At 42.1% G+C, this 60,948-nt stretch overlaps 2 protein-coding genes across 2 annotated transcripts; both read right to left on the reverse strand.

Moving 5' to 3' along the window:
• Positions 1–12,297: 12,297 nt before the first annotated feature.
• Positions 12,298–43,528, reverse strand: ATP6V0E1 (ATPase H+ transporting V0 subunit e1). Its single transcript, XM_021698399.1, has 4 exons — positions 43,352–43,528; positions 37,959–38,006; positions 20,640–20,769; positions 12,298–12,775 (listed from the first exon to the last, which is right to left on the reverse strand). Exons 1-3 carry the CDS (start codon positions 43,453–43,455, stop codon positions 20,676–20,678), a joined length of 246 nt encoding a protein of 81 aa, XP_021554074.1. The 5' UTR covers positions 43,456–43,528; the 3' UTR covers positions 12,298–12,775; positions 20,640–20,675.
• Positions 43,529–51,583: 8,055 nt separating this feature from the next.
• RPL26L1 (ribosomal protein L26 like 1) lies at positions 51,584–60,047 on the reverse strand. Its single transcript, XM_021698387.1, has 4 exons — positions 60,013–60,047; positions 59,439–59,615; positions 53,033–53,173; positions 51,584–52,116 (listed from the first exon to the last, which is right to left on the reverse strand). The coding sequence occupies exons 2-4, from the start codon at positions 59,604–59,606 to the stop codon at positions 51,988–51,990; spliced, it is 438 nt and encodes a 145-aa protein (XP_021554062.1). The 5' UTR covers positions 59,607–59,615; positions 60,013–60,047; the 3' UTR covers positions 51,584–51,987.
• Positions 60,048–60,948: the final 901 nt, after the last annotated feature.

Here is a 60,948-nt window from a genome sequence, read left to right on the forward strand (position 1 = left end):
ACTAGTATTTATTGCGTACGTAAGCCCCAGACATGGGGATCAGTCAGATTGCGTGCACCTTTAAGAGAAATACCTGTACACAACTATACAAACAATGCTACTAGAAGCGCCTAGACAAACAAACCGTCATAACACATGTACCCGAGGTTTCCCTGTGTTCCCTAATCCTATTAATAACAACTGCGACCCTTTGCTACGGAACGTGTACTATGTGGTGGGCTCATCATCTTATTTAGTTAATCCTACAGGTACACGCAATGGTAGTGTAGTATACCGATTTTTGCAGACCGGGAAATTAAGGCTCATAGGGATTACTCGCTCAAGGTCAGGCAGCTAGTAAATGAACCAGCAGGGCCCGGAACCCAGGTTTGTTGCCACAGCCTGTGCTCCCAGACTGCTCTTCATACTTAAGGGCACAGAATTTACCTTCTGAGCACAGAACAGAAATATGACTTTAGTAAGCATAGAGAAAGGAGGATTGGAGAACAGAAATTTCTTTTAGGAGTTATTGCCTTAGAAATCGTGGCTCTCCTTTGCACAGACCTAGGGAAGTAGTATAATGTTAATGTCAAAACCATGGACTTTGGAATCAGAAAGACTTCTAAAGATAATAAGCTTCAAGAAGGCAGGGATTAGCCCTGCTGTTGCTCCTCTACCTTTCATGCCTGCCACATAGGCAGTCATTAAATACTGGTTGAATAACAGCCTGGATTTGAATCTTTGCTCTACCACGTGTTAACCAGCACAAATTACTTAACTTCTGTGAGGCTCCTCTGTAAGTACCTCATGGGGTTGATGTGAGAATTGAGAGGAAAAATTCATATAAAGCACTTACCACAGCGTGTCACATATAGTGAGCATTTAATGAATGATAGTATTATTAGATTGTTTCAAAGACATCATTTAGAAGATGGACTGTAAGCTAAATAGCAAGTAAGGATAATTCTAGACTTTAGCAGTTTAACAGCCACTAAAATAATACTTTTGTAAACAGTATTAATAGGTGGGTATACGTAGATACCTAAGGGGAAAGTAAAGTAAATCTCACCTCTGCATCCTTCAAAATGCCTTAGGGTCTCAGTACCCAGTGAAGGAGTATTTTCCCTACTGCGCAGGAAGCAGCAGGATTATCATTATTATTTTTTTAAGTCTAACATACCACATTCTAATTTTCCAGATCGACTGGAGTTTGAAACACCAAAAGAAAAACTGGCTTGGGAAGTTTGAGCCAGTTTCCTCTTACTAGTTCATATTCGATTCCTGCATTAAATCCCCGTGAATACGTTACAGACTATCCTTTCTTGTAATACTATGTTTGGGGAAACTCCAGCAGATGGCTAGCTCTTCCACTGTTCCACTGCCCTTTTGACGGTCATTTTCATACTTCTGCTGGGCAACAATCTGATTGGGTCAAGGAGAAGCCTGATTCTTCAATGGCTCTGCCATTGAAGCAGCTCACTAGTGAGTTATGTTGGATTCCCGCCTTTGCATCTTCCTTTGTCTCAGAAAGGACAGTTTTAGCTAATGGAGACCTTTCCATCACAGTTTGTTAATGACCATACCCTGCACTGAAGTGAATGAAATCACTGCTAATTGATTTGTGTTTCTCTGGGTTTTATCCTGCCAGATTGTACCACAATCAAAATTGGCAGGAAATTGGGACTCTGGAATAGCATTGGCTTGAGGTTCAGGAGACTCTTCTTGTTCTAGCCACAAAGTAGTAACCAGCTGCCATCACCTCTTCCAAAGTGCTTAACCTTGCTTCTGCAGAATCAAAAGCCTGAATCAAAAAATGTGTTACACAAACATGACACAATGGGGGAAACAAAGCAATAGTTAGGACTCCATTGAACTCATAAAAATAAATTATTTATTTTCTGATTAGGTAACATATACATAGCACAAAATTCAAAAGGTACAAAAGGATATTCAGTGAATATTAAATCTCCCTCCCACCCCTGTTCCCTGTCTACTCATTTCCCCTCTTAGAAGCAACCACAAGTACCCATGCTCTGTGTATCCTCCCAGCAATATTTTCTGATATGCTGACATTTCATGCACTTTAAACCTTGATGTATTTTGAAACGCTGTTCTTGCACCCAAGACTTCAATTTGAGCTCTACTTACTATGAGATCCAGGTTGAAGGGTGGGACCTCTCTGGGTTCCACTTTCTTCACCATGAGGAATCTGGAATAGAACTGGCTGTTCTTACCAACCTTCTAACTTTTAACATTGAGTTCTCCTGAAAATAATTAAAAGAGTTGCCACAGGTCCTAACCTTCCTTACGGCCTAACGTTTGCAGTTCTTCATTAGAGCACAGACTGAGCCCTGCCTGCTGATTATGTACACATCTAAATGAGTGTTATCCTTTTGAGTCTAAGTGTTTTCTTTCCGCGCCCCTGTGGACCTGTGTGATACCTTAACATTTCACAGCTTCAGAAGTGAGATTAATTAACTCAAAGCTGGAAGATCTCCAGGAAAAGCTGTGTCCTTCTCACACTTTTAAAAACTGATTTTCTTCCTGAGGAGACTAGAGCATTGCTGAGTGTGAATCTAAAAGATACTGATGGTTGGCAATTGGCAGCCATCCCTCATTCACCTCTCCTAAAAAATATTCTCTGGGGGAAGAAGAGTTCAGTTTTCCCCCTTGCTTTAACCTCTCAACAGGACGGAGTATTCTTTATGTAACAGCTCTGAGCTTTGGTTTCTTACTTCTCCCGGAAAGCACCAAGTTCAGTCCCAAGGCTCTTCTCTAGTCTATTCGTTATTTATTTACCCTGATTCCTCACTCCCCATTTACAGAACTAGGCCTGCCATGAGGTAGGAACTTAATAACCACCGTGGTCCAAATCCTACTCATCCTCCATGACTCAAGATCCCACATCTTTTATGAAGTCTATTTCTACCATGTCTATTACTGCCTTCATTAATATCCTTTCCTCTACCACCCAACTGAGCACTTGAAGTACTTATTGCTTTGTACTATTCATATCATGTGTGTTATTATATCCTCAATTAAATCAAGTGGTATAACACTCATATCCTTGAATTATGGAGAATGCAAGGCATGTCGTTAGGCAGCATAATCAAGCCCGTGTTTAGTGATGGGTAGGGGAAGAGAAGAGAGAGAAATAAGCTGACATCTGTGGAGTGTCTAATGTGTACATGAAGACATAGTCCTCACCCTGGAGGAATTCAGAACCTGAAGGAGAGTGACATGGAAAGCTTACAATACAACAACAGAGTTTGTAAGAGGGGAGGCCCTGTTGCAGGGGTTAACAACATGATACCTACGTGTTTCTGGGCCACTTTCTTGCTAACTCATTTGGGCAAGATACTGACGGTTCTTGATTTCTGTCATGCATCAGGTTGATCTTGAACATCAAATGCAGAACCTGATGCATATTAGTGCTCAACAGTGTTGGTTTCCTCCCTCACTGACCTTCCAGGGAAGAATGTGACTAAAAGCTTCTTGGAAGAAAAGCAGCAGCAAAGGAAAAGTAACGTGGCAAGAGAAGGTAGCCTGCAACTCAGACTGTTTTGTGATTCCCTTATCTTCCAAGGCAGCATTCCTATCAAAATTGTTTTGTCTGTTTTGCTAAGACCGAAAACTTCCAGGACGACTAGTAGCTCCTGTGGGGTTTTGTTTTTTAGTTTGGTTTTGTTTTTTTTGTCAGCACTGAGCAGAACATACACTGTTAGTATCAGCAACTCTGATAGCAAGCCAGGAAGGCAGGGAGTGAGAACAATCTAGCATTTATTGTAGGAAATACTCCCAAAGGACAGGTACAATAAGACATTCTTGTTGGCGAGGCCCGAAATAGGCTGATAAAAACAGAAAGTAGAGGAACAGATCGATAAGCAGCAGGAACCAAGACCTGTAGCTATGATAACAGTTCTTTGAACTACAGATGGAGGCGTGCTCTGAAAGAGCAAATCCAGTGTAAAACTATGTAGCTGGATTTCCACATCCAGAAATGAACAGTCCAGAGGGGTTGCTAAAATAAAGAAGTAATGGGCGCCTGGGTGGCTCAGTTGGTTGAGCGACTGCCTTCGGCTCAGGTCATGATCCTGGAGTCCCGGGATCGAGTCCCGCATCGGGCTCCCTGCTTGGCAGGGAGTCTGCTTCTCCCTCTGACCCTCTCCCCTCTCGTGCTCTCTGTCTCTCATTCTCTCTCTCAAATAAATAAATAAAATATTTAAAAAAAAAAAAGAAAGAAGTAATAATGAAAGGTTCAGAGAACTAAGAGTGAAGTTAGGGGGTCCTGTGTATACAAGGTTTTTGCTTCCCCCACAAATTCACAAGGTCATAAATTTCCCTCGTGCGACAGCGAAACCAGGGATGGTGCCCACCAGTGTTGAGTCTTCCTCCTGTCTTCACAGGGCCCAGCCCAAGAGTGAGAGGTGTAAAAGAAATAGGTGCCATATTCTGCACCTGTTTTTCATACACCAGTTGGCAGTGAGAAATAAAGCACGTTAATAAACCCGAATGCCAACTGCAGATACTATCCTGTTAGGAAGGGCAGTCCCAGGAGGAAGCCACACTCCTCGGCCCCCAGACCTCAGTGCCCACCAAGGTTCCTACGGGGCTGCCTGCCTTTCTATACAGAGCCTCAGGGCACCCTGTTGACCTAGGCAGCACATCTATCACTCAGGCTAGAGCCAGGAGGATTACAGCTGCAGGAGTCCTGGTGAGCTGGCCACAGCTCTTCACTGGTGCGCCTACAACCAGTCAGACAGGAGGGGGCTTCCTGCCCACTTATCGAAGTATCTCTTCCTCTGGTAAAAGAGGAAGTCGCCTTTGGGAAAATTGGGAGTACGGGTGGAAATTGAAGTGCGATTAGGACAAAGTAAGGGGCAGTTCTCCTCTCCTTCTAACAAAGGAAGTATTAACAGGTTTAGGCTCCTGTAAACACCACAGGAGAAAAGAGGACCAGGTTAGTGATCTTTTCTCCTCCCTGGGGGTAGGGGGACACAGAGAAGTTGGGACTATTAGAAAGAAGATGGATGTGCAATACTGCTCTTTGCCCTTTCCTGCCCCAATTATAGTCTGGTGAAGGGTAAAGTCCTTAGAGCCTGGCACACAGCATGCAGCAGGTAAGGGTCAGCTATTGTTGATATTATTTTAGGTAAACTCTATGCCCAATGTAGGGCTCAAACCCACGCCCCAAGATCAAGAGTTGCATGCCCCACCAACTGAGTTAGCCAGACGCCCCTACTGTTGATATTAACAATGGTTCTGAACTTTTCTAGGGGTCTGATGAAAGCCATATACTTGCTCCCCAGAAAAACACACACAAGGATACACAAACCTAATTTCCCAGATGATTTCAGGGGATATCCTCTGGGTGAAATTGACTAAGTCACATAACCTCAGAGTCTCCTACTGTAAAACAGGAATATGTCCCACTTATTCATACGATAATGTATGTTAGGAAGCTGGAGGTGAGAGTGGTGCTGACTGCTGTTCAAGACATGGCGTTTACCTTAGATCTCTAGATTCCTCTTCTTTGCCCACCACTTAAGAGTGGGTGTTCCTAAGGTCTCCAGCCTAGACTGTCTCTCTTCTCACTCTACACACTCTTCCTGGCCCCCTCATCCGCACCCACAGGTTCAGTAATCTCTATGCTGGTGCCCCATACCCCCACGTCCAGCTCGGTCTTCCTGCCCGACTTCCAGACCCACATAACAATGGCCCACTGGGTATCTGCTTGTGCATACCTCTGGCACCTGCAAATTCTCATTGTCCACAACTGTGAACTCATCACTGCCCCCATCTTAGTGAAAGGCTCCAATGTCCACCCAGCGAGGAACCTGCCTGCAGTCCTTGACTCCTTCCTGTCCCTTAACAGCCTCTGTCCCCTCAACATCCGATCATCTGTATGTGTAATACATGCTAGCCTGCAATACACTACTTCTCTAACTCCATTTCATTCCTAGCACCATAATCCAGGATACTTCTCCCTCCGGGACTCTTGCAACAGCTTCATCAATTTTGACTTAGCTTTTAATCATCCTCTGGGTTTACCATTAAAGGTCATTTCCTTCAAGAAGGCTTCCCCCACCGTGAGTGTTTCTACTGCTCTTACTCAGCAACCAGTACGTCCAAGGCATAGCACCTGGCGACCCTGGGCTCCACCCACCAGGAGCACCTGGGAGCCAGTTGTCTCTTCCTGCTAAACTCTCAACTCCAGGAGCTCAGGGCTGTCTCTCCCGCTTCCCACTGTCTCAAGCAGCTAACACCAGGACAAAGAACAGGAGCTGAAAATACCTGTTCAGTGTTGTTGAGAAGCTTTTGTGGCTTGTAAAGTCACACTTAGCTTCTCAACTCATGCTTCCTCAAATACATCGCCTACTTCTACAAAACATCTGCTCTGCTTGTTCTGTTTTGGAGTGGCAACCCACAGTGTAGTACCACGCTTTGGACAGTGTAAAGAAACTATGGAAACCATGTCAAAATCCTGACAGCAGCTTAAGTTGAATCCTGACTGGATTCATGCGGGTAGCGGTGTTATTGAGCATCCTTAGCCACTAGAACACTCTTGTTTTGGAGTTGGCCGGCGGTGGGGGGTAGGTGAGAGTTGGGGGAAACAGGGCCAGTACATTTCACAAGGAGGGGGTTTTAATTGAAGCAGTGACACAGCCTCAATGAAAGACTTGCTTGGAGCAGTTGGGAGGGAAAGAACAGTGGGGCTTATTCTAACCCATGTGGGACCCCAGAACATTAATACCCCAGGCTTCCACTTTTCTATGTGGGCAGAATCAAAATCAATGCTCCCTTTTCATTTTCACCATGCCATCACTGTGAGCACCTATACAAAAAAAGAGGCCAGAGTTTTATAAGCTGAATGCTCTGTACTCTGTCCTGCACAACTGAAACAGTTAATCAGAATTGTTGTGAACTCGCTGATTTTCATTGATTCAGAATAGCTTCAGTGTTTTAATAGACCTAGCTGACTTTTTTTTTTTAAGATTTTATTTATTTATTTGACAGGAGAGACACAGCGAGAGAGGGAACACAAGCAGGGGGAGTGGGAGAGGGAGAAGCAGGCTCCCCGCAGAGCAGGGAGCCTGATGTGGGACTCGATCCCAGGACCCTGGGATCATGACCTGAGCCAAAGGCAGACGTCTAACGACTGAGCCACCCAGGCGCCCCTCCCCTGACCCTGAATTACTCTTAAACAAAAACAAAAAACGTGAGTGTGTGTGTGTTCTATAATGTTTGAAGTATTAACACTATTCTGACAATGGTCCCCTCCAAAACACCTTTTATTCCCCCGATTATAAAAGTAATACATACTCTCTGTAGAAAATACACAAAGTTGCAAAAGAAATAATCATTATCAACATTTTGGTCTATTTCGCACCAGGCTTTTTGCTATGTACATTAAGTTTAAAATCCTGTCTTTTTTCCTTAAAATTCTATTATTTTTTGTTATTAAAATAATTTTTATCATTTCTTTTTACTCTCTTACTCTTTTTACTTTTATCATTTCTTTACTTTTTAGAAAATGCTAAAAAGGAAAAAGAAAATTTGAACCATCTGCAGTTCCAGAAGCAATGTTAGTACTTTTGTTTATCTTTTCAATCTCATTTCTAGGCATACATTGCAGAAAAAAAGAAATTATTAAATGCACCATGATACTCCCTCAGTTGGATGCAGTATGACTTTAAATTAAAGCATCTCTTTATGTTGGGCATTAACTGTGCTATGATAAATTGTGCTATGATAAATATCCTTTATGGTGGTTATTTTATACTGTGCTTTTTTCTTCTTTGAAAATTAAGGGTTTTCTACAATTAATTCCATCCATTCAACTTTTGAGAGAAAATTGAAATAAAGGAACGGGGGAAAAGTAATACATAACTTTTGCCTAAAGTTCTTTTCTAAAATTTTCATTTTAAACATATTTGTTCTTCAAACAGAAGAGAGCACTTGCATAGAAGGATGGGTTGTTGAAAGCATCCTAAAATGCCTAGATATGTATTTTAAGATAAAATTTAAATATAGTTAGTAAAGGAGCAATTGACTCTTCAAAAAATTTTTTTTCAAGATTTTATTTATTTGTCAGAGAGAGAGTGAGAGAGAGCAAGCACAAGCGGGGGGAGCGATGCGGGGCTCGATCCCAGGACCCTGGGTTCATGACCTGAGCTGAAGGCAGACGCTTAACGACTGAGCCACCCAGGTGTCCCGACTCTTCAAATTTTTGGAAGATGAAATCCAGGGCCAAATCTTCCATGAGTCCAAGCAACAATTTAAAATCATTTCTTGGGGTGCTTGGGTGGCTCAATGGGTTGGACTCCTGCTTTCGGCTCAGGTCATGATCTCAGGGTCATAAGACTGAGCCCTCCTGGGGCTCTGCACACACTCAGCAGGGAGTCTGCTTGAGATTCTCTCTGCCCCTCCCCCCACTCACTCACACACTCTCTAAAATAAACAAATCTTAAAAAAAAAACATTTCTCGGAGGGGTAGACGAACCATGAGAGACGATGGACTCTGAAAAACAAACTGAGGGTTCTAGAGGGGAGGGGGGTGGGAGGATGGGTTAGCCTGGTGGTGGGTATTGAGGAGGGCACATTCTGCATGGAGCACTGGGTGTTATGCACAAACAATGAATCATGGAACACTACATCTAAAACTAATGATGGAATGTATGGGGATTAACATAACAATAAAAAAATTTTTTAAAACTAATGATGTAATGTATGATTAACATAACAATAAAAAATTAAAAAAAACAAAAAACAAAAAAACATTTCTCGATTTTAACACTTACAATTGTCAAAAAACTGGCCAGCAGAAATGGGCAAAAAGACACTACTTCCAAAGCAATGCCCAAGTAAAATAGGATAAAATATTGTTGGGTCAGTGATAAGGGTGCAGACATCATAATACGCTTGAAGAAAACAACAAAAACATTGTTCAAAGAAAACAATGACTACATCTTAAATCATGCCAGAAATACTCCCGTTCTGGTAGAAGAGCTTGTAGGACTCACACAGAACCTGGAAGGGCAGGAAGGATGTGGTCCAGACACTTACGCTAGGATTGTTTCTAAGAGATCCATCTCCCTGCTCAGAGTTCAGGCCTGGAGCCTGGTGTGTGTCTTGATTTTTCTGTAACCGAAGCACCAAATGACTAATCAAAAGGGAAACCATATCTAGAAAAAAAAAAAATCAGTTGGCTGCCCCCCTAAGGCCTGTCTTTACAGAAATAAAAAGTCATCAGGGGATCCTAGCGGTTTTGTCATTTCTTTGGAAAATACTCTTTGTGTATTATTAAAAATTACAAATCATCTTCACCAACATCTCACTTGGTAACAAGCTCGCATAGCAGAAAAGGCAGGAATTATCCCCACTTCGTAGATGAAAAAACTGAAGCTCAGAAATTAAATGATTTGCTCAAAGTTAATACCGCTTGCAGGTGATGGAGTAAGACTGCAAACCTGGGGCCTCTCCTAGTCTAATGATCATGCCAGGAGTCCACACCACATTCATCTGGACAGGCTTTAGAGGAGTAGGACATTTCCAATATCCTTTTAAAGGCCTGGATGGGGCTCCTTCCAAGCTGGGGTCCTGACAATCACTGGAGCAAGAGAACGGTCAAACAAAATGTGATTCGCAGCCATCCATCCATCTCAGACGACGGGCCATGTTGTAACAAAACGGGTCAATTACTAGGAATGAGGTGGGGAGAAAACATGTATCCAAGTTTACATATTAGTTGTATTTAATATTCCCGAAAATGTCATAAATGAGGAAACAAGCTCAAGGGCTAAGTGACTTCCTGGACAAAGGGAACTTAGCAAGTTTCCCTCATAAAAAAATGACTTGATTGTCTCATTCCCTCATTTCAACAATAGCCATAAAGCTAGGTGATGACAGTCACAGTACCTGGCCTTTAGGGACTTGTGATCAGTCTTTCTGGGAAGTCTTTGCTCTCCAACGTGGCTAGGAAATGAGCTCCTTTCTTCTTCAGATGCTTTATGCTGAGGCCATTAGGGCCTCACCAGCAGTTTAAGTCCCACTAGGGTTGGGAGAGAAGCCTCCAGGTTCAGGCCTGAGCTGTAATTAGGGCCCTTTACTTCCCTAGGAGGCTTACTGAGCAGTATGTTCCCTTCTGGGGGACAATCAAAACCTCCCTGGCACAGAATCAGCCCCTTCAGTGCTCACATCCTTGTGTTTCTGTTATTAATGCAGCCAACACACTACTCTTGCTGACTTGTGTCCGTAGGAATTGGATCCCAACAAGCGGCAAGTCCGAACGCAAAAAGCAATGTAATCCAGTTGACGTCTCAAAATGTCTAATTGAGAGCAAATGGGAAGTACAAAAACGGATCAGTACAAAGTGACAGAATAAGGCAGGACTCAGGGACTTGGATCAGCTAGGGTCATGACCTCTGCTTTCAACTATGCCATAAATTGGAACTGTGCCAAACCATGATCATGAACGCTGTCCTCCATCACGGCCACAAGCATGCCACAGCTAAGGTCTGCTGTGCTGAAACAACGTAGGCTCCCTATCAGCTAATGCCATATGTTGAACTCAAGACAGGCGAAAGCAACACTCAAAGGAAGTGCCACTACAAGAGACATCACAAGGCTCAGCTTCAAAACCGTGGTGCTTTGCAAGAAAGCAGTGCAGAGTGGCGTTTGGAAGGTTTTAGGCTACCCCCAGCAATAATGGGATGAAGGGCCTGACTTGGAGAATCTGGGTAGACAGCTGCAATGGAGTCACACTTCCCCCATGGTTAGGGTTCAGAGACTGCAGCATCCTTTTATGTACCCACAGTAACCACCAGCATTGCTTTCTTCAATGACAAATATTAAGGTCAAGTGAATTGCTCTGATGGGAGACAGCCTGGAAGAATTCTTCCCTAGGGGCGCCTGGGTGGCTCAGTTGGTTGGGCGACTGCCTTCGGCTCAGGTCATGATCCTGGAGTCCCTGGATCGAGTCCCGCATCAGGCTCCCTGCTCAGCGGGGAGTCTGCTTCTCCCTCTGACCCTCCCCCCTCTCATGTGCTCTCTCTCATTCTCTCTCAAATGAATAAATAAAATCTTAAAAAAAAAAAAAAAGAATTCTTCCCTAATGCCTGAAACTCAAGGCTGGCTCCAACTTTGGGAAAGGCAGGGTGGCAAGTGAGAAGGGTTCTAGAGGGGAAATTAAAAAATATGGATCCTACTCCCTGGTCTGCTTCAGACCAGCTGCATTAAGCCCTGTCTGGGCTCAGATTCTTTATCTATAAAACCATGGGTTAGCTAGTGTTTGCCACTATGGTCCCTCCAGTGTCAGACCTTCACTGTTTTATGGATTCCATGAAATAAGCTAAAAAGACCCTTTTGCTGGAAATGTAAAGTATGGAGTTGCCTCTCAAGAAAATTTGAAGTTCAAAATAAAAGTAAAGAATGAAAAGAAAGAAATGAAAGCAGGACAGTGAGAGACACAGCAAGAGAGGGAACACAAGCAGGGGGAGTAGGAGAGGGAGAAGCAGGCTTCCCCGCGGAGCAGGGAGCCCGATGTGGGGCTCGATCCCAGGACCCTGGGATCACGACCTGAGCTGAAGGCAGACGCTTAACGACTGAGCCACCCAGGCGCCCCTGAAACTCTTATTATTAAGAACAGCAAAGCAACAAGTTCAGACAGTTTGGGAGGAATAGAAAAGCACAAACTCCAAAACAGGAAATCCATTCTTGGCTTGGCTAGCTGTCAAAAAGCCATGGGCTGGTGAAAATTTAGATCCATTTAAATTTTTAATTTCTTAAAGCTAATAAAGTCCCCAAATGAGTGAATTATTCAGAGGGCTGCTACCAAAATACAGAATTACCGTCCCAGCCCAGGCTTTTTAATCCGTCCTGATTTCTCCGGTACTATCTCCGAGGGTGTGATGGTACAAGGAACTGCCAGTTCCATCTTGTGCCTTTGCTGGGTATGGACCCTCTAGTTGCTCACCATCATAACCACTGTTTTATGGACAGTGGTCTAACACGGCCTCGGATTACAGTTCTATGTAGACCGACCTTACCTCACCAGATTGTGTATCAGCTCTTGAACTTACAGGGACCTCAATTCCCACACCTTTGATTCCTCCAGTGCCTTGGCTACAGTAAGCACCCAAATGATTACTAATGATTAAGAAAAGTACTCACCAGTCTCTTCAGGTACATCAAACTACATGACCACGTTCATATTTCCAACTTCAGTTTGAACTACAAAATCATTTTTTTTAAAGGCATCATCTAGAGGCGGAAAAGCTTACAAAAATGAACTTAATAAACACTGAAACCAGATTTCCACAGAGAAAAATAATTTATTCCAGTAGATGGCAGAAATAAGAAAGTCATCCTGAAAATATACTTTGGTGCGATTCTGTTGGGACCAACAGCCCCTCTGAACATGCTCTCCTACTGACTGCCCCACTGGATTCTGTCTTGTGACAGTTAAACACTTTGCTGATTCCCATGTTGTGACCAGGCAGGAGTCATCTTCAAATTCACAGGTTCCAAGGAGAGAGCAATGTATTTCTCAGAAGAATAGCACCTTCTATCTCAGAAGAGTGCATAAACACTTTACAGAGTCAGCACAGTTTAGGTTAAGTAGGCACATAATTCGTCAAAACGTAAAAAAAGGTGACAGGAAAAATACTGCATTGTAGAATAAGATATTCAAACGTGGTGTGAATATTTAAGGCAGCTGACGGCCAAAAGAGGCGAGTCAAAGAAGGTGGTCTGGGTTTGGAGTTGATTTTGCATCTAGAGGAATTCTCTTCGTGACCTGCAAAACAAAGCCGTTCTAGTAACTGATCCTTACGCCATCCTTAAGTGGGCAAGAGGTTAATAACATCAAGAAAAGTCAATCAGGCCAATAATTTAAAAATATATAGGTGTACTCAATAAATACTTGAATGAAAAGTGGGCTCAAGTAAAGTCCCAGTTTGGGCAGGTTTTGCAGGGCTGTAACAATAGGTCCGATTATCGAAGACAATGCTGAACTGAGGATCATAAGTAACAGTTTGACTGTGTCATGGAAAGCAGGAAGTTGACTCAGACTAATCCTACTGGAATCTAATGAGTTCACTTCAAGAATCCCTATTTGCCCCTATCCTCTTAGAGCTAGCAAACTTTTTTTTTTTTTTAAAGATTTTATTTATTTATTTGACAGAGAGAGAGACAGCGAGAGAGGGAACACAAGCAAGGGGAGTGGGAAAGGGAGAAGCAGGCTTCCCGCCGAGCAGGGAGCCCGATGTGGGGCTCGATCCCAGGACCCTGAGATCATGACCTGAACCGAAGGCAGTCGCTTAACCAACTGAGCCACCCAGGCGCCCCTCAGCTAGCAAACTTTTAAAATAGGAATCTTCACACATCAAACTCATAGCAGTGGTTGCATAAACTCCTTTATATAAAGCTTATTTTAAAGAACTGTATAGAGGTGCTGGGGTGGCTCAGTTGGTTAAGCGTCTGCCTTCAGCTCCAGTCATGGTCTCAGGGACCTGGGACCAAGCTCCGCATCGGGCTCCCTGCTCAGCAGAGTCTGCTTCTCCCTCTCCCTCTTCCTGCCGCTCCCCCTGCTTGTGCTGTCAAATAAATAAATAAATATATCTTTAAAAAAGATAAAATAAAGGACTATATAAACAAAGCCACATATGCTGCTTTCAAAATTAAAAGCCAATGAAGAGAATATAAAAATTAAGTAAATAGTGGCTTTCAAGGGAAATTTCCACACAAAACCTTAGTTGGCAGAAAAGAAAACAAGCTGGTTAAGGGATGCCTGGGTGGCTCAGTCAGTTAAGCGTCTGCCTTCGGCTTGGGTCATGATCCCAGGGTCCTCGGATGGAGCCCCGCATCAGACTCCCTGCTCAGCGGGAGTCTGCTTCTTCCTCTGCCCCTTCCCTACCGCTCATGTGCACGCTCTCTCTCTCTCAAATAAATAAAATCTTAAAAAAAAAAGAAAAAGAAAAAAGAAGACAAGCTGGTTATGACACACAATTTGCCAGAACGTTGAGGGTTACATACATGTGGGCAAGGAGCTAGTTAAACTGGGAAGAGACATGGTTTATAGGCAGGCATATATGACAAGACTGAAGGTCAAATAGGACGTAGGAGATCTGATGGGCCTTTGAGGTTTTCCCAATCAGTGGGCACAACCAGGAGAATCCACAGAGCAGTGTGGTAAAATAATAGGTTTCCCAAGGCCTGGGGTCCATAATGCCCAGAAACAAACACAAGGCTGCTGGTAAGTCTTCCTGGAGCCAGCTGGGGCAGTCCAATCACCCTCAATATGGAAAGCACCAGACTGCTGGACCCACTAAGGAGGGACACTGCTAACAAAACACATTCAACTCAAGATATAATCAGAGGACTGTTTTTTACAGTGTACTAGGAAAATAACCACATCGGGCCAGGGAGGGGCAATTACCAGAGCTACTGGTTTCTTGTGGCCTCACAGCCTCATAAAACCTTTAATCTAATGATCATTTCCTCTTCTCCTTAGGCCAGCAGAACAATCCATCTGCACAGCCCTGAGTTCCAGGCAGATGATAAATTTAACTTGAGAATCCTGAAGCAGTGAATACAGATGTTTTGTGTGTTAATTTTTTATGAAGCACAAAGGTTAGACCTCCTCATTGTTTAGACCTTTTTGGACACATGAATAATAACAAAAGGGAAAAATAAGTCTTCACACCTTTGGAAAACCACAGAGAAACAGAGTAATTTTCACGTAAGCTCAATGATACTAGTTTCAGATAAATGTGAGTGAGTGTTATGTTAAATGGCATGGACTTGTGGTTTGATTTGGGAGTGAATTAAAGAAGCACATATTCTAATTGTCTCTCTGACATGAAATAGCCATCTGGGGGTGGGTGGGGAGGAACTCAACCAAAGGGTCCATGTTCTCATTTTATAAAATAAGGAAATCACTAAAGCTATTTTCAGATACAACAGGAGAATGAAGACAACATAAATATATTAAGGGCAGAACCAGCAAATCTGTTCAAGGGAGGATGAATGAATATATATTTTTTAATCAAAAAATAGGTTTCATTTTTATCTGTATTTTTTTGTTTCAGATAAAGTCACAAAACAGTTCCTTCTTTACAATTATGTGTAAGATACGTGTTTATTGTAGATTAACTACAAGAGATATCCAAGCAAATGAAAGGTATGTGTATTTAACAAGTCAAGGCAATGCACAAAATGAATGGCAAAAACTGGAGAGCTAAATACATCTAGGGAGAAAGGAAATCACTTTGAGACCAAGTGGCCAGAAAAGAAAGTACAAGGATTTGCAAGCTGGACACTCAGAGAGAAAACATCAGAAAGAATTGAGAGAATGGGTGAATGAAGGCAAGAGAGCAGAGAGGATGTCTGCAGAATAGTGTGTTTACTAATCTGCCTCCTAAAGTAATGAATGTCGTAGGGCAGTGAGAAACAGGAGAGGCTAAGCAAAGTTCATTAAGTCAAGAACATGGAAATGGCAGGGCTGGAACCAATAGATCTTAGAGCAAAGCAGTGAAGAAAGGCTGCAAAAGTGGTTTGAAGGCAACTGGAAAGGCCTTGACCGCCAACTTGGGAAGCTGGACACAATCTGCAGGTTAGTCATTCTTACCTTCCGTGGCTCATGGGAACTTTGGTGACCCTGACAAAAGCTGTGCTTACCACATGTTACAGAGCATTCCAAGGGGCAGGTATCCACTAAACTCAGGGACTTCAAGTTTAAAAAAAAACAACAACCCTGCAGTAGCCTATGGAGAACTACTGAAAGCTTCTGGGGCAAGCAGTAATCTCTTTCAGGAAGTGCTGTATCAGGAAGACAAAAAGGGTGGTGTTTCATAGATATAGTGACTACAGAGCGGGGGGACCTGATGAAGAGCCCCTGTAATGTCTTGGAGCTGCAATGATCAAGGTCAGAAATCAGGGCGCCCAAAGGAGGGACAGGGAGGAGAAGCAGACATAAGAGCCATTCACAGGATCAACTGGATTTGAGGAAGAGGAAAAAGAAGTGATCGGATAGGTTCTGACTCTAAGTGACAGTGAAACCTGTAACCTCAGGAACTGAAACGAAGACATGACAGTCTGAAGTGGCAACAGCATATCCGGTCAGAGAGAGCAGAGTAAAAGATACACTTTTTAACCACAAAACACCTTGCACCGTTTAAGTTTTCACAAATATGGCTTCATTTCAACCTCTCAACAAATCACAAACCTCTTCAGAGCCCACAGCCTTCCCTGAAATCCCCACTCAGTACCATGCACCTCATGAGCGCTCAAATATTTTTGGAATGCATAGAAAAACAGCCCCCCTGGGCAGAGGCCTAATTACCAATACACTTTATTCCTCTCCTATCCAGACTCTTTAATAAAATAGAATGTCTGCCCTTTAGGACTACAGTAAGCCATATCGACTCATCTAAAAGATTACAATGGTGTGGTAAACCAACTAACTTAAAGGATGCTGGGGCTGAAGCCAAATCCACTCCAAGGAGATTCCACACTAGCATCACATCCCCAAGGCTGTAGGAAAATGGGTCATGACAAAACAGCCGTCTTTTTTTTTTTTTTTTTTTTTCCAAAAATTTTTTCATTTATTTTTTTGACAGAGAGAGACATAGCGAGAGCAGGAACACAAGCAGGGGGAGTGGGAGAGGGAGAAGCAGGCTTCCCGCAGAGCAGGGAGCCCGATGTGGGACTCGATCCCAGGACCCTGGGATCATGACCTGAGCCGAAGGCAGACCCTAACGACTGAGCCACCCAGGCGCCCCAGCCGTCTTGATGTGACAGTTCCGGAAGCATCTTAGGAATCTAGGAGAGGCAGACGGGGCTGGCAGGGGGCAGAGATGGAATGAGCGCTGTTCTTAGATTAGTACCAGGAAGATTCCCAGCCAATAAATATAATGTGCTGTAACTCAGTCTATCATCAACACATGAAAGAAAATCATGGCAAGTAAAGTGATTAAAGTAGCAAAAGATCAGCTAGGTGTTTAACTGTGCTGTTGAAATCAAGTCAATTCCATCTATATAAAATTACTCTAAAGCTTTCACGACTATTCCTCATTTTCCTCTGCTGAATACCATGTCTGGTTTACACCTCCTACTTCCCAAAATCTGGCCTCTAATCATGCACAAAATCAAACACTTTTCCTTAGCAGATGAAGACAGGCCTAAATCTGGTTTCTGGACTCCTTTATCATCCCACAAAGTTCAAAAGGGAATTTAGCTCAGTCTTTCGATTTACCACAAAGAAAAGTGAAGTCCTGTCACAGGAATTGTTTGCTCCCATGTTAGGCAGAGATTAGATCTCTTCATGTGATAACTCCAAAGACCTACAGTTATGGCACTACCATAATAGAATATTTGTGACAGGACATTCTTAGTTAGGGTTCTCCTGATTATGTCCTTCTGCTTCCTGGAATCTGCTTGTAAAGGAACCACCTTTAATATAAGGGTTTCAAGCAGCCCTGGTTTGTGCTGTGGACCAGAGTGCAAGCAAGGAATTTGTCTGTCAGGTTAACTTGAGATTGAAAATGTGGACAAACGAAACCTTCAGATCACACATTCACTGTTCTCCAGACCCACAGGGTCCAATTCGCTTTTATTACAAGGGAAGGAAATGAGGCTCAGAGAAGTTAAGTGAAAGGCAATGCTGGAAGGAGATCCAACTGAGGCCTGAAGGTCTCTGCCCCAATCAACATCCTTACCTAATATCCACTATACTTAAAAGGAAGGATAACAAACAGGAGAATTTGATGAAAAAAAAAGACAGGTAAAAAATAAAATCTTATAAATCAGACAATACATATGTATATACACTCCCCTTTGGGCAAAGACAGAACTCTAAGAAAAAAAACAAAAACAAAAAAACACCTGACTACTTACCTATCAGACTGGCAAAAATCCAGGCTGTGAGGAAATAGGCACTCTCGTATATTGTTGGTGGAAATGTAAAAATGGTATAATCCCTATAGAAGGGAATGGAGTAATAGCTAGAAAAAGCATATATACCTTTAAACCAGATTCAATTCTCATGGACTCTAATCCAAAGATCACCAGCAAAAATATAAAATGTCTTATGTTTAGGATGATATTGTGCCTTTATCAATAATAGCAAAAGACTAGAAACAATCCAAAAGTACATCAATCACTATAAAAAGAATTGAGGAAGATCTCTATACACTGATAAGAGCAATCTCTAGGATATATTGTTCAGTGAAAAAAAGCAAGGTACAGAATAGTATACATAATATGGAATCTCTTTTGTAATAGCTGTGTGTGGGGGATATACACACGTATGTATATATGCATACATATATAGATTAATATGTATGTATGTATTTGCTTATCTTGGCAACATGAAACACAGGAAGACCTCTCTGAATGTATCTTGTTTATAATTTTTACTTTGGAAATATGTTTTACATATTCAAAAAACAGTAGCAAATAAAAAAATTACTTTGAATTGAACACAAAATAAAATAATCTAATTACGTATCAACTGGTTATGATGAGAGAAAATATTTCAAGTGACCTCAGAAAACGACATTTTTTTCTTTATTTGTTCTAAGGACAAATAAAGCAGCAAAGAAATCCTAAACTGCACTCAATAAACTTAGAGTTAGTAGCTAACTGATGTTACTTTGAAACTATATATATTGCAGGATAATGAAAATAAGTAATTAAATTGTCTGTAGGAGCCAAGATTTTCAGCATATGTGAATGATATTCAAGAATAAAACCAAAGTAGTAAAAACCATGTAATGTTAAATTTGAATTAAAAGTACTAACATGAGGGGAGCCTGGGAGGCTCAGTCAGTTAGAGCATCTGCCTTTGGCTCAGGTCATGATCCCAGGGTCCTGGGATCGAGCCTCGCATCGGGCTCCCTGCTCAATGGGGAGCCTGCTTTTCCCTCTCCTTCTGTACCTCTCCCCCCTGCTTGTGCTCTCTCCCTCTCTGTCAAATAAATACGTAAAATCTTTAAAAAAAAAAAAAAAAAAAGGTACTAACACGAACTCATGATTTTTTTCTTCTTAGAACTACTTCCTGGCTCTGTCCACTGTAAAGACTTAGAAGCAACAACGCCCGCAGAAATGGATGCACCTAACAATCAGATCCTGGCTTTTAAATCCATTTCCCACTGAAGGAACCACAGCCAGCTGGGCTTGAGAACCGACTAGTGAACCAGGGATCCTTTCAGTGGGAAATTTAGAAAGCAATCTGAGGAACAGCTGATTCCAAGTCTGGAACAGGAAACACACACAGAGGGGTCTGGAGCATCTTGATGTTGCCAGTAAGTAAGGAAACTACCAAGGACTAATATCAAAAGGACATAGAAGCCAGTCTAGACAGGCTCCCGTAGGCCAAAGAAAGAACAACTGAACATTAAAAGGGTAATAAATGTAACTAATTAAAATTCAAAAGGAAAGAAAAAACCTCTCTGGATACCCTGGAAGTAACTTGGGCACTAACATCTTACCCTGAAAATTAAAAGAAAAGAATTAAATATGTATACTGCTTTTCCTGTATGATCTATATTTCAAGGTTACTATACAACCCTAGAATGAGGGTAAGTTCATCCTTATAGAAACATTTCATCTAATCAAATGCAGATGTAATGATGGAACTAGAAAATCATCATTTTGCACTTTCTACTGAAATGTTTACTTCAGGCTAAGATCATCAATGGATAAAATCCCCAGATAAAAGGCTGGAAGAGAACTTTGCAACTGGAGGGACCAGGGTGCTGTTACCTGAACCCAATGACCATTACAGCATCACAAAAGACAGGAGAGTCAGACATCGTGTGTCTCTTGATATGAGTTCACAGTACCACCTAAAAAACACTCTTGCCAAAAAAGCGGAACCAGAATCTAGGCAAGCATTGAGTGCTGACTTTCATTTATCAAAATAATGGAAAAAGAGGAACAAACTAAATGACAGGTTTTCTGACTCTTGGCCAGTGAATAAATCTTCCCACTATACCACTCCTTACCTCCCTGATCTTCTGAACCAAATAAAACCTACAATTTTAACTTCAGTTTTCAAAGGGCACCTGTCTCTCTCTATCCAAAGCATTCAGAAATGCCCTTAATTTAAAATCTGTCAGCAACTTTAAGAATCCTACAATATCCAGTATAAACAGTCATGCTCCTGTGTCTGAAAGACTGCATGCAAACTTTATTTAAATGGCTGGGTAAGGGGCGCCTGGGTGGCTCAGTCATTAAGCGTCTGTCTTTGGTTCAGGTCATGATCCCAGGGTCCTGGGATCGAGCCCCGCATCGGGTTCCCTGCTCAGTGGGAAGCCTGCTTCTCCCTCTCCCCTTGCTGTGTTCCTGCTCTCACTAACTCTCTCTCTCTCTCTCTGTCAAATAAATAAATAATAAAATCTTTAAAAATTTTTAAAAAATAAAAAAAATAAATAAATGGCTGGGTAACAGCAGAATTTAAAAGACTCTTATGAATAAATCCTTTGGTAAAGTGAATGGCCTAAGTTCCAAATTTATTTCTGCTCTTCAGATGTTTACTTTGAGCAGCCTGCCCTTGCCAAGTGTTAAAATGGCTGTAGTTTTCTGAAGAAAAGTCAAGGCAACCTCTAGCTGACAGTGTGACAGACAACACTGATGTGAAAGGTCAAGGGTATAGTCACCTCAATGATGGAGCACTGGAGAGCAGGTCTTCCTCCTTAAGGCCAATGATACTTGAGGTACCAGATGGTTTCATTTTTCAACTGTGGTCCAAAGAGAGGGTTGAGTTGGGCCAGAATTGCAATCAGCCAACTAAAAGAATGATGGGGGGAGGAAAAGCAACAAAAGAAAGTGGTGAACTCATGTTGGAACAGTACCATTTTCAACTAGGATGAAAACGAATGCTTTAGTAAAATTTAAATCTATTCTGCTCGGACCAAACCTTCCATACACTTAAGTTCATAAAACACATGGTGTTGATGGTAGCGTATCTTATAAACCCTGTTTCAAAAAGCATACCTTGCCTTTGTTTCAATACATAGTGACAAAGCAGTGAGGTTTCACCATAGTTGTCTTTTCTCTCATTACCTTAATTCCAAGCATCCAAGATTTCCCCCATTCATATAAGATCTTTACCTCAGATTATCTTTACTTAATTTCAATTTAGCATCATCACAACTTCCAAGCTCAGGAAGAATGGGTGTTACTTTATCCATTCTCTAAATGCTAAGACCCACAAACGATAGCACACATCCATTTTTACTGAGAGAGCCAAGGTTAAATTTCAGCCCACCATCTTTCAATTAGGCTGTAACACTTGAGCTCCCCTTCTCTAATCACCAGCTCCACTAAAATATGTAACACATCTTCTGGCCCCAGCGGAGCTGAACCAAATGGGTATTTAATTCCCCCAGCTTACTTGAGAATCTAAGCAACAACGCATTCCTCTGTACTATACAGACTATTTATGGAGGAAGTACAGTGGTGTTACATACTACCTCAAGGTTAAAAGTGAAAAAAGTACACAGTCAAAATTGCCTTTAAAATTTTCTTCTACAGCTTGCAAAGTTCTGAGTAAGTGGTTTTATGTCTGACACAGTGATAACGTATACCCAGCAAAGTTTGAGAATCACTGAGCTAAAACCAAAGCAAAGAACAAAAAGGAAGATAATACACAAATATCTGGCCATTCAAACCATTCTATGTTTTACTTATTAAACAAATATTTAATGAGCACCTACTAGGTTCCAGGCCCCAGGAAAAGAAAGGAGAAAATGAAGCGTCACTATCTTCACAAAGCTTACATAACATAATGTCAGAAAGGAAATAAAGTAGGATGGAGGAATAGAGAATGATGGAGGTAGTCAGGGAGAGCTTCTCCAAGGAGGTAACACTTGAGCAGAGACCAGAATGAAGCAGAACACACACTGCCTTTCATTCCTCTGTAATACGTATGAAGTGATCAGAGACTCATTTTGCAGGGAGGTCCCAGCCTCCAGCGACTGATCTGGGAGAGGAGATTTTAGTAATATAATCTGATGCAGCTATCTTCTCTGCACGTAATAGAGGGAACTGCTTTCCAAGGAAAAGGAGAGATATTGCTACAGGAGTCTCCTTCTAAAATTTTAGCACTTTAAATTCCCCTATAAGAGGGGAACTAGCCAAACCCAACCAAGCTGTTAAACCGGTTACATCTCTTTTCTTTGAGTTGCTGTCATTTTTAGAACTCTTCCAGTCAAAGGATCAAAAAGCCAATTCTGATCACCAATGACCGGACTGCTGAAGAATCTGCCAGCACTGCACCCGAAGCCCCAAAGCTCGCACCTACAGAAACAAACGAACCCGCCCTCCCGCCCCACCCCACAGAAGGTGGTTTTGTGACAGGAAACACGATACCTGAGGAAATCAGGCCAAAACAGATACCCTAGGCTGACTCACTTTATAAACAAAAAGCTAATTCGGATGAGATGCTCTGATCTGTCCTTAGAACAAGAATATTAAACACAAACAAAATACCAAGACTTGTAGTTGAGATCACATCTATCTGTCACTGTGAAACAAAGAAAGAGGACAGCACAGGCAGACACACTGAAAAGCTCTGTGACTGCAGTGAGCGCTAATGGTGCGCAGCGAAGAGTCATGGAAAATTCCACACAGACCCAGGACTTCCCCAATCCCAGCAGGCAATAGAGGCTGACTGTAAAAACAGTCGTTCGTCCTTTCGTAAGAGACTGAAATAACTGGCCAATGCTTAGAAGTACTAGATAAAAAATATGCTAGAACCTAAACTGATCTTTTTTTTTTTCATCAAAAAACGTACAGAATGAAATAAAAGCACCATCTCCCAGCACTTTGTATGATGTATAGCAGTGCTTCTCAATCCTGGCTGCACATTATAATCACTCAGGGAGCTTTAAAAAATACAGATGCTATACTTCACATATAATCTTTAATTCTCCCACAATACAGTGAAGGAAACCGAGGCAGAGAGAGGTTAAATGGTTTGCCTGTGGTCATAAATACTAAGTAGGCGGTAGTAGCTTCTGAACCAGAAATCAGGTTAGACTAACGTTCCCCCTATAAAAGTTATCTTCTGAAATATTTTTTAATGGACAACATTTCAGAAGGCATCCATTTAACTAAACCTAATCTGTCTGGGAGTTAAGGAAACAAAGAATCCATCTGCTGATTGCTGATGAAGTCCATCATAAGCCTTTGTTACCTGAGGTAAAGAAAAAAATATCCTAAATCAAGAACAAAGTCCACTTTGTTCAGATCAGGATCCAGAAACTTTCTAAAATTTAATTTTACATACTACTCTTAATGTTTCCAATCAAGCAAAACATCTCACTTAAAAACAAACCAAACCAAACCAACAAACTACAGTTCAAGAAAATTCCTTGGGAAAAAGCCCAGGTCAGTTCACTTGAAATTTCATGGAGGAATTTTTCCCCTCTAACCAGCTGAGCTCTGTGCCTGCCCTTCTGACTACCGCCTGACTTAAAATTTCCCTTTAAAGCTGATAAACACGGTGGAAAACTGGAAGGAGAAAAAAATCTACTCTGAATTGATGGAAGTGGGTGGAGGAAGAGATCATATTCCAATGAATCTATTACTTCATGTGTCCAAGAAAAGAGAACTAAGTGTACCCTTCACACTTGCCCAAACTGTTCCACATGTCTCCATAACCTGAAGGCCAGCCTAATAACCAACCATCTGAAATTATTCGAACTACTGAGGCAGCTACGGTGTGGTAACGTATTTCAGAGAACTGCAGGGCTGGAATGGACCAGAGGTCAAGTCCCTGTTCCTCATTTTAATGAGGAAGAAACTAAGTGCTAGAGAGCTTAATACCCCACAGTCAATCAGTGATAAAGTTGTAAGAGGAACCCAGAAGAGGCGCCTGGGTGGCTCAGTCGTTGGGCGTCTGCCTTCAGCTCAGGTCATGATCCAGGGTCCTGGGATCGAGCCCTGCACTGGGCTCCCTGCTCCGCGGGAATCCTGCTTCTCCCTCTGCCTGCTGCTCCCCTGCTTGTGTTCCCTCTCTCACTGTGTCTCTCTCTGTCAAATAAATAAATAAATCTTTAAAAAAAAAAAAAAAAAGAGGAACCCAGAACTCCTGAGTCCCACTATATCAGGCTGCTTCCATAGCATATTAAGGGCAAAACAAATCAAGCAGCCCCGGAGCTCCTAATGAATTCCACAACCATTTACCAACGCAAAGATTAACTGGTTAAGGAGCCAACCCTTGAGGGACTCATGAGCTTGTGAGACACAAGGCAAGGTTAGCAGCAGAGTGTGCTTTAAAATAACATATGCATGGGAGCGTTCATTCTACAAACACTCCTTGCCCACTTAATCATGAGCTCAGCTCTTGGTTATTGGAATTCTCCAAGCACAAAGGCTATATCCAGATCTTTCAAATCTTGCTCTGTTTTTTTGTTCCACACTCAGATATGAGAACAGGGAAAAAAGGAATGGTTATTTCTTGGTGATGCACAGATCCAGTGGGTAACTGCTTGGCTTCCCTGCTGGAATGGGTTAAGTCCGGCTAGGACTTCTCTTCTGATCCACTCTCCCTCCAGAGAGGGCCAGGATAGGAATGACCTCTATCAGTGGGCTCCTGAAGAAAGGGCAGAGATGCAGGAGAGCGACTTGCCTTATCTCCACTGAGATGACCGCTGTCATATCCCCTCATCCCAATCAAACGACACAAATTCTTTCAAGGGCAGCAATGTCATTAGACATAACTAAAAAATATGGCCTTTATCAAAATGGATGGATGAGTAAAGAGATTATAGTATATATAATGGAATATTACTCAGCCATAAAAAAGAATGAGATCTTGACAGTTGTGGCAACATGAATGGGCTTTGAGGGCATTATGCTAAGTGAAGTAAGTCAGAGAAAGATTAATACTATATGATCTCTCTCATATGTTTTACATATAAAAAAAAAAACAAGCTCACAGATAACAGAGAACAGATTAGTGGTTGCCAGAGGTGGGGTGTAGGGGATGGGAAATGAGTGAATTGTGTGTTTTTGTTTTAGTTTGAATAAACTGAATTTTTAAAATGAAAGCTTCTGTTATTACTATAGAGAGGCAGAAAAAAAATATGAGATTGAATATTAGACAAGATTGCATTTCAATTCCAGCTACACCAAATATCAGTGGAGTGACTCCAGGCAAGTGACCTTACAAACTGAGCCTCAGTTTCCCCTTTTGTAGAATGAAGATAATAACCTCTGTCTCAGGATGTTAAGAATTAAACAGATAATACATGAAACTGCTCTGTGTAGTAGCTGACAACTAGATGTTCAATAAATACTAGTTATTCCTTCTTCTCTGTGAGACAGCCACAGAATGAAATACAACCTATTTACTTTACAAAGGAGTTTCTCATGTAACAATGAGTCATCTCATCTCCACCTCCTCTCCGCCCCCAGCCCTCTGTGGTAGGCAGAATTCTAAGATATTCCCCCAAGATTCCCATCCCCTGGTATACACACCCTATCCAACCCCAGGATGGTGAGTATGATGGGACAGTCGCTCCCAAGATTAGATTGTATTAGACTGTACTGCTGGCTTTAAGGAAAATTACCGAGTGGACCTGACCTAATCAGGTGAGCTCTTAAAAGGGATGGCACTCTCCCTGATGAAAGACATTAGGAGTGTGTTATCACTTATGCATTTACTGCCAATCAGTTCTGAACACACCCTTTAATATGTGCTCTGTAATAAGCAACTGAATTCCTTTCTGTCCTTTACAGTGAACATGACGTTCAGCTTTCTCAGCAGAGGGAGCTGGAGGGACACGGCAGGCGTGGGCTGGAAGTTGGTGTGGTTGGTGTGTGAATATTCTAAGGAGCCTGCAGACTCAGGCCTGGAACACAGTCACGCCCTGATCCGGCAGCCTCAGCCTGGAAACAACCTTTTTGCAGTCCTCCTGACGGGGAAACTAGAGCCCTTGCATGGCCTACGTGCTCTGAAGGCCTCCCACCTGCACTGGCACAGGGAATCACACCCACGCCACGTACTGCCCGCTCTCCTGCCTGGACTCCCGAGGGTGGCCTACTGCTCGCCCACCAACTCTGACCCAACTCCAGCCTGGCCAAACCAATGCAATTATCTGCTATCGAGTGGGCTGAAACACACTTTCTCCAACCAGGTCTGATTCCCTTCCAAGGTTGTCCTTCCTTGGGTACGCTCCCTCAGCTCTAGAGTACTATCCAGAGTTTCCTTATATCTTACAGTTACTCTTTTGTTGTGGTGAACAGTAATTATGTTAAACTTCCCTGTTTAACTACTGTGTGGTTTCTATCTCCTAATTGGAACCAGATTATTACAGGATGAGAAAGATTTGATACAAAAGAGATTCTCTATTGTTAGCTTTGAAGATGCAAGGGCCACATGGAAAAGAATGTGACTTCTAGGAGCTGAGAGCAGTCACCAATAGCCAGCAAGGAAAAGGGACCTCAGTCCAACAACCAGTTCAAAGGAACTGAATTCTGCCACAGCCACAGGAACTTAGAAAAGGGCCCCAAGCTCCAGATGAGAAGGTACAAACTATTTCCATTAACCTTATCCCAACCCTATCTCTATTAGGGCCCTTTCACTACCATAGGAATATGCCCTATTTTTGCCAGCTTTTCTCCATACTTTCCAGGACTTCCAGTTCAAAGTCTGTAATAATCCCCTTATCTCCCAAATTATAAAGGAAAAGAGCATAAAGTCAAAGTAAGAAAAGTATATTTTTTCATATAGCAGATAATATGCTGGGACAGGTACCTAGATTTCTCTCCCACTACAAACAGTCAAGATATCCAGCTATTTTTAACATATCCATGATAGAAGTTAAGCGGTTTTCAGACAAAAAAACTGAGTGAAGGCAAGTATTGAGAGAGGAAAACGAAGTGATTATAGGTTGCTTTCCACACCTGGATAGCACAGACTATACCAGATGAACTTGAGCTTTTACTTTCAGACCTCCCAGGACATGGGAAACAGTAGACAAAGCCCAGGGCCCGCTTAAGGTAGAGAATCTAATACAAGTTTCACATCTCATCCCCACAAAGCTGAGGTGCCAAAGGCCTATATCTCAATGTATGGATAAATCAGACAGAGCCCCTGAAGAAGAAGAATAGGAAAATCAACTGTCTGAAATATAAGCATCAAGAAGGAAGTAGAAAAACACTGCCACTGAAAATTAGCCTTAATGAAAGTTTATAACCCAAATTCATACTACATGGTTTTAAAAAAACCACATAACAAAAAAATTTTACTTAATTTGATCCCACACTGGTGATAGCCTTTGGCACTTGGCAGAAGTAATGTAAATCTTTTCTGGAGAAGCCCACTTTCAGAGTAGGCCTCAAAAAAAGTCATACGCATGGAATTATAGGGAAAATGAATAGATGGCAATGAAATAGTATAAATGCATATGGCACCATGAGTGAGAGGGACCAAAGAGAGCAAAGAGCTGATACAGAACTGCAGGGACTTCAGATACTGGAATGATCAGATATGGACTACAGATAAGCTGTCTACTATGTTTCAAGAAATGTTTGAAATATGTACAGGGAAAAATGGGGAAAGGAGGGAGGGAGGGAGGGAAATCAAAACTGTAAAAGCAGCAAAAAGACCACCTACAGAAATGAAAAATATAATACCTGAAAATAAAAAAAGGCAAGTGCCGAACTTCTGCTCTAGTAAAGCAGAATAGCTTATATCATACTCATCCTATAGTGATTATAAACTCTGAACAAAATATGAAAAATAACTATTTGATAGTACTAGAGAATGTCCAAAAGCAGGTGGAAACTGGGGGGCAGGGGGGATTCAATTCTTAAAGAAAGAAGTCACATCAGGGCACCTGGGTGGCTCAATTGGTTAAGCATCTGACTCTTGATTTCAACTCAGGTCATGATCTCAAGGTCATGAGACTGAGCCCTGTGTCAGGCTCCGCACTGGGTGTGGAGCCTGCTGGAGCCTGCTTAAGATTCTCTCTCCCCCTCTCCCCTGCCCCACTGCTTGTGCATGCACTCGTGCACTCTCAGAAAGAGAGAGAGGGAAGGAAGGAAGGGAGGGAGGGAGGGAGGGAGGGAGGAAGGAAGGAAGGAAGGAAGGAAGGAAAGACAGAAGCCACACCAGTACCTTTATATAGCATTTCTCCTGAAAACACTGTCCAGTCCACGTGTGGGGCAAGATAATTGAAACTCAAGCAAAAAGCTGCAGTCTTATTGGCTTGGGTATCAAAAGATGATGCTCAGAGCTGCTAGAACAGCTAGAAATAAAAAAGGGAAATCTCAAAAAGGAGGGTGCCACAAAGGGGAGCCCCAAAGTCTGTGTATAAATTTCCCTTAACCCTTGGCTGATCCCTGAACTGTGCATGCTCTAGGAAAATGCCAAGGACTGTGGAAAACACCTGGAAGTCTGAAAGGATGAAGGGGAAATTTTAGCTGCTGCCTATCACCAGAAGAAAGAGTATTCAGAGTCTGAAGTTAGAAGGACTTGGTAAACACCTCAGATTTTCCACTGAAATCCCAGAACCAGAAGGGGCACACTTTAATGGAGAATTCATTCTAATCTAAGGGTAAAACTGACATAGATCTGCCCCAACAAAGTATAAAACCAACTCTCCACAAGTTTAAGGTGATCAATTAATAATTTGACTGTTACAACAAAATTTAAACCTTTCTCAGAGGAACAAAGTAGAATCCAGAGTCTCTGTCATCTATAATATCCAGTATTTAGTAAATAATAGTCATGCCAAAAAAAAAAAAAAAAAAAAAGAAACGTAATCAATAATCAAGAACAAAGGAATCAACAGAATTCCACACCATTCCAAAAATAATACAGATGTTGTCATTAAAAGATAATGATTCTATAGCAGCTATTATAAATATGTTTAAAGCCTAAAAGAAAAACTAGCTACAAAGAATGAACAGATTGGAAATGTCAGAACATAAATTAAAACTACAAAAAAGAACCAAATGAAGATTCTAGAACTAAAAAGTATAATATATAAAGTAAAACTCTTTGGATGGGCTTACCAACAGATTGGAGATAGCAGAAGAAACAGTGAACCTAAATACAGATCAACAGAAACTAATCTGAAGAAATACAAGAAAAAAATATTGGAAAAAAAAAATTAGTCAAACATAGGTGCAACTGGAGTCTCAGGAGAAAAAGAATACAGCTGAAGAAAACAGAAGACACATACGCTGAAATTTTCTCAAATTTGATGGAAAACATTAACTTACAGATTCATATAGCTTAGCAAACTCCAATCAGAATAAACTCAAAGTAAACTACACCTACACACATCATAGTCAAATTGCTAAAACCAAAGATAAAGAGAAAATCTTGATTATATCCAAAGGAAAAAGAATGCATAAGAAGGAACAATTATTCAGATTACAGCTGAGTTCCAGCAGAAACAATGGAGGCCAGAAGACAATGAAAAAGCATCTTTAAAGTCATCTAAAAGGGAAAAAAAATCCCATCAACTCAGAATTCTGTATCCAGAAAAACTATCCTTCAAAAATGAGCATGGAAAAAAAAGACATTTTCAGGCAAATGAAAGATGAGTGAATTTGTTATCAGCATACCTGTCCTACAAAAAATACTACAGGAAGTTCTTCAGACTAAAGGGATATCAGATAAAAACTCAGACTAAGGGGATGTCAGATAGAAACTCAAATCTACAAAAATAAGGAACTCCAGAAAGGGTAAATATGTGGGCAAATATAGAAGACTTTTTCTCTTAATTTCTTTATACGACATGATTCTTTAAAGTAAAACTTGTAACACTGCAGTGTTTTGCAACATAAATAGATGTAAAATATATCATAACCATAGATTAAATGATGTAAAGTAAATGGAATTATATTATTGCAAAGCTGTTACTATATTTTATCTGAAGTGGTTCAGTATTAACTCTAAGTACTCTATGAAAAGTTAACAATGCATATTGTAATCTCTAGAGCAACATTAAAAGAAAAATACTAAGAAGTATAGCAAAAAAAGCCCTTAGCAAAATTAAAACAGAATACTAAAAATATTTCATTAATGTAAAATGAAGCATAAAAGGAGGACAAAGGATGTTAATGAGCACTGGGTGTTATAGGAGACTGATGAATCGCTGAACTCTACCTCTGAAACTAATAATACACTATATGTTAATTCATCGAATATAAATTTAAAAAGGCATAAAAGAACAGAGGAACAAAAAACTAGATGAGACAAACAGAAAACGATGAACAAAACAGTGGACCCAAACCTAGTTATGTCAATAATTACATTAATTGGATATGAAATATCCAACTAAAAGGCAAAGGCAGTCAGAATGGACAAAAAAGACTGAGCTATATGCTGTCTGCAAAAAGGCACTTTCTAAATATAAAGACAGATATAATGAGCATAAGAAAGGTGGTATGATTATCAACATCAAAGTAAAATCAAGTCAAGGAGTTACTAAGGATAAGCAGGGATACTTTATAATGATAAAAATGTCAATTCATTGGGAAGACATAACAATCATGAATGTGCATGCTCCTTAACATAGCTTCAAAACATATAAAACAAAAATGGAAAGAATTAAAGAGAACTACAGAAAAATCCACAATAGCAGATGATTTTAACACCTTCTTTCAGTAATTACTAAAAGTAACCAAAAAACTCAATAAAGATATAGAAGATTTAACTACCTTGACCTGACATTTATAAAACACACCACACTCAACAACTGCAAAATATACAATCTTTTGAAGTGCACATGAAATGATCATCATGATAAACCATTATGCAGGGCCACAAGACAAGCCCCAATTGCATAAGACTGAAATCTTACAGAGTATATCTTCTGATAAGAAATCTAGAAAAGCACCAAATATTTAAAAATTAATGAAAAATACAGTGTCATCAAAATTTGTAGGCTGTGGCTAAAGCAATGCTTAGAAGGAATTTTATTGCATTAACTGCTTACATTTAAAAAACAACAAAGGTTTAAAATCATTTAAGTCTCCACTGTAAGAGGTTAGTAAAGAGCAAATTAAACCCAAATTCAGGAGAAGGAAGGAAATAAATAAAATCTAAATGAATGGAAATATATACCACGTTCAGGATCAGAAGACTCAGTATTGTTAAAATGTCAGTTCTCTCCAAATTGATTTATAGATTCAACACAATGCCAACTAAAATCAACAGGCTTTTTTGGGGGTAGAAACTGACAGGATGATTCTAAAATTTATATGGCTATTTTAGAATAGCAAAATAATCTTAAAGGACAAACATGGAGGACTTCAACTTCTTGAGTTTCAATATAAAACTAAGTATTTGAGAGTGTGTTGTATTGTTATAGGGCTAGACAAAGAGATTAACAAACAGAAGAGGTCATCCTGAAATAGACTCATACATATATGGTCAAATCATTTTGAACAAAGATGCCAAAGCAGTTTAATGGAGAAAGGAAAATCTTTCCAACCAATAATGCAGCAACAACTGAATATCCGTACCAGGAAAACAAACCAACAATAAAAAAGCAAGGCTTGAACCCACCGTTCTAGTGCCTGTGACCTTTGGAAGCAGTCATGCCTAACTGCCAAAACCTCTCTAAGTGCCAACATATTGTGGAAAGCCTTCAGGTCCAAATCCTCACCCAGTAACAGGAACTTTAAGCACTCAGTTCAACAGGTCTCGTATCTTTGCTTACCTCAATTTTTCCCCCCAAACCTCCCAGGACCATCTATTATGACCCAATTCCATCCCCAGACTGCTCTGCTCATCTCAATTGACCCAACTTACACTCTTCCCTGTGTTCCAAACCAAACCCTTCCACTGTGTTCTATGTAACTTGCTTAATGATCCACCACTCACTTACACACTTCCTTCTATTCTCACACGTCCCATAGCCTCCAGAATCCCCGAGACTCTCTCAAGCAGAAGTTATTCTTATACCAGATAACCCAGGCTTTGGCAATAGGGTAACTTCTTTGCTCCCCTGTCCTACTTGCAGACAATTCTCTCTCACTCTTGTGAAAACCTGACTTCTCCTTTGGGGTGCATGCCTGCAGATTTTACTACCTTCTCATCCCTTCATACATCTTGTGAGAGTTCCTTTAAAAAAAAAAAAAAAAGATTCATTTATTCATTTGAGGAGGGGAGGGGCAGAGGGAGAGGGAGAGAATTCCAAGCAGACTCCCTGCTGAGCATGGAGCCTGATGCCGGCCTCCATCTCATGATCCTGAGATCATGACCTTAGCCGAAACACTGTGTCTCATTAACAAAATGAGACATTATATACCCCCTGATGAAAAGTATCAATACCATTTATGAAACAAACAGAGTTAGACTCTGAACCAACTGAGCCACCCAGGTGCCCCCATCATGTGGGAGTTCTAAGCTGAAAGGATTAAAAGGCAGGACAGCCTTGTATTTCAGGAACAAATTTAATTTGAGTTACCCACTGTTTTTCATTATTGATGCCACTACTTCCTTTTATTAGCAGACATCACCAAATGAGATAGCAGACAGAAAAAAAAATCACCAATCTGTGGAGACACAGACACAGACATCCCACCTATAAAAATACATTTCCTGAAGGAGCTTCAAAGCTAGAGGTGAAGACAGAGACTAACAGCCAGCTAACAGAAGGCCAAATAAAACACATGCTTCCTCTGACCAAAGATGGGACAATTTGAACACCAATAAGGACATTAATTATACAGACTGAAATACATCACATCTCTCTAAATATATCAAATCATAATGATACCAACACAAAACAAAAATCATTGTCCACCCTTAGAAGATGCTAGGGAACCCAATTCATTATTCTGAAAACAGGTAAGTAAAGAGAAAATCACACACAGAACCTAGCTTTCCTTTATGAACAGTTTTCGGTTATCTGGATAATTAAATTGTTGATGAAGTAAACATTTATGGATATATTCTACCTAATGAATAAACAAATTATAGATATATATCATCAACGATGCCAACAACACAAATGAGACATTATGTACCCCCCTGATGAAAAGTATCAATACCATTTACGAAACAAACTTACTAAAAAATCGAACCTGAATGTGATCTAGCCCCTAGATGACTACCAACTTACAGGAAATACAGAACAAAGAAGAATATGTAAAATAATACCATGGGTGTGCAATTAACAAGGACCACTCTCTGAAGAACTATGGGACAAACAACCCAGTTTTTTCCTACTAAAATGTGGGGGGAAAAAAAAGAAATGGAGAAGAAACCAATAAAGAGAGACTTGGGAGGCACATCCACCAGCTGTAATGTGTGGTCTTTATAAGCATCTTCATTCAAATATATTGTAAAATAAATAATGAGACAACTAGGGCAATTTAAATATATTTGATGATGTAAAGGAATTAACTTTTTCTGTGTGTGATAATGGTATTGTAGTTATACATGGGGAAAGAATGATCATCTTTTAGACATGTATATTGAAATTCTTACAGATGAACTCAAAATAATCTGGGGTAGAGTGGGAAAGTGTGTGGAGATGAAACATGGATTGGCCACGAGTTGATAATTTTTGAAGGTAAGTGACAGGTAGGTGGACAAATTTTTGTAAAGAGCACACAGCAGGTTTTAAAAGTTCAAAAGCAGAAAATTAAAAAAAAAATGCTGTAATAAAGAGCATCCCAGAAACTGACCAGCTTGTGGCTACTTGGCTGGAAACCTAAGTGGAACACCTTGGGAGGTGATAATGTCCTGTGCCCAAACTGGCTCTAGAGCCAAGACCAAAACAAGGCTGGGCTCAGCTATGGATCTGCACATTCTTGGACAAGGAGGGCAAAGTTCCTACAGGCTGTGTAGGTGCTTGTGCGATGGGCAGTATTAGGGGGCTGGAGATGTGAGTGAGGGGGACTCGTTTGGGGTCACAGAATAGGGGTCTGTGGGAATAAGTAGATGAGGGAACCACTTTTGGAAGTGATTAAGGCTCTTCTGGCTCTTTGTTTACTGTCTGTCTCTCCTCACTAAAGAGGGCAGGGGAATATGTCTTATTTATTCACTGCTATATAACCAGTGCTTGGCACAAAGTAGGCTCTAAATAAATATGCTGAGTGAAGGAACTCTAGGTAAGGATCAATAAAATACATGCTACAATTGCTTGTAAGCAAACTGTGCTTGTAGGTAACTCATACTTCTCTGAATTAAAATAACTTATTTTAACAAACCAATGATAGTATTACTTTATATTTTTCTTGTTTGTTGCAAGTTTTCACACACAGCATCTCAATTTAAAACTCACAAGACCATTCTACCATGTAATCAGGCCACATACATTCAGCCTAGAAGAACCAGGGACTCCTGCCTTTTGGTCAATATTTCCTTTTCTGTATCCCTCTGCCGGTAAGATTTACCATTAGTCAAGTGCTAAAGATAAAGCATATTTTCCAAGAAGCAATTGTACCTTCACAATACTGCGCTAAATTTCTAATTTACCCTGAAGATGTAAGTTTTGTAACTCTGGGTAAGCTACATCATAATTCAACATTAAAAACTAACCTAAGACAAAAAAGTAAGTATGGAACAGTAACTAACAGGATTGTATGCTTAAGGAACAGAAGCGACCTTGTGCCTCAAAGAGGGAACCAGATGTATAACATTCAGACATTCCTCTGCTGAACTATTAAAACACAAACTGGTTGTACTGGCAGAGATCCTAATTTTTCAGAGCTCAAACAAGTTACACCCCATGAATCTAACCTTAAACCAGAACAAACTGGAAAGAGAAAAAAATTGCCATAAACTTGGGGCGCCTGGGTGGCTCAGTAGTTAAGCGTCTGCCTTCAGCTCAGGTCATGATCCTGGGGTCCTGGGATGGAGCCCCCATCGGGCTCCCTGCTCAGGGGGCAGCCTGCTTCTCCCTCTCCCACTCCCCCTGCTTGTGTTCACTCTCTCGCTGTGTCTCTGTCAAATAAATAAATAAAATCTTTAAAAAAAAAGAATTGCCATAAACTGAAGGCAATCTAAAAGTCCATGAATGTATTTCAAATGTGACTTTGCTTAGGAAATCCAGTTTGGGTGTGATTTATTTCAAGAGGTATTTTCAAAAAAATATACTTACTAATGCCAAACAGTGAAGTTTTCTTTGAACTTCAAAGTTTTCTTTGAATTTCAAATTTATTATAGAATCCCGTCCCTTTGTGGAATAAAGTATTTGGGATTTCAATTCAATTCATCCATCCATGTTCCAGGCAGACATTTTGCTAAATAGGATATATGATCAGATTTCAAAGAAACAAAAGAAAAAAACCAACTTCATAAAGTCTATACTACACAGCTCATTTCCCCATATGATAGCCTCCAGAAACATTTAATGTTGGAACACTGTGTGCTATCTTTATTAATACATGATGACAGTACTAACCCACCGTCAACAGAGAAGTCACCAGCATGTCTGGGACAAAGGAAAAAATATAGACAGTAAGAGGTAAAGGCTCACAGATATTTTTCAACTGAGTCACTGAGACTCAAAGAGGTATAGTTTCCAACCATGTCCAGTTATTCATTTTATACTTGAAAATGCAAATAAGAAGCATGGGACTAGAGGCGCCTGGGTGGCTCAGATGGTTGAGCGTCTGCCTTCGGCTCAGGTCATGATCCCAGGGTCCTGGGATCGAGCCCCACATCGGGCTCCTGCCTCAGCAGGAAGCCTGCTTCTCCCTCTCCCTCTGCCTCTCTCCCTGCTCATGCTCTCTCTCTCTCTCTGTATCTCTGTGTCTCAGATGAATAAATAAAATCTTAAAAAAAAAAAAAAAGCATGTGACTCATTGGAAAGATTTGTTTAAAAAAAAAATATTATGAAAATTAAGCAAATTTCAAAGACAGTGGAGGACCAGAAAAATCACAAAACACTTCTGCCCCATCTTCTTAATCTCAAGTCATTCTTCTGCCCAGTAATTTTCTCATTTTTAAAACCCTACCACCAACCTTGCTGATCAGGCAGCAGAGATCTTCAAAGGAATAAAAACAAAGGCCTTTTTGATCACAGGACCACTCCTTGGCTCCTGGACTGAAAAAGAGCTCCCTTGTTGGGATTTCTATAGGAGACTAGGTAGAACAGACTGAAGCTCAATCACCCTTACTAAAACGAGAAATTCTTGATGATGTATGTACTTCTTTACTCTTTAGAGCTAAACATAGCTAGTATAAGAATTCTCTCCATATGCTATCTGTCAGACTTCCACTCTGGAAGCTGAGCTATATCACCTGAAAAAGTTACCCTTCTAACTAGAAAAAACAGAGTAAACAAGCCAACTGTAGAAAGTCTTACCATCTAAGCCCTAGTGTTGAGGCAGTCAAACACCATCATCATTTAGCAAAACTTCTATAGTGCATTATGATTCAACTTTAAACACTTCAAGTTCCACTCAAACAAGTGACTGAATGGCCACATACCTAAAATTCATGGTGATAACTTTTTGTCAGGGACAGATTTTGATCTATGCCAACAACTAGAATTGGCTCATCCCCACAAACCTCTTTGAAAAACTTTAGTGCAGGGGCGCCTGGGTGGCTCAGTCATTAAGCGTCTGCCTTCGGCTCAGGTCATATTCCCAGGGTCCTGGGACTGAGCCCTGCATCGGGCTCCCTGCTCGGTGGGAAGCCTGCTTCTCCCTCTCCCACTCCCCCTGCTTGTGTTCCCTCTCTTGCTGTGTCTCTCTCTGTCAAATAAATAAATAAAATCTTTAAAAAAAGAAAAACTTTAGTGCAAAAGCCCCAGGATATAAGAAATTCACAGATTCCCAGTCACAAAGAGGCATGGCCTTTCACATGATTTTAAAACTGCTGTTTCCTACACCATGTGGGCACTAAACAAAAGCTTGGCCAACATCAACACTCTCCATATAAAGAAGCCTCAGGAAGCTACACAGTTCTCTTTAAAAAAAGAGAACCATAGGTTCTAAACTCTAAAAGGAAATCCATAAAAGGATGAAATTTTATGGTATGAAAAGTAGATCTCAATTAAAAACAAAAAAAAAAAGGAAAGAAACCTTAAGGCCTTTGAATACTTTGAAGTGGCTATCCTCTCCACGAACTGATTAATACTCAGTTTTTTTCTGGGGCTTGACTTGTTCCATTCTTCTGGGAAGGGGAGAATGCAGACAAGAACTGGAAACCTTTACAATACTTCAACTGCAGTTCTGCCATTTCTGACACTTATGAGGATTAAGAATGGTTTTCCTGGGGCGCCTGGGTGGCTCAGTTGTTAAGCGTCTGCCTTCGGCTCAGGTCATGATCCCAGCGTCCTGGGATCGAGCCCGGCATCGGGCTCTCTGCTCCACGGGAAGCCTGCTTCTCCCTCTCCCACTCCGCCTGCTTGTGTTCCTGCTCTTGCTCGCTCGCTCTCTAATAAATAAATAAAATCTTAAAAAAAAAAAAAAAAAGAATGGTTTTCCAAAAATATATGTTGATGAATTACTTTACATATCTTAAGATAGTTTTCAACCAACAGTTTGCACAAACTATATAATCTATTTAAATGTGTTATCATACATCGATATAGCATATGATTGCTAAAAAAATTCTTGATTACCATTCTAGCTCAACTTCTGTTCATCCAATAAACAAAAGTCATAATAAAGAATGGCTTTATTGGCTTCATAGTGATATTTAAATGAAATGAGTATGCCTAAATTCTTCACAATAGTAAAATGTAAAGTAGTACAAGGGCAATTTCCAGCTAATTATAAGATTTAAATTTGTGCCAAATAATTTACACTTGTATTGCCAGAAGAACAGAGCATCTGTACAGTTTTTATGTAAATGTACTCAACAGAGAAAAAGTGTGCTCTTTTCCATCTTAGGATGCTATTTCTAGATTTACATAAGGGACCAGCTCCAATGATAAAAACTTTAAAGTTTCACAACAATCATGTTCCACGAATTTATTTTTCAATCACACACATTATAAATGCCAAGAGTAATTTCCTATTATCTTGGGAAAAAAGCTACTTACAAGAGATAGCAGCAAACTGAACAGGTTACCAGCATGGTGATGATAACTCTAAAAAAAAAAACACCATCATTAGATAACCAGCAAACTAAGGAGACACTGTCAGATGGTTTAAGCCTCCTTCCCAAATTACAAACTGGCAAGGTCTGTGCACCAAGAAAAGGGAACTGAATCTGCTCAAACACCAAGGGACTGCAGTAATTAACATTTGTATTTGAAGGGATATGTATTGAGGCCACAGCTTAGACGGCTAATCCAAACCCGCTACAACTGAACACAAAAAGCTGCAATGACAATTAGTTTTGACATCCAAGAAACTACCTATCTGGTAGTTTTCCCTGCAATGAAATAACACTATACTTATAAAATTTTAACTTTCTAGGAGCGCCTGGCTGGCTCAGTTGGGAGAGCATGCGACTCTTCATCTTGGGGTCGTGATTGTTCAAGCCCCACGTTGGGTATAGAGATTATTAAAAATAAACTTTCTAAAAAATGTCAGAACTGCGTAGGCTTACAATGAAAATGATTCTTTAAAAAAAAATTAAATAAATATATATGTATCTTTCCAATGCTGACCTCTCCCCATCTCTATTCCTGTCTGAAAAATAGTTAAACCTAGATCTCTCATCAGCTGAATCTCAACATTTCAAAGACTGAATTCATGGTATCCTCTTCCCATTTCTCTTTCCAAAGGCTCCTCTTCCCAATATCCTACGCCCCAGAAGAAGCTCTGTCATTTCCACCCATCTGACCCACTCCTCAAATCTGTCATCATTTTGTTCATGCCTCCTCTGCACCCTTAGTCACCAAATGCTAGCAGATTCAAAACTTTCTTCCTTCCCTTTCATCCTACTACAATCACCTCAGAGTCATCTTTCTAAAATAATTCTTTTGTCACATCACCCTGCAGCTGAACACCTTTCAATGCTCTCCATCCTCCACAGGAGTAATTTCCAAAGAGGAGGTCTCCACACCCCACAGAGTAAGCAAGACTATCTCCTAGAATGCAAGTAGCAAATATTAGAATTCCTGTTTACATTTATTTTCAATTCATCCTTTAGAAGTTACTTGTGTGTGCATGTACTTTCTGGGGTCAATACTAGCACATCATTCTCTCAGACGGTTTTCAATGAGTGTCCAGTATGTACCAGGCTCTGGGGAAAAAGGAGTAAACAAAACGGATGAACACCACTGCTCTGGTGAAGTTTACATATTCGTGGGGGAAGACAGACAACAACAAGATGAACATTAAACAAGAACTATTTACTTAGGTACCATTAGTATGCCAGGTGGTAAGTGCTAATGGAGAAAAATAAAGCAGGAAACGAGGATAAGGGTATCAAGGGTTGGAGGCTGTGCTTGCAATTTTAAAGAGGGCCTTCAGGAAAGGGCTTACTGAGGACGCGGCAAGCTGGCAAGACCTGAAGGTAAGGGAGTGTTCCAGACAGGGGGAAGAGCAAATGCAAAGGCTCTAGAGTACCAGGAGTTGAAAGAGGACAGAGGCCTGTGTAGCTGAGCAGAGCGAGGGGAGCCTAGTAGAAGTGAGGTCAGGGAAGGGGAGAACATAGACAAGAATTGGAAACACCTTTCAAATAGTTCAACTGTAGTTCCGCCATTTCTGACACTCATGAGGATAAAGACCAATGTCTTGGTAGCCTCTAAAGGAAAAGGGAAGCTATTTGGAGGGATCTAAGGACAGGACTGACAAAATCTGATTCAGATTCTAAGAGGACCTCTCTGCACAGTAGAAACAAACTGGGGGAAGAGAGGCAAAGGGAAAAGCTGAAAAACCAGTTTGGGGTGGGGGGAATTGCAGTAATCCGTGGACCAGGCTGGGAGCAGCAGAGGTACTGAGAACGGGTCAGACTCTGGATATACTGTGAAGGCAACATTCTTCAAAATATCTAACTTATACATTATGCTTATAATACATAGATAAATATGCATGGGAGTTTGTGCTACAAAATTTTGACAGCTGCAGAACAAAAATGTTTGATTTTTGAAGAACTACACAAACCAGTCCAGCTCCTCGCCTATCATCAGTTCCGCCGATCATCCTCACCACTGTCCACTTTCAAACAGCAACCTTCTACTCCCAAAAGCAGGGGGCCTCAATGTCCCTCCAAACACATCAAGTTTACTATTCTCCATTCCAAGCTTTTGCTCATTTTCCTCTGCCTCCACCCGGAATCCCTCTGCCTTCTGTCTCCCCCAAAGGCCACTTCAGAGACCTGAAACTGCACGAGGCTCTCCTGTGTTACCTGCTTACTACTTTCATATCAAAAGTTCCTCATTAAAATATGACCTCCAGCATGGCTGGCTAAGTCGGAAGAGTGTGGGACTCTTGATCTCCGGGGTCGTGAGTTCAAGCCCCACATTGGAGATAGAGATGACTTAAAAAAAATAAATAAACCTAAACAAAAATAAATGAAACATCCCCTCCAAATACGCCACTTAGTTGTTGCAGGCTGAAGTGTCTGAGGTGAAGTATCATGTTGAATGCAATTTACTTTCAAACGGTTTAGCAAAAATATGTATGTGTGTATTTACACACATACACAGATATTACAGATATAAAGCAAATATGAATATGTTAACAATTATTATACCTAAGTGGTGGAATACAGCACTCTTACTATTCTTTCTGCCTTTCTGTATGTTTGAAAATGTTCTGTATGCTTGAAAAAAATTGGAGCTGACTGAACTCCCTGTGAGCTAGCTCCATCCCCTCATCCCCTCCCCCACATCTATCCCTAAAGGAGCCACTGTGAAAAAAAAAACAGAAGGTTTTAGAGCATCTGTGGATTCCTAAAGAGACGGAAGTCATGAAAAACATGAATGGTCAGGAAAGCTGACTCCAAACAAACTTGCTTTTGTTTGGCCCATTTTCAGTTGTAGAAAAGGATGAGAGCAAGGGGTTTGCTTTAGGTTACACAGAGATTTTTCTGCATTCTCATGTTCATGTGATGAGGGAGCAGAAGGCTAGCTGAGGACAAAGCAGAAGCCAGCATCCTGCAGCTTGCCCCCCCCCCCCCCCCCCCCCCCGGGGGGGGGACTTGGGTGTTTTTTTCCCAAAAACCCCCAAATTATTTAAGGGGAAGGGGGGGGGGGGGGGGGGGGGGGGGGGGGCGCGGGGGCCAACCTTAACTTGACAAAGGCAAGGCCTCTGGTATATCTCGTTGGTCCTCTTTAGAATATGAAAGTTCTTTTGAAACCTCCCTTTTCCTTACCTCCTAGAACTCCCAAGTATATAATCAGCCACCCCTCACAACCCCGAGGCAGCAGCTCTTTCTGCCCACGGGTCCTGTCCCCGTGCTTTAATAAAACCACCTTTTTACACCAAAGACGTCTCAAGAATTCTTTCTTGGCCGTTGCCTCCAGACCCCACCCCACCGAACCTCACCTATATTCCAAAACCACATCACGTGGGTCTGGCAGGGAAAAAGATTTAACATCAAAGTGTCTCTTCTTCCCTTGCCACATAGCACCTTTACTTATCTCCTTAATGAAGACGCTTCTAATCTTTCAAATCAGAAATGCTCTGATTAAAAATACACCTAGTCCTTGAAGCAATTAAGCTCCTTCATGTATTAAAAAACAAACTCTTTCGCAGCCTTTCAGGAAATAAAGGGGAACTAGTACTAATTCAATACTAACACTTCCTTCCATCTTACAATGAGGAAATGGGAACACTGAGAAGTTAACTGAATTGTCCAAGGTCACAAGGATCATCCAGCTAGGAGCAGCGTTTCTCAAAGTGTATTACAGTAACTCCTAGTAGACACTTTGTATTTTAAGAACTGCTCAATCCTGCCAAGAGCAGGAAATACAAGGATTGGGGTGGAGGCTGTGAATTAGACCCGGCTAACCTATCACCAGCGGGTTAAACCTGAATCAGGACACTAGAGCTGGAAACTGAGTAGTCCATGTACTATAGGAGCCATTTCATTACCCTGGATAACAGCAGTGGCATCAAGTCCCAAGGCTGGGCATGATGGGTCCCAAATGGGGGTCTTTAAGAAAGCAGTGGTCCATGTTACAAGCGCATTAATAAATGCTTTTCTGAGTATTTAGACTGGAAAGGCAGACAGTAGGGTAATGAAATAGTTGAAGACAGAAAGAAACACAACAAACTACTTTGTTGTTCTCTAACTCCAGTAGGAGAAACAAGTCTAAGAAATTAAATTTGGTTAATACAATTGTTCTAATAACCCTAGAACTCCAACACTGTGCATCCTCTATTATAGTCTGGAGAGTCTATAACTGAGGTTATTGTTGGGGGGGGGGGAACCCAATGCTACCAAATGATAGAAATTCATCTACCATTTTTCCTTTTTAAACAAACTGTGATTTACTTTCGGCTAGAAAGAAGTACCAAGTCTAATACAAGTCTATTCCAGACAGCAAAAGGGGTTTGGGTCACAAAATATTAAGGAAGTAATAGCATTTTCTTTCCCTTAATAAAGGCAATAGAATTATCCATTCAACGGGTATTTACTGAATGCCCACTAGGCATGCAAAGCACTGGAAAGCCACCAATGTGTTTCAAAGAATAAAGCAAGAGATGGTGTTCTGGCCAAGCTCTGACTTCAGCCTAAGTTTCATTCCACATGATCTTGGGCTGAGAAAAAATGACTAAAAAGCAAAAGAGGAACCAGAAAGAGGGTGTTCCAAAGCTCCTTTGAAGACAAGGCTCTCTATACTACAACAGAAAAGATCTACTTACAAAACTGATAAAGCTCTATTTAACAAAAAAGTCTAGGGGAAAAGTCTTAGTCAATCATTCTAAGAAGTTGGTGCAACTCACAAGCGCAGGAGCGCCCTCCAAAAGGTATGACGCAGGGGTTTCTAAACAATACCTCCTGCTCTTTGGTAATTAACCTCGCTTTAGATCAGGCCCTACCTGGCGCCCACTAGATGCAAGGCCTGGGCTCCATGCTGCTACACAAGCTTGTGTCGGGTGCAACTGCGACAACACGTGAGACACAGAAGACAATTTCTGTTTTATCTGATACTTTCAAGTTTAGGCCTCATCTGAGTGGAGGGCAGGGCTAAAGGGGCCAAAGTCGTCTAGGGGCAAACCACAACTTCTCCCTCAGTCGGTATAAACCCATTTCCTATGCACCCTCCCGAGACAGGCCCGTAATGAGAAAAAAACTCCCCTGTAACCCAGTCCCAAGGAGGGTCCGTTGGGAGTCACCCTCCTCACCCTCGGACTGGGGAACCCTGAAGCTGCCGCGATAAGAGGTTGGGGGGGGCTGTAGGAGGTTGGGGCCTGACTCTGGAGTCCGGGGCCGCCCCGCAAGGTCTCTGACCGGTGGAGGTCGCCCCCTCCCCCGCCCGGCCCGGCCGGTCCTCACCGCGCTTTCCTCCCAAGGCGGGCCTGGCGCACTTACCCCCGGTTGGGACCCTTAGGAATGAACCAGGGCACGCAGAAGCCGACGAAGCCCCAGAACACGCTCATTACGATGAGAGGCACCGTGAGGCCGCTATACGCCATAGTTGCCGCCGGAGCCACCAGCCCCTGCCCAGCCGCCTCACTTTGGTCCCACCCGGAAGTGTCAACACCGGGCCGCGTGACCAGCGCGCGCGAAGACCCGCCTCTCGCGCCCCACGTGACCCGCGCGCCGGACTCAGCCCCTCCCTAAATCCCGTGTACTTTACATATGAACCACAGTTTCCGTGCAGTAGCCGTGTGTCCTTACCTGGAATTACCTCCTGATTTCTTCATTAAGCAGAATGGATTCCTGGATTAAATGGGAAGTTTGACCAATAACCTTTAACATTATGTACCAACTTTTCAAACATAATTCCAAACTTTCACTTAGCCAGTAATCTAGGAAACTAGATGGTCATCTTTGTGCTCATACTGCTCTCCCAAAATAGCCTAAGCAGAAATTCTAACGTCCTTAAGTTCCAGTCCAAGCGCTGGCTTCTCCAAGACCTATTTCATTATGTTAGTGTGTCTCTTGTGGCCGTATATTTTAACCAACCCTATTGGAGGCAAACTCCTTGAGGACAGGCACTGTTTAACAGATCATTGCTCCTCAAGAGTATTATACATAGAATGTGCTCAATAGACACCTGTAACTGATCTGAGTAATTAAGAATGAGGTCAGCCAGAACTAAGAGAAAAAAGTCTACTCCTTTCTATTTTTTTCTTAATTTGTTTTTAATTGTGGTAAAATATACATAAAATCCACCATCTTAGCCATCAAGTGTAAAGTCCAGTAGCATTAAGTATATTCACTTGTTGTGTGCCCAATCTCCAGAACTTTTTCATAACCATAAAACAACTCCCCATTCTCCCTTCCCCCAGCCCCTGGCAACACCCATCCTACCTTCTGTTAAGTTTGACTACTCTAGATACCTGATACAAGTGGAATCATACAATATTTTTCTTTTTGTGACTGCCTGGATTCACTTAGCATAATATCCTCAAGCTTGATCCATGTTGTAGCGTGTCAGAATTTCCTTCCTTTTCAAGGCTGAGTAACATTCTACTGTATGTAGATGCCATATTTTGTTTCTCCATTCATCTGAAGATGGATATTTGAGTTGCTTCCATTTTTTTAGCTGTTATGGATTTTTTCCTCTTATTTTTTTTTTAAAGATATTTTTTATTTATTTATTTGACACAGATAGAGAGCACAAGTAGGCAGAGAGGCAGGCAGAGGGAAAGGGAGAAGGAGGCTCTCTGCTGAGCAGGGAGCCCGATGCAGGGCTTGATCCCAGGACCCTGGGATCATGACCTGAGCCAAAGGCAGCTGCTTAACCAACTGAGCCACCCAGACGCCCCTTCCTGTCTCTTAAATGAAGGCAAATATTTTAAGTTGATTCCATTAAGTCTAACCTTTGCCTCATCTTCTTGGCAACTTCTTTAAAAACCAGGTGTTGGGGAGCATAGGGAAGTGGCCATTCGGACATTAGTTTTGTGTAAATCTGTTTCATCCTCTGTGAAATGAGAAAATTCCCTTATCTTGGTATTACAGTTGTGGGCTAGTATTGGCCAATAGCTCCCTCTATCAGTCAATCTGTCAAAAACATTTTGTCACACATTGTGAATAAAAACTGGTGTCCAAGGCCAGGAACTAAGATTCAGTGACCCACCAAATGAAATATTCTCTGCCTTCAAGGCACTTAAAGTCTACTTCAGGAAATGTCAGTATGGCTCAAGGACCCCAGGGGAGTCCCCAGGACTCTCCCAGCAAGTCTGTAAGGGCCTCTCTGTTCTAACTACCAATCTGTGTAAAGCTGAATTTTCTTCCTATGCTTTACCGGAAACATGTTGCAACAGAGTGAATGCAGAAGCATTACTAAGAATCCATTTGTCTTCTATTAAGCCAGACATTAAGGAATTTTGCAAAAATGTAACAGAATGTCATTCTTCCCACTACATTTCTAAATTTTGACTTGGAAAAGAGTTATTTTCCATTAAAAAATGTTCTTTCTGTTAACATATTATAGGTTTATTATTTTAAAATGAATCTAAAATAAATGTTAAATTTTTGTTCTAATTTATAATATGGTAAATTATATGATCGATGTAACCCACATAAAAGTAAGATTCGGGGTCCACAATAATTTTTAAATGTGTAAAGAGGTGTTGAGACCAAAAAGTCTGAGATCAACTTCCAGAGGAAAAACCTCCAAGCAACCCCAAAAGGATAAAGTAAAGAACTGACTGAAATGCTACCATGCAACCACACCAATCCCCTTTCCCGAGCCCAGCCCTGTAAATAAAAACAGGCATGCAAAGTCACAAAGCCATGGAGTCATAGAGCTCCTTTCAAGCAGATCTGGAAGCCTGGAAGTTACTGGAGAAGCTGAAAGCTCCAGCATGCTTTACAACTCATTTGCTCAGCACATATGTATGGAACATGCCCTGTGGGTGACCACCATTCATTTCTTGTGTGGCAGCCATATGCCATTGAACCATGTGTTTTGAATTACCTCTCCTTCAATATTCACAACACCTATTATGATCTTATTAAATCCATTTTACATATTAGGAAAGAGAGGCTCAGGTTTGTAACTTGCCTAAAGTCTGTTTTAAGTAACAGAACTGGGATCTAAATATTGGTCTTTGGACGCCATGGTGGCTCAATTGGTTAAGTGTCTGCCTTTGACTCAGGTCATGATCTCAGGGTCCTGGGATCAAGTTCCGCATCAGGCTCCCTGCTCAGGTCTGCTTCTCCCTCTCCTCCTACCTCCTGCTCTTGCGCTCTCAAATAAATAAAATCTTTAAAAAATAATAAATGTAGGTCTTCATGGCTCCTGTTCTTTCTACTAAGCCATACTGCCTATTTCAGACATCAAGTCAGCCAAAAAACCCTAAATTATACACAGCTTAACAAGACAGAGACATCTAATTCCTAAGATGACACCTGTGAAAACCTATTCTGGAACTAGCTGCTCTCCTGCTTGGGGTAGGCTACGATGGTTGACTTAGTTAATTCTGAAGGCCAAAGAATATTTTACCTAATATATCTGCATATTTATATTGTAATTATGGTGTTCAAGCAGTAAATCAACTTTATATTATAGAGCTGTTTACATTTGGATGATCTGCCTTTCTCATGAAGACTTCTTCATGGATCAGACTTTTAGTAAGCACCCCGTCATACATGCATAGAATATTTCTGGAAGGATACAAAAGGAACTGGAAACACTGACTGCTTCTGGGCAGAGCTGAGTAACCAAGAATCACAGGGACAAGGAAACTTACTTTTCACTATGTAACTTTTGTACCTTACCATATGTATTATTTCTTTTAAAAAAACTAATTTAACAGAACAATGAACAAAACAAGCCACCAGATGGGAAGTGCTCAAAGTCCATAGTATCAGCAGAGTATGGTACACTCTTGGTTGGTAGAGTTCTGCCCAGTTCCCAGTATATTCAATTACTTGCCTGCCCAACTACACTGAGAGCTCTGTAGCTGAGTCTCATGCCTGAGCGCAATATGAAAGCAGACATTCAGAAGCATTTATCTGAAGTTTAAAAGTTTGGAGGCTTCCCAAAATAGCATAGGGGACTCACTCAAGTGAGTGGACATCTGCAAATTCAATGAAAAGGTTAGTAGGAAACTGCTTAATTCAAAGTCATTCCAGGAAACATGCTAAAATCCTTGGGCCTGAATCCTGATAGGCCAACCCACCCATCTGGCCTTCTCCAGTGCCCATTTCCTACAGCAGCCAAACACAATACTACTGCCCTTAAATCCTCCCCTTCATTCAAGAACTAGTATTTGAGGAGCCTGGCTGGTTTGGTTGGTAGAGCATGTGACTCTTGTTCTTGGGGTTGTGAGTCTGAGCCCCACGTTGGGTGTAGAGATTACTTAAAAATAAAATCTTGGGGCACCTGGGTGGCTCAGTCGTTAAGCGTCTGCCTTCAGCTCAGGTCGTGATCCTAGGGTCCTGGGATTGAGCCCCGCATCGGGCTCCCTGCTCAGCAGGAAGCCTGCTTCTCCCTCTCCCACTCCCCCTGCTTGTGTTCCCTCTCTCACTGTGTCTCTCTGTCAAATAAATAAAATCTTTAAAAAAATAAAATAAAATCTTAAACACACCCCCCCCCCAAAAAAGCCAAGAACCAGTGTTTATCTGAACTCCTGAGAAAAATTTTCCCTCTGCTCTTGCAAACTCCCTGCCAATCTCCTCTAAAAGACAATAGGTAAAATTTGCTGAGCTCTCTGTGCTTCACATGCAGTATCTCAAGTATTAAGTCTGACAACTCTTTGAAATAGGCACTCTTATTATTTCCATCTTCTAAATGACAAAACTGAGGGCCAGAGGTTAAGCAATTTGCCTGAGGTCACACAGCTAGGAACTGACAGAGCTGGCATTAGAACTCATGTGTGGGCGCCTGGGTGGCTCAGATGGTTAAGCGTCTGCCTTCGGCTCAGGTCATGATCCCAGGGTCCTGGGATCGAGTCCCGCATTGGGCTCCCGGCTCAGCGGGGAGCCTGCTTCTCCCTCTGACCCTTTCCCCTCTCATGCTGTTTCTCTCTCGCTCGCTCTCTAAAAAATAAATAAAATCTTTAAAAAAAAAAAAAAAAGAACTCATGTGTGATGCTGAGCTCCTGCTCTTGACCATGCACTATGACTCACCCTGCTCAGTTTAAGTAGTCGGGTAGGATCTGGTTGCCTGTGAAGGCTGGTGGTGGGGATTACAGCTTTCAAACCTCTTATCATTTGTATTGAACAAATTGCTAAAAACAAGCCAAGTCCAACTCCTAGGAAACATCATAATTTAAGTTTATTGATGAGAATAATGGCTGGAGCCTAGGGCCCAGACCAGGGTATCAGAATATATCATCCTTACTATAAATTTAACGTAGTATGAAATCCAACTTTTATGCAACTTTTGGGATACTAAATTATGTGTTGAGAATCAAGACAAAACTCAAAATTAGAAAAAACAAACTACAGACCTTACTGTTTACCTACTCACTAGACTACTAATGATAACACGCACCTACTTTATATGCTGCATGTATACATACTTTACTTTTTTTTTTTGATACAGAGAGAGAGGGAGAGAGCGAGGGGAAAGAGGGGCAGAGGGATAGGGAGAGAGAGAATTCCAAACAGGCTCTGCATCCAGAGCGAGCCCAATGCAGGGCTCCACCTCAAGACCCTGAGATCATGACTGGAGCCAAAATTAAGAGTAAGATGCTTAACCAACTGAACCACCCAGCCGTCCCTACTTTACATATATCATAATCCACAATTTCCCAAAGTTAACTGGTTGTAAGCATCACACAAGAGCCATGTCAGAAATATACATGCACTCAAGACTTGAAGAGGTCTCTCCTCAGAATTACTGCACGGAGGAATCACCACCAAGCAAGGGGGCGGAGACTAATATTAGCAAGCATCCGAGTGACTCCTAAAGTCAGGAGAGTCTGGTGGACCACTACTTTAGCTTTTACATTTGATAAGCATTTTCACAAAGAGAAACATTTTTAGCTTCTTACCTAGATAGGGAAACAAGCTCATTAAAAATGCCCGAAAACCAAAGCAGAATTTGAATCCAGATCCCTGTGGCTTTGGAGCCAAGACAATATCATTCTGCCTACTTTTAAAAATCAATGCCCCAAAGGGCGCCTGGGTGGCTCAGTTGGTTGGGTGACTGCCTTCATCTCAGGTCATGATCCTGGAGTCCCGGGAATTGAGTCCCGCATCGGGCTCCCTGCTCAGCAGTGAGTCTGCTTCTCCCTCTGACCCTACCCCCTCTCATGCTCTATCTCATTCTCTCTCTCAAATAAATAAATAAATAAAATCTTTTTTTTTTTTTTAAAGATGTTATTTATTTATTTGACAGAGAGACACAGCAAGAGAGGGAACACAAGCAGGGGGAGTGGGAGAGGGAGAAGCAGGCTTCCCGCCGAGCAGGGAGCCCGACGCAGGGCTCGATCCCAGGACCCTGAGATCATGACCTGAGCCGAAGGCAGACGCTTAACGACTGAGCCACCCAGGCGCCCCAATAAATAAATAAAATCTTAAAAAAAAAAAAAATCAATGCCCCCAAATCAGAGAATGCACACTGAATTTTGTGGTTTGTGATTCCATTGATTTTTTTTTGTGAAAAATCTTTCTCTCTTTCAGTGCAAAATGCATGTCAGGATTGGAAATATAAACAAACAATAGCAATATTAGCATTTGAACACTCACACTTTTCAGAGTCCTCAGAAAGAGCCTATTTGATCCTGCCATTTTCCATGAGACAGGAGGGCAGTGCAGGTATTAACTATACGCTTTACTACCAAGAGAATGGAAGCTCAGAGGTAAGTAACTTGCGCAAAGGCTTACGACTGTCCTGTGGCAGAGATGGTGACAATGTTTTTTGCACTAAGCAGCACTACTGCTACAAATACATAGGTTCTTCTCCCTGCACACAGATGTCCAGTCTCTTGTCAGACTCCGGTACAGGGCTGACGGGGTGAAAGAAGAACACCAGAGATGGATGGCTAAAGTGGGATGTGGGTAGTCTTTGATGCAGTCAGGCCGGGTTCAAATCTTAACTCTATCTCTTGTGTTCTCTGGGAACTGGACAATTAATCTAAGCTCATTTTTCTTCACCAGGCAAATTGGGAAGTAAGAGACTCAATCAACATTCACTAAGAAACTCCAATGTGTCAGGCCACGTATCACTAGAGTCATAAAAGGCATTTTATAATTGTATGCATTTTCATCATTTATGAATTTTAATCAATAATTTATCACCGCAGCAAGAAAGGATTTTATTTACTTTTAATTTTTTTTTAAGTAGGCTCCATGCCCAGTGCGGAGCCCAATGTGGGCCTGAACTCAAGAGTCAAGATCAAGAGTCAGACGCTTAACTGACTGAGCCACCCAGGCGCCCCAAGGGATTTTGGATGTGGATCTGGAGCTAAATCTTGAAGGGTAACTAGAAGTTACATAAGCAGAGTTAGGGGTCCCCAGAAAAACAAAGAGAAGTCATTTTAGGCCCAGCTATTTTCCATGATCTATGCCTACCTGGCTCTTGCCCTAGCACACTTCTTGCAGTACTGCCTACGAGATGTCAGAATTATAAAGAAAAACAAAAATGTCAATAGTTCAGGACTTCAAGGGAACAAAGAGAATGCAAAAACTAACAGATTCTAGTAGGCCAGGAAATGGCCTAACCATATCAGAGATAATAAATCAGTGGCAAAACTCCCAGGGCTGTTTCAAAAGTAAGCAAGGCGCTGCATTCCTTCCAAGATAAGGAGCCCAAGACTCAATCCCGTTTATATTGGCTCTCAGAGCTTGCCCCTATTCCTTTCCCCTTGTCCAACAGTTACCTCTGCTTCATTATAATGTTAAAATCCCCACCCAAGGAGGAGAACAAACCTCATTAATATAACATACAATGCTCGTATAGGCATGTTTCCTTAAGACATGTGCACAACTGTATGCCCACCTCTACCTACAATGAAGAAACTCCCCTTTCTGAATATTCATCATAACCCTAAATAAAAGAAACCTACTCACCCCTATTTGGGGAGTCATGGTTTTGGAAGCTATTCCCTGTGATCTGATTTGCTGCAAATAAACTTTCTTTTGTATAACACCACCTGGTGTAGTCTCGAACTCCCAAAGGAGTGAACTCACGTTAGGTTGGTTGCAGTTAGACCTGGAGTCCAAAACTCAAGATGCCAGTGGGGGCCTGGCAAGTTGGGTACACGAGTGGCGCAGACTGGATAGGGACAGTCAGCCTGTGAGCTCCACACAACTGATGCTGGGTCGGACTGGGGCCCCATGTAACCAGATGAAGCAAGAGCTGGATTTCTCCATGAAATCCTTCAACTTTTAAATGTTGGAAATTGACCTATTAAAATTATGAAAACAGAAGGAGAAACATAATCTGTCTGTGAGCCAAATATTGCCTCCAGGCTGTCCTCAGTTTCCTGAGTTAGCTCCAGGTGAGAGGAAGGACATTTCAGTCATTTGGAAATGCATTTGCAAAGTCAAGACCTTGGGAAGGGCAACCTGGTCAGAGAGCTGCATGCCATTTGGTTTGGTTGGAGCACAAGGGAGAGGAAACGAGCCAGGGAGCAATCCGTCAGACTTGAGACCAGAGCAGCACCAGACACTCAGTGAGATCTTATATGTGCCAGTTCACATGATGACTACCACTAAGTGGGGCAAACTCCTGAATTAGGGACCAGAGCCCTGTCCTGTCCACCCCATCAGCCATGAGGGTTCAGGCAGGAACAAAGCCATGTGACCACTTCCATTCTGCTGCTCAGTACGTTAAAACATGGGAAAGAATGGCAAAGAGGAATTGACAGTAAGATGGATTTTACCTATAAAACAATGCAAACTCCCCGTGGAATTAGGAAACATTTTCAATTGTTATTCATAAAATTAGTAATCAAAACAGTAAAAGTGGATTTACAAAGCTACATTATCAATAGCAAAACAGGAAGGAGATGAAATGTTTGGCAGATGTCTTGAAGAGTTTCAAAGGAACACACACCGGCTAAAGGTCTACAGTTAAACTGTGCTTGCACAACAGGTTACATTCACTCCTGCCTTTTCTCAATAAGTTCTTCCTTATATTTGCCTTTCTCTTTTCCAACCTGTCGAGATTTGGCTTTGCGTTCGAGAATTTTTTTCCGATCTTTGTCCAGCTTTAGCCTGGTGATAACCACCTGTTAAGGGTAAGAAAACATCTTTATTATTATTATTTTTTTTTTTTTTAAGATTTTATTTATTTATTTGAGACAGAGAGAATGAGAGACAGAGAGCATGAGAGGGGGGGAGGGTCAGAGGGAGAAGCAGACTCCCTGCCGAGCAGGGAGCCCGATGTGGGACTCGATCCCGGGACTCCAGGATCATGACCTGAGCCGAAGGCAGTCGCTTAACCAACTGAGCCACCCAGGCGCCCTATTATTATTTTTTTTTAAGGAAAGGATTTATAACTACAATTATTTTGTAGAGAAGAGCTTTTCCCAACAATAGCAATACCCCCTAACTCCTGAGGATCTAAGAGACCAGTTAGATAGTTTAGCGATATCAAATATTGGGCTGGGAAAAATTATACTGCCAGCATGTTTCTGGTTCGTCTATCACCCTTTGGCTGGCAAAATGCATTGTTCTTTAAACATGTGCATTCCCACCAGCTACTGGACCACAGGTCACAAGGATAAGTAAGACCCTCACCACTCTGCCCTTATCTGAAACTCTGGAGGAGAAAGACCCTACAATACAGTGTGTGAAATAGGAGTGCAAATGAAAAACAGCCTATTACACCAGGTGGGTGGTGAGGGCCATAGGAAGAGATGTTCTCAATTCTCCCTCTGGACATCATCCAGTAGGAAAGTGATGCCTACAGTACCTGGAACCCTCTTGCAACCTGCTCGAAGACAGAGCCTTCACCAAGGATGACAAAACAGAGAAGAAAAGAATCTGGATCCTAGGTCAATGAATCGATCAAGCCTGCCTGACCTCCCTCTAGAAGTCTTTCCCTGAGTAGGGCCACCTGAGTAGACAGTCCCAACACACTGATAACTCTGACAACAGCACGAAGCTACACAGCTGCTACCACCGTTTGGTCCCAGGCCATACCTTGCTCGGGTGAATGCCCACATGGACAGTTGTCCCATTAGCCTTCTCACGCTGTACGCGCTCGATGTAGATGACATATTTCTTTCTGTACACCTGGACCACCTTGCCAATTTGCTGACCTTTGTCGTGTCCTCGAACCACCTAAGAGAAAACACAAAAGAAAAATTTCCCCCCATTCTAATATGTGAACATCACAGTGAGGAAACTAATTATCAGGAATACACAGACTAACATACAACTTTTTGCACAAAAGCATATTAACCCTTGCAGTCAAAAGTCAGCTATTTTTTGGCTATAAATCTGCTCTGTGTTGTTCTAAGTCAGGTGAAAATTCTTCACCTGAATTTTTTTCTTATCTGAAACAAAAAATTCCTTGAACTAGGATGGCCACCACAGACCTAGTCCTGAGAGTAAAAAAGTATAATCACTATACACCCAAAACTAACACAATCTTATATATCAATTATATCTCGGTTAAATAAAAGTAAAATTTAAGAAAGAAAAAATATAATCATTCTCAAGTGATTAAATGGAGAAGGATGATTAAAGATACTATACTGAGACTCTCCTGCAACCATTTAAAATGTTTTCAAAAAACAATTTATGACCAAGGAAAATGCTCAAGATAGGACCTTTAGAGAAAAAAGAAAACAAAGCTTTATATGAAATATAGTCTGAATCTTGTGTATGTATGTTTCAGATATATGGCATATAACACGATGGGATGGAAATATATCTAAATGTCAATAATGGTTGCCACGAAGTAGGATTACGGATGACTTTTTACAAAACGTATTATTCTTCCATATTTCAAGATTTTAAAAAAATTTTTATTTATTTTTTAAAGATTTTATTTATTTATTCATGAGAGACAGAGACAGAGACAGAGAGAGAGAGAGAGAGACAGAGGGAGAAGCAGGCTCTCCGCTAAGCAGGGAGCCCGATGCGGGACTCAATCCCAGGACTCTGGGATCATGACCTGAGCCGAAGGCAGATGCTTAACCATCTTAGCCACCCAGGCGCCCAAGATTTTTTTTTTTAAAGGAGGCTCCACACCCGGCGTGGAGCCCAACGTGGGGCTTGAACTCACAACCTTGCACTTAAGACCTGAGCTGAGATCAAGAGTCAGACACTCAACTGACTGAGCTACCCAGGTGCCACTAAATTTCAAAGATTTCTATAATTAACACAAATATTTTATAGTCAGAAAAAAATTAAAATGTTAAATTAAAATCTCTTGGGTTGTTTTCATATACTAAAAATCTTACTCACACTCCAACACTATTCAAAACCAACTAGATTACGGTTTCCCTGAAGGCACAAGCCTATTAAACAGGAGCCACAATATAGCTGATGCTGATTATAAGAAACATAAAGGAAATAACCACATATAAAAAACTAGAGAATTTCAATACTCCTAAAATGTCTATTTAGATTGTTCGGCTTACTTACCAAGGTGATTTTCAGGTTGAAAAGAGAACAGCCACGCCTCACTGAAAATCCACCACACTCCATATGACCAGAGACTCTTACGTGAAACGTGGAAAAGTCTGTGAAAAAGCCCCTCTTAACCATCATCAAGACTGAAGAAAGAGTTTAATAAAATGAGTCCAAAGGAACACCCTGGTTAAAGAGAACTGGACAAACACTAGATCCAGCGAGGAGAGGGATAGGACAAGACTAACCCAGCTGGCCTGGAAAGGGGAGGGAGAAGACGCAAAGATGATATCCAGAGTCTGGTTGAGCAACTGGACGGATGGATAGGCCTTTCCCAGAGGCATGGAACATGGGGGAAGAAACATTTTAGGAGAAAACAGTGTAGTTGGGAACATGCTGAATTTGAGGCATCTCGTGACATTCTAGTGGAGAATTCCATACACAGCTGGAAGACCAACTGGGTCGGCAACAAAGACCCGGGAGTCCTCCAAAGATGGTAATTTGGAGCCTGATTTTGCTCAGGGAGCTTGTGGTATGAGGGCAGAATGCAGAAATCCGAGAAAAGCCAACATTTTGGAAAAGCTTATAAGGGAGACTGAAATGGCCACAGAGAATGGGAAACTGGGGCAATGTGGGGTACTGCAGCCAAGGAAAGAATATCAAATGCCAAGGAGTGGTCATCTACAGGAAGGATAAAGGAACAAATGTGACAACAAGCTGGTCACTGGTGATCATGGCTAGTGTGCTTCAGTGGAACAGAGGGATGGAAGCCATTTACAGTAAGACAATGAATTCACCAGAGATGAGAAGGTCACGGAGGTCAGGCAACAAAAAAGAGAAATTCTCTGGCCTCATCTTAATGTAATGGGTAATAATCAGTTAACTAATAAACATGCAAATATATAATCACTGACTGGAATAGGGCACATGGGAACTTACTGGATCATAACTATGGTGATGGCTACGTGGCTTTTCATCTGCCAAAACTCACCCATGCATTTTACTGTATGTAAATTATGCCTCAGTTTTATTTATTTTTCATTTGTGGAAACATTTAATAATTCACTAACGTTGCACAGAAATACAATAACAAGGGCGAAGGGGAATGTTGGAGTGACTGAAGTTAACAGGTACAAAATCATGATTACAGAAAGTTTCAGACTTCAGAAGGGGGCGGGGCGGAGATCCCAAGTGTTTTGAAGGAGAAAGGTATTCATCTGGTTCCGAAACGGGAAGGAGTGGCTCTGAGACGACATACATTGTGCACGGGTGACCATATGAAGATCTGAAAAACTGCCCTGTTGGCTAAAGATATCAGTTAGTTGTCTGGGAGAGGAACCAAAAGGTTTTCACCATTTGATAGCAATTGGAGGCTACTACAGATTTCTGAAGAGAGTAATGTGTAAAAAGTTGAGAAGCTAGAGGCAAGGGACTCTTGAAATAATCTGGATACAAAATCACTGAAGCTACAAATGAATGTAAAGATGATAGGCCACATTAAAAAGCAGTAAATCCTGGGCACAGGATGAGGATGAAGGAGATGGGTTAGAGAAAGTTTAAGCGTATCAGCCTTGGAGGACGCACGAGGAGGCAGCTGCCAGGCACAAGGGGAAATTGGGCCAAGCTGAAGTGTTCTTGCAAAGGAGATAATGAGTTCTAAAAAACCAATCCAAAACATAAGAGAACTGGCAAGAAGGAGCAGGAATGCAAACCGAATTGAATGTGCAGATTTGCAGGTGTACAGGTCAAAACGAGCGCCACAATTTCAGGGGGTGGAGGGAGCAGTGTGCTGCAGAGAAAGAAGAACTAGGCAAGGGTAAAAGGTCACAGGCAAAAGGTGAAGGAGCTTCACAGGCCAGAGAACTGGCAAACCCTTATCAAGGAGAACCTTGATGTGGCCTTAACATGGAAGCCAGAAAGGAAAGAATTCTGATGTGTACCTCCTTGGCTGTCAGTCATGGCTCCTCTGAGCTTATCCTGAACTCGCCTAGAATCCTCAAGAGTTACCAAAGGCAGAAAAGATGTTTTCTTCTCAAGAGTCCAGCTTTCAATCAGTGTCTTCAGAGAATAGGTTTCAAAATTCTGACCTTGAGAGCTAGGGTAGAGATGCCCTCTCCAACCCTGCTGGGATGTGGCGACCAGTTCACATTATCTCAAGAGGCAGCTGGGACTTCAATTCATTTTGCTTCAGTTCCATGAGCAGAGTGGTGGAGTCAAAGCTCCGGTCTGACTGAAGGTTGAAAGGACTTCCAGCTGTGATGCCGTGACTTGGCACACCTGTTCTGGAACCACACCTGGATCCTGGACTCAGGGAGCAGGGTGAGCGCAGACAGGCACTGGCACAGGCAGATGTCGGGGTACACGGTCTGGAGGAAGATGAGCTCCAGCAGCTGCAGGTGGGCCCAGTATGCCTCAGTTTAAAAAGAAATAAAATCAAACTGTGTTCACTGCTAGCAAGCAAATATAAATACAGGGTGCTATGATACCATGCTGATTAATGTATCTGGGAAGGCTTTTCTGGGGAACTGACATTTAAGATAACATTTGAAAAATGAGGAGTCATTCAGGTAAAGGGGAGAAGGAAGAGCACTCCAGGCAGAGGGAGCCTTCTGGGCAAAGACCCCGAGGGAGGAAAGATCAAGGCATACTTAAGGACCTGAAAAGGCCAGTGTGTTTGAAGTACAGAACATGTGGGGACATAATAGGATGAGATGAAGCTGGACAAGCAGACCAGGACTGGGGCACATGGGGCCTTGTTGTCAATGATTTTAGATTTATAGTAAGCAGTCAACCACCAATGATAGGTTCTAAGCAGAATCTAATTTGCCAAAAATGTCCCTCTGTGAAGAATGTTTGACCAGGATAAGAGTGAAAGCTAGTGTCTTGAACTAAACTGGAAATGTAAAGAAAGACTTATCTTAGAGAGAGAATCAATTAAGGTTAAGTAATCGATTAGATGTGGGTTAGGAAGAGAGAGACATTAGGGAGAATTTAAAGGTTTATGGCACAGGCAAGTGAAAAAGTGATGCTTATTGAAGTGTGAAAGATGGGAGGAAAAGCAGATTATAGACAGAAGCAGTGTTCCGGTCAAGAGTATTCCCGGATTGGAAGCTTGAGACGACTATGAGGTTTTTAAATAAAGACGTTCCACGCATAGTTAGATCTACAGGTCTCTGCTCTGGAAAATGGTTTGGGCTGGGATATAAAAGAGGGAGTTGTTAACATAGGGCAGACGTTTGGATCTCGGAATAGATAATATCACCCAGGGAGGCAATGTAGGCAAGATGAGATGTTAGACCAGGTGTAGAACCTGACAAACAACAACATTTAGAGATCAGAGGAGACCAGCAAAGGAATCTGAGAAGTCAAAAGTAAACGGAGCCTGAACGGTCACAGAAGCCAAAAAGCCAAACTATTTCAAGAAGTAAGGCAGTGCTACCAATGCCAAATGCTACTGAGAAAGTCAAGCATGATGAGACCAAGATGTGTCCACCGGATTTAGTCACAAACAGGTTACTTGTGACCTCAGCCAAAAGCAGTTTCTATAAAGTAGTGAGATACAAATCAGATTGGAGAGGGGCTAGGCATAAATGGGAAGGTGAGGAAGTGTAGACAACTCTTTTGAGGACACTGGCCATACATGCAGAACAGAGTAGCAGTAGCTAGAAGGAAATGGGGGACTGGGAAGAGAATTTAAACTTTCTAGTTTTCTTGCAAAATCAAGAATCTGACAAGGAGCCTGCATTTCCCTACAGTAGCAATGGGCTGGAGGTACACCACAATCTCCTTTAAATGAGGCATGGGCTTTCCAGTTGCTATTTTCTTGCCATCAGCCAACCTCCCTTTTTTAATTTGCCTACCTAGCCCTTATACACATTTGCAATTCCCCCATTCTAGAACATGTCTGATGGGAAGGACCTAGAAGAGAAGTTGCAACTGTTGATCATACCTCTAAACTATACTTCCCACTCTATTCCTCTCATTCCCTCTGGCCAAATTATCCCCTGGTTTCAAGCTTCTCAAAATGTTCCTCAAAGCTTCAAAGTGTCCCTGTGCCTTAGAAGATACACCAAATCCCTTAACCTTATCCCATTTCATTATCTAAAACAATGGTTCTCAATTAGGGGAAGGGGGGGGGTGGATTTTGCTCCCTAGGGACATTTGACAATATCTGGAAATATTTTCGCTTGTCACAAATGTGAGGAGGTACTACTGGCATCTAGTGGGGAGAAGCATCCAGTCCAAGATGTCAACAGTGCTGACGCTGGGAATCCCTGCTCTAAAATGTTGAGCTCCATGGCGACAGGTGCCTTGTCAGTCCTGCTTACTGCTAGTGTCTAGAACAGTGCCAACTCCATAAATTCCCAAGGAGTTAATCTACCCCGGCTATTTCAGTCATCCCCCACTCTCCCTTTCTTACCACACATCCAAAGCTCTAGGAAGAACAGACAGCTTACACTTTCTCACAAGGATCATTCTCTTTCATAATTTCATGCTTCTGACTTGCTGCTTCCCTCCTCTCTCTGCCAAATCCAGTACCACCAAATGCCCAACCTCTGCTAAACCCAATACTACTGAGACATTACTCTTACCACAGCACTTTCTCCTGGAGAATTTGGTTCAAAGAGTCACCCCGAGCAAAGCCTGGAAAACTTGCAGCCAAGGGACTAAATCGAAAAGCAAAGTTTTCCTTGGCTGGTATACTATTTTTTTTAAAAACAATCATTATTAAAGAATTGCATGGGCATGCTCTCTATTAGGCTGGGTAGGCACATCTCAATTAAGATGGGGTAGGCACACTGGTGGTTGTGGGCCCCATCTCCGGTTCGACACATCTGCAGGGTGACATTACTTGCCAGGGTCGTGAGGGCATGTGAGTCTACGACTTCCCCACGTCCCAGCACACGACACTCTTAGGCAGCGCCAGAGCGACATGCAGGGGGGTAACGAGAGCCTGAGGGACACCAACCTGGACCTCGTCGTCCTTGCGGATGGGCACGGAGCGGACGCTGTACTTCTGTCGCACCTCCTTGGAGAGTGGGGAAGACATGATCTTCCTGCGCACGTGCGAGGGCGCACTGAAGTGGCGTTTGCGGTTTTTGCTGCGGTCCGAGGTAACGAAGGGGTTGAACCTCATGCTGACCGTCTGCGAAGAGAGGCGTGGGAAGGAGGAAAGGGTGCTCGGTTGGGTACCGGGGCCTGCTCGCCATCCAGGACACGCCTCCCCACCGCCGCCCAAGGGCTCTACGGGAGGAGGTGGCCTCGGGGGAAGGTGCCTGCGGGAGGAGAACGGGGGAAGCGAAGGGTCTGGGCGTTACAGAGTAAGGCGAGCGCGGGCAGCGCCTGCCTGACCAGAGGGGCCGTGGGAAGAGGGCGGCACTGGGACCTCCAGGCTGACTGGGAGGCAGATTGGAACAGGAGAACGCCCGGTCGGAGGTCCCGCAAAGAGATCTTTGGGGAGGTGGGCGGCCCCGCGGACGTGGGGGAAGGACCCAACGGGGCAGAAAGCTTCTCACTCGGACAAAACACCAGCCTCTACTTACCTTGGCGCCCGCTATGTTCAGACCCTGAGCGCGCAAGGCCGGAAGTGAGGGCTTCCTGGCCGCGCCAGCGTACAAAGGAAGCGGAGCCCCATTCCTGTCGGAGCGAGACTGCGTGGCGCCCCCCTGCGACTTGGGGTGGGATCGCAGTGCCTCTTTCCAAGGGGCCCATTTCAGGGCTGGGCGGCTTTGGGGGTCCCGCCAGGACCCACAAAGAGTTGGCACCGCCGGGGAGAACGGGCATACTTCTGTGGGGCCTGCAATAGAGGCCTACTGGTGTTTTAAAAATAGGCACACCAGAGTCTCTTTCTTATCCCAAACTTTTTCTTTGCCTCTTGTTACCCTCTGCTGAGGTGATTTAGATGTTAAATATTAGTTGTTAGATGCTTTGGGCATTCATGATCCAAACGCAATCCGCTGACTTGCTCCTTCGAAATCACTGAGAAGCTTGCTCAAAATGCAAATTTTTGTGGTCCATCACAGGCCTACGAAACCAGGCAATGGTAGGCCCGGGTTTTAAAGCAAGCACTCCCCTCCTCCCGCCCAACCAAAGATTTTAAGGTGCAAAGTTTGGAGATCGTGAGAACCAACCACCTGGTCTTGCAAAACTTCCCCCCAGTTTTTTAGCCCTACTGGGTGATGTAGGAAAGACCTTAGGTTCCAAGCCGACGGCCAATAAAGAATTCTTGAGATCTCTTTGGCGCAAAAAGGTGATTTTATGAAAGCACGGGGACAGGACCCGTGGGCAGAAAGAGCTGCACTGGGGTCATGAGGAGTGGCCCATTATATACTTTCAAGTTGGGAGTGGGTTAGGGATAGCGTAAGTCTCTAAGGAATTTTTTTAAAGATTTTATTTATTTATTTGACAGAGAGAGACACAGCAAGAGAGGGAACACAAGTAGGGGGAGTGGGAGAGGGAGAAGCAGGCTTCCCGCGGAG

This window comes from Neomonachus schauinslandi, chromosome 7 (genome assembly GCF_002201575.2).
Source record: "Neomonachus schauinslandi chromosome 7, ASM220157v2, whole genome shotgun sequence".
Taxonomy (NCBI): domain Eukaryota; kingdom Metazoa; phylum Chordata; class Mammalia; order Carnivora; family Phocidae; genus Neomonachus; species Neomonachus schauinslandi.

What these genes read in the sequence shown, in the direction of transcription:
- ATP6V0E1 (XM_021698399.1), bottom strand. Translation starts at nt 43,455, where the DNA reads ATGGCGTATAGCGGCCTCACGGTGCCTCTCATCGTAATGAGCGTGTTC. An exon ending in CCTAAGGGTCCCAACCGGGG is followed by an intron (nt 38,007 to 43,351) that starts GTAAGTGCGCCA and finishes TTTTTTTTTTAG; the next exon opens with AGTTATCATCACCATGCTGG. An exon ending in TCAGTTTGCTGCTATCTCTT is followed by an intron (nt 20,770 to 37,958) that starts GTAAGTAGCTTT and finishes TCATTCTTTTAG; the next exon opens with TTGGCTGATTGCAATTCTGG.
- RPL26L1 (XM_021698387.1), bottom strand. Translation starts at nt 59,606, where the DNA reads ATGAGGTTCAACCCCTTCGTTACCTCGGACCGCAGCAAAAACCGCAAA. An exon ending in GCAAGGACGACGAGGTCCAG is followed by an intron (nt 53,174 to 59,438) that starts GTTGGTGTCCCT and finishes GTTTTCTCTTAG; the next exon opens with GTGGTTCGAGGACACGACAA. An exon ending in TGGGCATTCACCCGAGCAAG is followed by an intron (nt 52,117 to 53,032) that starts GTATGGCCTGGG and finishes TACCCTTAACAG; the next exon opens with GTGGTTATCACCAGGCTAAA.